Raw genomic sequence first — 72,089 nt, 5'->3', positions numbered from 1 at the left:
AGGTTATAAAAGGGCGCGCCGTTGCCGAATTCTTTGCAGAAAATCCCATCAATGATGCACAAACAATAGATACTTGGTCATTTCCAGACGAGGATATACTCCAAACCGATGTAGACACCTGGGACCTTTACTTTGATGGAGCATCAAACTTAAGAGGATTTGGAATAGGAGTGTTGCTCATTTCTCCTGAAGGCGAGCATACACCGATCGCTATCAAACTCGACTTCGAGGTGACAAATAATGCTGCAGAATATGAAGCCTGTCTCATTGGACTACAGGCGGTGGTAAGCTTAGGTATTAAAAACCTCCGAGTGCATGGGGATTCATCCCTGATCATCAATCAAGTTAAGGGATCTTGGAAAATCCGAAGCGAAAGCCTAGCACCTTACCAAGCTAGAATAGACCAAGTTGCCCAATTCTTTGATCACGTGACCTATCTACACCTACCTCGGGAAGAAAATCAATTTGCGGATGCTCTTGCAAAACTCGCATCTTTGATTAATATGCCAGATGACATGGTGGAAATGCCTTTATGCATCGAACGACGATCAGAGCCAGCTTATGTCCACCAAATCACCGATGAAGAGGAAATCACAGAGAAACCTTGGTTCCAAGCAATCCTAAATTTCAAGCTCAGCGGTACCTATCCACCGGATATGGACAAAAGGGGACAACGTGTTATACGCCTACTAGCTTCCCAATACGTTCTCATGCAAGGAGAGTTGTACAAAAGAACACCTCTTGGTGTAATCCTACGTTGCCTTGATCATTCACAGGCACGGAAAGTGATGGAAGAAGTCCATGATGGAGCGTGCGGTCCTCACATGAGTGGGCCCATGATGGCGAAGAAAATCACACGTTTGGGGTATTATTGGACCACAATGGAATCCGATTGCATCAAATACGTAAGACATTGCGACAACTGCCAAATCTTCGGGAATGTACAACATGTCCCTCCTTCATTACTCTATACGATGACATCTCCCTGGCCATTTTCTGCCTGGGGAATTGATATAATCGGGAAGATAACTCCAGCCGGAACAGGAGGTCACTGTTTCATCCACGTGGCAATTGACTATTTCACCAAATGGGTAGAAGCGGCTTCCTACACAAGTCTTACGGCTAAAAACGTGGCAAAGTTCATACAAAACAACATCATCTGTCGATACGGTTGCTCACATGAGATCATTAGTGATAATGGATCACATTTCCAAGCCGAGACTGAGCAATTGCTAGCCAAGTACAAAATTAGGCATCACCACTCTTCGCCATATAGACCAAAGACTAACGGCGCGGTAGAGGCGGCAAACAAGAACGTTGTCACAATTCTCAAGAAAATGATTGACAACTATCGAGATTGGCCAAACAAAATACCCTTTGCTTTGTGGGGATATCGCACATCTGTTAGGACGCCCTCTGGGGCCACCCCTTTCTAGTTGACCTATGGCATGGAAGCTGTACAGCCAGTCGAGTTAGGAATACCATTATTGCGTATCTTACTCGAAAGTCAAATCCCTGAAGCCGATTGGAAGAGAGATAGATATGAAGAACTCATCCTCTTGGATGAACGTAGGTTACGCGCACTACATAATGTCCAAACATGTCAAGCACGTATCAAACGAGCCTTCAACAAAAGGGTCAAGCCAAGGAACATCAAGGAAGGAGACTTAGTACTCAAGTCGGTTAGAGCTCTTTTACCTGCCGATCCACGGGGAAAATTCAAACCTAATTGGGCTGGGCCATTTCTAGTCAAGTCCATACTTCCAGGGGGTGCGGTTAGAATCACAGACCTAGACGGGAATGAATTTGCCAACCCGACAAACCTTGACCAACTAAAGCGATATTATGCCTAGAATAGGAACAAAAAACGCGCCTCGCGTAACCTCACGTGTCGCTCTTGTGGCACTAAATAAACGGCCCCTGGCCAAGCTGAAATAAGCTAATGTCACTATGCTCTTGCATTTTGACAATCTGTCATCCTCACATCATCAAATAAACTAAATTGCAGCTTAAGATTAAGTAAAAAGCTCATGCTTATCTTCTAAGTTCATTACAAGCTCTTGCTTAGAACAATTATTCTTTTACATTTACTTGAACTACGCGCAAGGGTTTGATTTCATTTTAAATGAATACGTAGGCAATCCTTCACGGGATGCAACCCATTAACTTCAAAATGTAAATAGAAGGACATTTGCAGTTGCATTAGGAATTCGATAAGAATAATAAATAGAAAATCACAACGGTTTCATAACCAATTAACCTCTTTTATTTCATTCATTTCTAATAATAATAATAATAATACGTTACATATAATAATAATGCTAAAGAAAAAGAAAAATAGGCTAGGATTCTAGAAACCCCACCTTCTTATTACAATAATAATAATAATAAATAATAATAAAGACTAGGGCTATTCCTCCATTTTCCCTTTGCTCTTGTCGTTTTTGTCATATTTCTTGTCACGACCTCGAGCCGGACGCTCTTGCGCCACTTCGGACCTAATCACCAACGGTCTTTCTCGAGGCCTAGCCTTCCCATTCTTGTCAATCACTTTGTCCACGGCAGGAGAGGTCTTCGGTTTCTTCGAGGGATTAACAACTCAAAACCCGGCTTCCTCCTCTCCCTCAGTCAGATGCTTCTTTTTCTCCTTTTCCACCTCGCGCACCTTGTAGTCAACGGGCTCGCGCTTCCTTAATCTCTCACGCTCCTCCGGAGTAGTAGCTTTCCTCCACCGTAGATAGGAGTCCGACACCCATAAGGCACTAACAGAAGAGTTCAAGAATCATAGATTTCTTTGAGCCCATTTAATGGCCCACTCCCTTCGACCCTCAGTAGTAAGTGCCACGGCAGTCTGCGGGACAGTGTCAAGCTTCCGGATGGTCTGCTTCAGTCCAACCTGTCTCATCAGCCTCTCCGGGAAGATGCATGCCATGAATTCCAAGCCGGGAATGTGCACAGATCGGGTAGGATCCAAGGAAGATACTCCAGTGACATATTTGAGATGCCACCATGGTACAATCCATCTAATCAAGGGGCCATCATCACTCTTCAGTTTGTTTTCCCAGTAGTTGCACACTCGAGAGAAGTCCACCATGTAAAGCCTGATTCTCATTGCAATTGAGCGAGCATGATAAAAAGGAACATGAACTGGGGGCTCGATCAATCGAAGGCGCTCCATAAGCCAGACCTACCAAAAGCAGGTATTAACAAAAAAAAAACAAAAAAAAAACAAGAAAAAAACAAAAACAAAAAACAAAAAAAAACAAAAAATATGAACGAAAAAAAAAAGAAGAAAAATAAGAAAAAACGAAAAAAAAAGAGAGAAAAAAAAAGAAGAGAAAAATGTTCTTTTACCTGCAAAATAACGGGACTCCCCAAATAAGGTAGGTCGCGATTGGCTTTCCTGTTATCCAAACCCAATAGGATCTCTCCTAAACATAAACAGGCTGGGCTCCTGCGCAGTTCTATTTGCTCAACCAGGCCCAGGAGACGGGAATCACCTCTCAAGTCCTCATCAACATGCCCTTGAAGGACATATACATGTGACAAGCAAAATCCGAATGCCCTTCGCCTAGCAACATAAGAGATGGTGGGGTCGGCCTTGTTAATGAATCGGTCAATAAAGTCCAACATTCGCACTCCTTTCGAGGTCACTAGACGGTCCACCTCAATTCTTGTCAACCCAAGCAAGTCCCTAAATTTGTTCTTATACCCTTGTGAAGTAGAAGGAATAACATGCAAGTGTTCTGGGTCCTACCCACCGATCGCAGCAATTTCTTCAGGAAATGGGCAAATGTCACATCCAGGGAGAGCAAAAACATGATAATTCGGGTCCCAATAATCAAGACAAACATCTAGGAATGGTTTGACCACCTTGATAAGCTTCAAGATCAACAATGATCCAAGATTATAAGCACCCATGTCGTGTTTCTCCACGTTGGAAAACTCGTTGGTCCACTCTTTTAGACGAATCTCTAAAGTATTCATGATGAGTGATTATTTTGAGAATTTTATGTAATAAGACGAAGGAAGAGACGGAAGAATTGTGTGAATAAAACCTCTATCGACGTCTCTATTTATACTAAAATCCGTTTCCTAAAATCCGCCAGGACGGATGCACCGGGGAACAGGCGCAGCACCTGCTGCGCCTCTTCAAAGAGACGCAGCTCCTGCTGCGCCTCTTCCTCAGCAACGTTTCTGTGATTTTCCGCGTTGGATCTTTCCTAAATTCCTTAACGAATAATTTCCTATTCATACTGCTTATTATTTTGGTAAATACGTCAAAGTTTCCATATTTCGCGTTTCCTAATTCCGCGGGCACGCATTTCGAGGCAATATCAACATTTTCGTCATTTTAGCACACTTACATATTTCTTTCTATTTTCTTCCTTTTTAGGAAATCATTTATACAATTTATTTCAAACTTATATGTTTCTTTTTTATTTATTTCTTTTTTTGAGAATCATTTCGCTCCCGTCCCATATTACATTTCTAACTTATAGATTTCTATTTTTTTTCATTTTTTTGGGGGTAACCCTCCCTACTGTCCGGTCATTTATGGCAAATGTTTTGCATTTTGGCATTTTTTTTGCATTTTTGAGTCATTCGTTTTGCGCCAATTTAGGCCATACATCATCAAATATATGTTCTATGTGATTTCTATGTAAATTTTGGCAGCATGACGGCATAAACTGTCATCTACCAAACCTGTTCAAAGCTAACCTGCAGGTACAAGCAACAAAACCCAGCAGCAAAGGCACTCAGGCCATCATATACAACCAAAAGAGGGATATGTACAACAAACTGGGGGCTCGAGCCCTAAGCAAAATCCAAATGTCCAAAATGTAGGTCCTAAAATGTACAAATGTGCAAGATACAAATAACAACAAAAACTACTGCCGGTCACCGCCTAACTCCGCAACTCTCGCCTCGAGAGCAGCAACCTCGGCGTCACGAACCTCGAGCTCCCTCAGCAAACGAGTTGTCTCCTTCCGAGACTGGGCCACTCTCGCTCCAGCTCGTGCTCCCTCTGCAAACAGTAAAATTGGCTCATGTCAATCATTTCAAGCAATCATAAGAAAATTAGAAAATTCAAAAGAAATAGGCGAAAGGTTCATACCTGACGACCTCGATCGCCGACAAGTGCCTCGACGGCAGTAGCTCGCAGCCGGTTGGCTACCCTCCATAACGCCACAAACCGAGACGGCGCAACCTGCATTTTCAAATAAGAGGTTCTCAATAATTGGATAAGTTCAATCAAATGTGTTCTTACACAAAAATCATACAAATTAGAGGCTCACCCTACGAATCAGATGCTGCCAATCGTCCAAGCCAGCATCCGTCACAGCCACGTCAAAGTCACGCAGCTCGGAGATCGTCGTCCTCCCCGTCGTGTCAGTGTACTCAAGGGTCTCGGGGTACTCTGGGGCTCGATGCCCGCCGCCTCGACCTCCTGCAAAGTCAAATGATTCTCATTAATCGATGATCTTTCATCGTATTCTAAAAAAATCAAAAATAAAGAAGGATAAAGCACTTACCACAACCGGCTAGTACGCCAACCTCCCGTAGAGGAACGCCGAGTAGTCCTCACCAGGAAGAAGGAGGGCGTCACCACCAACGTCAGCCAGGTCAGCCTCCCTCTCAGCCTCAGAAGACTCCCTGAACAACGTCCTAGGAGGATCAGTGGGAACCGTCAAGACATCCCGAGAGCACTGACGAGCCAAGCGCTCGCCCAAGTACCACACAGGACCCATCGACGTCCTCAGCACCAACCGGCTCGAGCTCCTTGGTCGAAGGACCTTAGCCACAAAAGGAGGAGCGCCAGCGTACTCCGCCCAAGGCCTGGGCACCCACTGGGAAAAGACAAGCAAGAAATCATTCTTATGATCGGTAAAAAAAGTAATAAAGAAGCAAAACGAATATAAGTGAGATGCTCACACTATCCAGCTGAAGAGCGTTCACATCCCGCCGGTAGACATCGTCAGAGGAACGCTTGCTCCTCGTGCGACACATCACCCACTCCCTCACAACGGGATAGGCCTTCTCCAGCGGCTCCGTTCTCTTGGGCGAGAGGCTCGGAAAGTAGGAGTACACCCACGCCTGTGAAGCAAGATAGTCAATAACGATCTTTCGTAATTCGATAAAGGAAGGAAGTGATTTTAGTCTAAATGAAGGTTCATACCTCCAACAGTAGTCCAGGACCGACGGCACCAGGAGAAGTCCCCTTCTCCATCAACTCCGGACGAACCATGGCCCTCATGAAGCGGATGAGGACCACAAAACCAGCAGTGACCCAGTCCCAACGTCTTAGGGAGCTCAGGTCAGAAAGAAAGGGAAGGAGCTTCGTCGACAGCCTCTCTCCCTTGTCTCCGAGGTAGATCGAAGACAGAAACAACCAAAGCCACAAACGGGCCCTCTCTCGGTCACCAGACAGGAGGAGGAGGAGCCGTCTCTCTCCCGTCAATCACCACCCGCGCAGGGGTCTTCCCCGCAAAGTAGTCTCGGACATAAGAACTAGGCACCAAACCAGGCACTGTAACAGACTTCGGCGCCAAGTTCCAGCCGATCAACCTCCTAGCCTCAGCCGAGTCCACCCTCATGGCAGTCTCCGGCCACTCCACCACCTCAGTCCCACATGGGAGCCCAGAGATCATGCCGTAGTCCTCCAACATGACTCCCACCTCACCAAAAGGCATGTGAAAAGTGGAAGTCGTATCCCAGAATCGGTCCAAGAAAGCGCGGACCAGGCTGAGGTTAGCCTGCATCTTCTTCTTCGCGATATCCCTCCAAGCCTGCACCAGGGCGCCGAATGCTCCCCGCTCGATCATGGCTCGCTCCTCCACCGACAGCCTCTCGTAGCACTCCATCACCGTCGTGTAGCCCGAGAACGATCTGATGTTCCCGGCCTCCTATTGTGATTTGAAACAAAAGCTATATTTAGTTTGAATGAAATTGGAAAAGAGATGGGCAAATGAAATGAAAGAAGATGAGTGATGGGTAATGAATTCAAGATTACCAAGCTCTTCACCGTCCTATAGGACAGGTGACCCTCTGCAGCCCAAAGCAAGTGCCTACTGCCCAGGTCTCAGCCCACGCGGGTGCTCCCCCCAGCTGACGACCGGCTCGCCCAACGTTGGCCCGCCTCGGGGCCTCCTCCTCCTCCTTCTCGAGGATCTCGTCCTCAGCAACCTCACCAGCTGCCCCAACCGCAGTGAAAGCCTCCTCGAGAGCACGAGAAGCGTCAACGGCAGTGTCTATGTCCATGGGAGCTCTCCCAGACGTAGAAGCCCCGTCACCTGCAAAATTAAGGTAAATTTTAGGCCGCGTCAAGTGACGACAAGCCTTGATTAGGGGATTTTCGAGTTTTAGAAGCCCTGAAGTCGCTCTTTTCTCGCCATCTTTGGCAATATTCCCACAAACCCGATCACTCATGTGGTAATTTGGGTTAAGTCAAGCCTAAGTTGAAGCCTAGTCATGGGTTCGAGTCGAAATTTCGACAGCATTTCGTTATAACGACGATTATGCCCTAGAAAAGTGTCCTGAAAAAGCCGTCACAAACCAAAATTCAGAGATGGTAGGAATTTTAACCATCATCCAAGGATTCCAAATATCAAGTTTCATCGCAAATGGGCAATCCTAAGGCCATTGTCGAAGCAATTTACGGTTTAGCTGTGAAACCGTCTCAATTTCACTCGAATGCCCAAAACTCAACGAAAATTCGAAACAAATACATGGTTATGATCCTTATACTACCAATTAGCCATTTACATGGTCAATTTTACAAGGCAAGATCATTTGGGGGAAAAGCCCCAAATTTTCGACATTTTAGGGTTGAAAACCCTAAATTTTGTCGATCCAATTCGTCCATTATAGAAGATTAATGCAAGAATGATATACATACCTCGATTAGTCATGGCAAATGCAAGCTTTTGGATTAAATTTTGGCGGAAATGGTCGAGATTTGAGAGAGAAATTGATGAATTTGTGTTTCGAAATAATGAAATGAATCCCTGTTTCATCGCGCTTTTACGCAGGAAAGACACCCTCAGGAATAGACGCAGCAGGCGCTGCGCCTCTTCCAAGAGACACAGCTCTTGCTGCACCACTTTCTTAGCTTCCCTTCATACGAATTTTCAAAAAATCGTTATGAGTTAGTTATTTGTGGGGCCATCTTTGGTGCGCCTCTTCCCCGATGCCATTTTATCTTTTTTTTGGTCCGTTTGACGATTATTCTTCGTTCAGACCCGCATTTTTAAGCCGACTGCAGACTATCATACATTATTTGTCGCTTCCAAGACCTTGCTTGTCACAACGAGCAGGTATTCTTTGACAGGTGTTTCGACACGCCTTCATTATATTCCCTCAGCGAGAGTAAGCGGATATACAATCCCTCTCGAGACATGGAGATAAGTTCCTGATAAGGTTTCCCCAACGAGAGTTCACGACATACAATCGTCCTTCTCAAGTTCTTCTGAAGTTTGTTTGAAGACGACTCAAGCAGATTTCTCCCAGCAGTTCCCGCATGTGTCATGCTACTCACGATATTTCTTGTTTCCCCACGGAGTGCGATACAGGTGTCGTTCTCCAGAAGTTCCCAGACCGGTAGAGTTCTTACACTCAGGCCTTAGTTACCCCTTAGATTGAAATTATATTTGGGCCTCCTTCCCATTGATCCTTTCCTTTGGGATCCCACACCCTAGCACAATCCTTATATATTTTTTAGGTCTTACCCTTTAGCTCCTATTCTTATCCCTTAGCTCCTATGCTTATCCTTTAGCTCTTACGCTTGTCCCTTAGCTCCTACGCTTACCCTTTAGCTCCTATGCACCTCCGAAAGCATCTCAAGAAATAAGTCTCAGGTATGGTTTCTTCTTATGGCTGGCGAGCCTCCTTACGTAGTCTAATGGACTTTAAACGACCCTCCCCGATAGTCGACAGACTCTAAAATGTTCCCGACGACAGGTCCTTGGTTCAGACCCCTTGAACCGCCTCGCGTCGCTATAGTCGTCAGGTTGTAATCTTCGATTGACCTGATGGCTATACTTTGACTTTCGCCTTGTCCAAGCCTCAGTCAAAGTGGGGGCTCTGTAGATACCTTATTTCTTCACCTCCCGCAAACCACCCGGTGATGATTGGGCCGCATGTTTGCTACGCGGAACGATTTGTGACAGTTCGTAAGTTTATCGTCAAGTGATTGCTCAAACACTGATTTCTACCTCTTAATTGTCATCTACGCGCCGATACGATCGTTTTGACAGTAATTAGAGTACATTTGGAGTCCGGGCCTAAAACCGTCTTCATTTTCTGATAACTGTTAAATCCCGAGTCAGAATAATCTGGAATGTTCCGGATATTTCTATTCCATATTTTATAAATCTTTCACAATCTTTTTAATCTTTGGTAAAGGATTTCCCGTAATATTCATACAAAATATTAAGGAAAATAAGATTAATACGTTATTCCATAAATTAAACACGGAAATCTTTCTTCCGCAGGAGGAAACCACCTGGGAACAGACGCAACAGGTGGTGCGCCTCTTCCAAGGGACACAGTGACTGTTGCGCCTCTTCCCATGTCCTTCTCTCCGTATTTTTTCGTATCTTTTCATATCTTTTCGAGATTCACTTCCAAAGTTTCTCCGAAAACTCTAATTCCTTCACGTTATTAGTATAAATAGGAGCCTTCGCTCCTCATATTTCTCATGCGTGTGTCCGCCCTTCTCTTCTCCCTTTGCATTCTAGACCACGTTCTTACTTTTTGGCGTCTACGTGCTTGAACATTCGACCACGTAAGCTCGGATCCTTCTGAGTACCAGCCTCGTTTGCATGACCGACCAATTTGACCAACTCCACGATAATCAACTTAATTAATCTTAATCGTTTTCCTCTTACGAGGGCACTTTCCTTACATTCGAGTCGAGCATCACTAATCATAAACTTAGTTCATCTCGTTTCGTGAAACATGTAAGTCTGAGGGTGTAAATCCTTCTTTATTTATTGTTATTTACTTTTTGTATCATTAATGTAAGATTTATGTCGAAAATACTTCTTGAAACCGATTTGTAAAACCGTGTTTAAATCCCTTTTTACGGATTACCAGAAGATGACCATTGAGAAAGGACGCAGCAACTGCTGTGCCTCTTCGAAGGGACGCAGTACCTGCTGCGCCTCTTCGTGAGGCTGCCGTAATTCCTGCTTCCTTTCTTCTTCTTTCGTCCTCTGTCAATTCGTTGTTTTTTATTTGTTTTCGTTTGTTCTTCAATTCCTTGACATAATAGCATAATAATTTCACATGTATATTTTTTATCGTCATTAACACATTTAATTCATCATTAAAATCCCGACTTAAATCCCTTATAACCAATATTTGCGGGTTTTCGTCATTAAAATCAATCCGGGTTGTAGAGTTTCGATTCTTTCATATTGAATTTCTGGAATTCGATCTTTGGTATATTTCCATCTGTCTATTGTCATGTTCATCATTAGATCTTCATTAATTTGTCATATTTATCCTATTTAGTTCACCCATGTCACTAATCAATCGTTCATTCATGTAATTAATTCATCTACACTCGTTTCATCCATGTTTTATTGCTTTTATGACTCATTCGCATGTAATTAATGTATTAAATCACTTTCATCCGAGTCAAATATCATAATTAATCATTAAATTCACCCAACGAATATTAACGATTTGCAGTTCCGGCTTCACAGCCAGAACTCACTCTTGGAACAGACGCAGCAACTGTTGCGCCTCTTCCAGAGGGCACAGCTCTGCTGCGCCTCTTCCAGGTTGACTTCTGTCTCTGAACTTCCGTTCTGCCTTGACCTAGTTTAATTAGTTTACGTATTAATTAACTATTATTCGTATTATCGCATAATTCCTGTTCGTTAATTTATTTATTTGTTCTTTCTCAAATTGTCCGTTTTAAAAGTATTTTCGACATAAATCGATGAATCCATTGTAATTATTGTAATTTTCGTTGTTGTATTATTGTATTTATTTTATTGTACCATTTGTATGCCTTCACATGTAATTGAACTTAAATTCCTACTTCGACCTAATTGTATGCTAAATTAATTGTTCACCGACTTAGTTAAATCTTCACATGCTAGGATTAAAACTTGGATGTTGCATTGCATGCATATAATCGACAATATATCGAGTATAGATAATTTCCCTAATCATTAGTAGAGGCCGCTATCGAGGCGGGCGGGATTAGGTGTTCGATCAAAAGAGCTTCCTAATACGTACCCTCACCCCTTACTCCAGATCTCTGTGAACATCCGTGTTCATTGGCATCCACGAGAGTCATTCTAGACATAGAATGCTAAGGGTAATGAGTTCTTGGTGTTCATGTCACTACTTTGTGTCTTGGCATGGCATGAGGTATTCGAACGGTTTCCAATTTTCCACAATAAATTGGTGGCGACTCCACAAATGCAAACGCTTGTTCTCTCCTCCCAAGCGCCCCCATGGGCCCGCATCCACACCCATGATTCACCTAAATATTATCAAACTCCCAAGGCCTACCAAGTAGTATATGGCAAGCATCCATAGGTAGAATATCACAAAAAGCCTCATCCGAGTAGTTCTTGCCAATGGACAAGGACACTAAGCATTGCTTATCCACTCTAACTTCCGCCCCTTTGTTGAGCCACCTCAACTTGTAAGGATTAGGGTGGTCTTGTATAGGTAAAGATAGCTTCTCAATGATAGTACTAGAAGCCACATTGGTACAACTCTCGCCAACAAAAATGAGATTGCAAACCCTTCCCTTAATGGTGCACCTAGACCTAAAGAGTTGTTGTCTTTGGTCCATTTCCAATGGTTGGGGTTGGGTATGCATCACTCTCCAAGTAACCAAAATCAAACCCGAATCCGGCATCACCAAATCAGTCTCCTCATGACTCGTTTCTTCCTCATCCTCGTCACACACAAGGAACTCATCATCACCCCAATGAACCACCTCAAAGCTACTAAGGGCTTTCTTGGTTGGACATTCTTTAGCAAAGTTACCATAACCTTGCCATTGGTAGCATATTTTTAGATGCATGGTCTTTTATTGTGAGGTTTTGGGTGCTTTGCCTTTGTCAAGGGTAGGGGTTTTGGTTTGGAATGTGAGTCTATCACTTTTGGTTCGGTTGGGGGTTGGTAGGGGGCTGTTTTGCCGGGTGGCTTTGTGGTGGTGGCTTTCCCCTTGCCCAATTTCTCAACCCTCGTTGCCAAATTTACGGCTTCATCAAAGAAGCACACTTGTTGCATTCGGACCCTATGGCAATTTTAGTATCCAACCCTTCCAAAAACCTAGCAATCTTTTGTTTGGGTTTCTCATTGATTTCACATTGCAGGGTAAGTTGTTCATGACTCAAGTAGTTGTTGGTCTTGTTTAAGTTGTGTGAGCTTAATGAAAATGTCTTGGGTGTAGTCTTTAGGTACAAACTTTTCCTTAAGCTTCTTTTTCGATTTTAACCATACTTAATAGGTTCCTTACTATCCCTTCTCCTTTGATTTTTAAAGATCTCATACCAAAAGGAAGCTTAGCCTTTGAGTTTCAAGATTGCAACTTTAAAAGCTTTGATATTCGAATACCCCTTAAACTCAAAGACTCTTTGAATGTCCTAAACCAATCTAACAAATCCTCGGGGTTTTAGATACCATAAAAATCATGAATTTCTACCTTTAAGTCCTTGTTGTGCTCTCCTTAAAATATCTCGGCCATGGAGTCTTCCGAATCAAAAAACGGCTCTTCCTCTTGGACACCTTGACCTCTTCCTATTCCCATGAAAGCACGGCCTCTCCCCCTGCCTCGTGGTTATCTCCCTCCTCTTGGTGGTGTCAGGATGTTAACCATGATGGCGTTGAAGTAATCCAACATTAAGTTGCATTTTTCAGAAAGTTGGGTCACTTGTTTTTCAATTCCGGCAAGCCTCTCTTCACTCATGGTTATTTTTTTGTTTTTTCGTTGTAGTTAGGGTATAATGAACTCACAAGAATGGCTTTTCCCAAGACTAACACAAGGTGGAATTGTGTTATTGAAGGAAATGTAGATTCATATACATATTAACATACTCATATATGTCTAAACTAATTTGTCATAAAATTAAAACGGATCTTATGCATGCAAACAATAAAATAAATAGAGGAGAAATCATGTCCTTACATTGTAGATTTCGGCTATTAGGGCACAAGAGAGATCACCTATCTCTCTTGTTCTTGAGCTTTTCCAATGGAAGAATAAAGATCTAAGTGTAAGATCTCTCCCTATGCTTTATACCCAAGGCTCCTCTTAATATAATTAATATTACAAATACTAGTTATAATATTAATCAAGGTAGAAAAAATGGAACCAAAATATTTATAAACTCTTATATATTTCGGTTTTTAGAGAGATAAAGAGGAGGATTTTATTCTCTCTAAAACTATATTTTTGGATGAGTGAATAATTGAATGAATACTCTACACTTAGAAGTGAAGTGTTAAGCAAAAAATCTAAGGCAAAAACCCTTGCCTTTCCTTGGTAAAACCGGGTAGGAGGGAGTAATTAGGGGAGCCAATGCATGAAATTGTTGCTCTTAACAATGTTCATAGGCTTGCATGGCTAGACTACTTTTTAATCATTATGTTTTCTTATTAAAATATAAACACAATATTAAGTCTATTCCTCCTCTTATTTTCGGCACTTTACATAATATGGTGTCCATATTATTTTTGTCAATTGTCTATATGTTACATGTCACATGTCACATATATTTGTTATGTATTTTTAACTTATTAAAAATCAACGTATTAATAAAAATACGTCACATACAAAATCGACTTAGTAATATCATAATTACTTGTACCAAAATATTTTACCAATTATAAATTACAACTGATTGCATTTATAACAATTCATTCAATTTAATTGTTACATTAAACAATTATTTTATCCGAGTAATGATACAATTCAATTTCTCAGACCGTACCTTATTTAATCACATTTCAATATGATACGTAAATTTTACTTCCAAAATCGTCCGTCAATTTTCAAGTAATTTAATTAACTCGTAACATTATACGATTAATTAAATAATCAATTAAGAGTGATGCCCTATAGGTATGACCTAGGGGGTCAACTGATCACCACCGTCACACGACAGTAATGTCAAACTCTAGTCAGCCAATCATTACCGATATATGTTGACCAGTTGACAGTAACAATATTACTTCCCAATTGTATTCATTTTAATGAGACTTAAACATGTGATCATCATGATCAACAGTCGTGATCGCATTATTGTCGGAGGACACATATTCCAACAATCTCCCACTTGTCCACGACAAGTGTGCGTCACCAATTCTCTTGTCCTATTACTATCTCCCACTCAATGCAAGGTGTCTTTCAGGTCGTACTTGCAAGTGATCATATCAAGAGTGGTTTCCTCGATCTGGAGAATAACTGATTGACCGGATTTATCCACTCTGGATGCCATCCGAGCGTGGCCACGCATTTCCAGTTCATTACTCCTCGAGTGGCCCTGAGATATTGTTATAACCCTGACTAGGGGTGGACAATTCCTATCGCACTCATCCCTTCGACTAGCCACACCATCATAACCCAAAATATGCCCATTTGACCCCATTTACGAAGGTCGTAGTAACACAAATCAAAGTTAATCTGAAATCGTGCCATCTTAGGCGAATAGTCTTTAGTCAAAAGAATCGACTCATTTGAATACTATAGTAGCTCTCGCCACGACCAGGCTATATAAATTTGCCAGAACTCTATAAGCGGTCATTAGGCCCGACAAAATGTTCCTAACAGTCCGCCTATGTGATCGACTAGTCATCTCACATGACTGTATGGCACTTGAACTTGCCATCAATCGCCTCACACTCTAGTCACTTCGAGACGTCACCTCATATAAGTAACTATGGGCAAAAACAATGTTAATCCATGTTCACTTTAACGGGGTTCAATTGTCTCTACAACCCGTTTGGATATAACAATGTTCAAGGTGAGTTAATAATAACTCAAACGACAAGTGTCGACATCACACTCGGGTAGTCAATATCATATTACAACCTTGTGATGTTTATCATAAGTGTAAACACTTATTGATTGCAATAGAAGTTTAACATCCCATGTGTCCACGTGTTCAAACTTCTTACACTTGCATTTTCCTTCACATTCATGTTCTCACTCATAGCATGAATCTTACCAAGTACACATCAAGGTTTTCGACCTTGGTTTTGGTTCTTTAACTTGAAAGAACTTTCTTATCGACTATCACATAACGAACGAATTTGTGATGAATGATACAATATTGTACCGATCAAGTATTCCATCCACACACAATGCACTAGGTATATCTTTTGTAGAATCTTACAACAATTGACAAGGTTATTAGCCTAGCACTTCTAACAAGTCCTAGCTTATTGGGAAAAATTAGTTTCAAGCAACTTCTTGTTCAACTAAGTGTCTTCCCACAACTTCTTGTTTCTCTTTCTAGCTCGAAAGTTTTAGGATTCTCATAAATCCTTACATGTGTTCGGATTTCATATATATGTGCAACCTATTGTCACATAATCGAGTATTCCGTCAAACACCGAAATCGCTCATCGGATTCTACTCGAGAATTCATGACGTTTCTATTATGGCTCACCAACCAATCATCATGCTCTTATGCATATGATTCAAAATTGGACATGTACATGATTATTCTAATGGCGGAAACATTAGTTACTAATAATCATGAGATCAACCGTTCTCAGGTTCAATGAACTACCATGACTGCTAATGGTAATCCCATTTTCATTCATATGAATAACCTATGTATATGTTGATATGATGTGTATCTCTTTAATACTAATCCAACATCCCATGATGTAATTGGATTCATCATTGTCCATTTTCATCCAGAATTGAAAACTCAAAAGCTTCTTTATGAAAGAAGGTATTAGCTCGTCATTCTTTAATGAGTAATGAGTTTTATACATTCAAGGATGATAGCTCCCACTAAATTCCATGTCTTCACATGAGAATTTCCTAACTCCCACTCAATTCAACATATTTCGAAATTGACTTCTCAATCGAAATTTGTCAAGAATATAAATATAAATTGCTTTGCCAAGTTACTAGGATAAAACCATATATGTTCCCATCATATCCTTTCAAAATGCCTATTTTGAAGTGATCTCATCTCAACCTTACGGAAAGAGATTTCAATTCTCTAACACACTCATGTCATAATGATGTGTAGCAATGTCATTATTCAAATATAAACAATATCTAGAATACGTCCTTCGGAATACTCTTTCGGAAGGAGGATTAACCATTTCCTAGCGAGGTTAAGCAATGACATTTGCGTGGTTAAAACGTTGGCTATTGAAGATATCGGAATATCAATCTTTGCAACTTAATCTGGATCATAACTAGTATGTTACTTTGATCCTTTTAGGCTCTTAAGTAAAACTCATGATTGAAACTATTTGGTCAAAATTTATCATATAGAACTTAGTAAAAAACTTGTTAAGACTTTGCATTAGTCATTTTCATCCAAAACTTCTTTTGGTCTCCTCGCGTAGTTATCTTGAGAATATACTCTTATGATTACTACACTTGGTCTCTTTAGTCATATAGAACTAACTTGAGACCATAGATCTCATCTATTCGGCATACTATGTAAATAGATATACCTTTATTCAAATCATTTTCTCTTGCGTAGATCTACATTTACACAAGTACACAATTTGATTTTTGTCTTGTGTGTTGTGTCCTTATTTTTCTCCCACTCTATCTTTAGAATGAATACACTAAACATTCAAAGATAGCATATGAGACACACATTAATGATGTTGAATTATAAGGAGAACTACCTCATAGGTTGACTAATTGTTATTGATTTCATATGTGTACTCGGTGATTGACATACCTTTAAGAGAGTTCATAGACTCAAAATCGCTTTATAAATGATCATACACAAGCCTTAAGCATGTGGACATATAATGAAACCCGTCATTATAATTGTCTATTAGATCATCTTAAGTGAATAATCTTATGTTTCAAAACGCATGCATTTAAAGATGAAATTTTAGAACATAAAGGATAAATGATAAAACGGGTGACTTGGGTTGCAAACCAAGTCACCAACATCCAAAATACAAACCATTATCCAAAATACCTTTCCATGTCGAACACGGAAACTTAAAGTTCTAAAATCCAAAACATTACTTAAAATAAGACAATGAAAAACAAAGCTCCATAAAAGCTATCCTTAGCTTCTCCATGGTTTCTCATGCTTGTTTTTCTTTTCCTTTGTCTTTGCTTGGTGGAGGCCCTATTTACAATAAAAAGGGAGATACATTATCACAACTTTGCATCATAATACCATAGTTGAATTAGAAACATAAAAGAAGGTTAGTCATTTACCTACTGGAGTGATCTTTCCAGCTTTGATATCACCAAGGTATTTGGAACAATTCCTCTTCCAATGTCCCATGCCATTACAATAATGGCATTTGTCAAGAGGACCCTTCTTGACTTTGGATGTGCTAGCTTCACAAGACTTAGCTTTGGTGAATGTGGGAGCTAGCTTCTTGCCCTTTCTCCCATTCTTCTTGAACTTCCCCTTACTCTTTGTGCTTATGTTAAGCACATCCTTGGGAGGGTACACATTTAACCCCATGTCCCTCTCGGCTTGCACAAGTAACTTGTGCAACTCCTCAAGAGACACATCCTTGTCTTGCATGTTGAAATTCACCCGGAATTGCACATATGCCTTAACCTTAGACAAGGAGTGTAGAATCCTATCTACGATGAGTTCTTTGGGGATTTCAACCTTTTGAATCTTCAAGGTCTCGACAAGCTCCATGAGTTTGAGCACATGAGGGCTAACCTTTTGGCCCTCTTTGAAGTCGAGATCAAAGAATGCCGCGGCCGCCTCATATTGGACGATCCGCGGAGTTTGTGAAAACATGGTCACAAGTTTGGAGTAAATCTCATTAGCATTGCCCATTTTAAAGGCTCTCCTTTGGAGTTCCGCCTCCATCGCAAATATTAAGACATTTTTCATTGCGGCGGACTCCTTTTGGTAAGTCTCATAGGCTTCCCTTGTGGCCGCGGTGGACCTAGTGGAGGGTTCGGGTGGAGAGGCCTCGGTAAGGTAACGAAGCTTGTCGTCACCTTCGGCGGCTAATTTGAGTTGGGCATCCCATTCGGAGAAATTTGACCCATTCTTTTCAAGTTTACATCGATCCATAAAGGATCGGAGCCAAGATGAAGTAGCGAGTGGTTTAGCATTAGGAGTTGGTGTTGCCATTTGTTATGAAAAAGAAGTTGTCTACAAAACAAAATATAAGGAGTAAAACAATTGTCATTTTAATTATACTCGTAAAAATGAATGATTTAAACAAGTTTTATGCATTTTTCTAGTGACCTCTACCCAACTAGAATAAATGATTCCAAGACCCAAATTCATATCGACTTAGGCACGGGGTAGCCGATGAAACCCTCATCAATATAACTCGGTGGATTAACCTTTTAATCGATTCTACTTTTAGAACTCTTGGTCGATAAAATTACTCTAATATTTATCTATAGCCCAAAACACATCAATAAGGGCACGGGGTAGCCGATGAAACCCTTATCAATTACTTTTGTTGAGTTCAATCCAAATTTCGAATAAATGTGTCCATTGTCCAAACCCACATTAACTTAGGCACGGGGTAGCCGATGAAACCCTCATCAACATGAATTCGGTGGATTAGACATTTATCACCCACTTCCCCTACGTAACAAGGTTTGTACCCCGGGGTAGCCGAGTGCACTCCCTCGCGAAATAGGTTTTCATGGTTTCTACTATTTGGTAAGGCTATGTCTCAATTGATTGTTTTAGCGAGAGGTCATGTCAATTTATTATCTATCACGTTTTAAGTGAACTAAAGCGGTGAACTACGATAATTCGAATTGACACGGTCGATAAACTCGATAAAATAACAATGCATGTTTAGTTATGGCGATTTAGCGATGCATGTGACATAAAATAAAATGCAAGCATAAAAGTAAATAAATCCTAGTATGGCCTTTCCTAAAATAGAAAAACTATTAATCTATTACATATTCGGAAACCAACTCCATTGGTCCCTTGATCTTCGGTTGTGGCACGCATCTCGAGGTAACACCGTCTTTATGTATCGCCATTCTTGAAGAAATCCGTCTTTTGGAAACTCCTAATGAATAAAATTACATAATAAATTACATAATTTCCTATTATACATTTGTAATTAAAATAAAATAAATCTATTAAATTACAAAACGGTGATACGAGATCACAATAAAAATTACAACCGAATCGATATTCCCATACATTTCGGAAATACCAATTAAAATCTAAGGCCATACTAAGTAAAATTACATAATTCAAAATTACATAAATTAAAAATTATGACAATCATAAAGAAAATGCAGCATTATAATATGTATGAACATGCTCAATTTTTATGCTAAATCGCCTTTTAAATAGCCAATATCGTATATTACTCGGTTTTTACGGATTTGCGTGATTTCAACATTTTATAATCACAAAAAATACATAAACTCATATTTATGCATAAGTTAATTACCCTAACCTCTTAGGACTCAAAATATAGTCTTCACTAATAATTTGACCATAATTAACCTTTATTTATAAAATTGTTCATAAATGGACCAAAAATTACAAAAATAAGCCATTAAACTTCAAATAAATCGAAAAATTTCAAAAAAATTCAAAATTTGAAATTTACATTCATGAACATTCTGGAAAAATTCCATGACACTCATAATGTTCAAAATCTTAGGTTAAAAATTTCGAAAAATTTACCGGAAAAACAATGTTGCGGTTTATCGATTTTTAATAAAATAATCATAAAAACATGGAAAAATTATTCTCACTAACTTTTCAATTTCAGATCTGAAAACGATAATAAAAAGCAACATAAGACGTTTTTCCTAAGTCATAGATTATGTTTTTATTAATTTTCAACTAATAATGTCACTATTTATGCTATTTTTCTTCAAAAATACATAAATCATGCTAAAAGACTTCTTTATAGCCAATTATTTTACACACATCTTGTAAAATTGCATGTGACAACATATAAATTTTCTATGACCAGATTCGAAATTTAACTCATATTAACCTATTTTTCTCTTAAATCCGAATTTAATAATGAGAAATTCATTTTTCGAGCATAACAAGTCCAAAAATTATGAAAATTTACAGATTATCTCAAAAAAATATATGTGACAACATATCCAAAAATCAACTTAAAATTCGAAGTATAGCTAATTTTCGACCAAAAATGACATTTTTACTCATAAAATCACATTTAAATGCCATTATTGTAAAATATGAACAATAAAAATCCGAAAAATTAACCAAAATATCCTAAAACATTTTAGGACCAGAAATATTAACATGCATGTAATAATTTCGTGATATATCATAATAACACAAATTTTACAAGTTTTATTTGTTATTCATATAACTCGGAAAAACTTTTAACCAATTTGCATGCAAACAACCGTGGCTCTTGATACCGATTGAAGGAAATGTAGATTCATATACATATTAACATACTCATATATGTCTAAACTAATTTGTCATAAAATTAAAACGGATCTTATGCATGCAAACAATAAAATAAATAGAGGAGAAATCATGTCCTTACATTGTAGATTTCGGCTATTAGGGCACAAGAGAGATCACCTATCTCTCTTGTTCTTGAGCTTTTCCAATGGAAGAATAAAGATCTAAGTGTAAGATCTCTCCCTATGCTTTATACCCAAGGCTCCTCTTAATATAATTAATATTACAAATACTAGTTATAATATTAATCAAGGTAGAAAAAATGGAACCAAAATATTTATAAACTCTTATATATTTCGGTTTTTAGAGAGATAAAGAGGAGGATTTTATTCTCTCTAAAACTATATTTTTGGATGAGTGAATAATTGAATGAATACTCTACACTTAGAAGTGAAGTGTTAAGCAAAAAATCTAAGGCAAAAACCCTTGCCTTTCCTTGGTAAAACCGGGTAGGAGGGAGTAATTAGGGGAGCCAATGCATGAAATTGTTGCTCTTAACAATGTTCATAGGCTTGCATGGCTAGACTACTTTTTAATCATTATGTTTTCTTATTAAAATATAAACACAATATTAAGTCTATTCCTCCTCTTATTTTCGGACTTTTTACATAATATGGTGTCCATATTATTTTTGTCAATTGTCTATATGTTACATGTCACATGTCACATATATTTGTTATGTATTTTTAACTTATTAAAAATCAACGTATTAATAAAAATACGTCACATACAAAATCGACTTAGTAATATCATAATTACTTGTACCAAAATATTTTACCAATTATAAATTACAACTGATTGCATTTATAACAATTCATTCAATTTAATTGTTACATTAAACAATTATTTTATCCGAGTAATGATACAATTCAATTTCTCAGACCGTACCTTATTTAATCACATTTCAATATGATACGTAAATTTTACTTCCAAAATCGTCCGTCAATTTTCAAGTAATTTAATTAACTCGTAACATTATAAGATTAATTAAATAATCAATTAAGAGTGATGCCCTATAGGTATGACCTAGGGGGTCAACTGATCACCACCGTCACACGACAAAGAATGTCAAACTCTAGTCACCAATCATTACCGATATATGTTGACCAGTTGACAGTAACAATATTACTTCCCAATTGTATTCATTTTAATGAGACTTAAACATGTGATCATCATGATCAACAGTCGTGATCGCATTATTGTCGGAGGACACATATTCCAACAGTTATAACCTGGCTCTTGGTACAAATTTGGACTAAAACGTGATGCTTTAAGAAAATTACGAATTAAACACATGAATGGACTGTTAAAAAAGACGAAATTAAGTGAATTAGGACTTGAAAACAGGCTGCTCAAATGCTCGAAATTGAGTGAAATGATATGACTTGAACCAAGCACAAAGCTAAGATTCAAGCCTAAGAGTTAATCCAAGTACAAAGAGATGGATTCACTCAACTCCAAGCACTTAGCAATGGAGGAACTTCTAGCACTAAGCAAAGAATTGAAGTAGAAAACTTGGTTTTTAAACTTGTATTTTTATCTCAATCAAATCTGAATGTTCTCATTAGGTTTGCTTGGTTTATATAGACCAAGGCAATATACGATCTCCACCATTAGCTAGCAAAAGAGGACAATAAAAATAGCCCCAAGGCCTTAGATCATCTAAAAAAAAAGCTGAAATGTTGAAATAAAAGTAACAAAACATAAAGTATGTAAGCTAATAAGACAACCCTCCATGTTTGGTTGCTCTTGCTTATTTATGAAAAGGATGGACTTCTTGTGTTGTAAAGTGAACCGTGTTTTCCTGAGAATAAGACCCAATTGCTGCAAAAAGAGTCCATATAGCTTGCTTGATCAAAAGAGGAAGGTTGAAAGCGACAGTTGCCCTTGCTCTTAATACTGCACCAAAACATATAGACTGAAAGTGCCCTTAAGCTAATTTTTGATAGGATCATTTTTGGGTCAAAAGATCCTAGACAAAAATGCTCTAAGCTCTCCCTAGCTATCATTTTGGGTGGTAGTTGCATGACTTAGGCTGTTTTGGTGGCAGCGGATCTCACATGTTGAGTTGGTGAAAAACCAGGTGTAATCATGTTTGAGTTGTTGCCACTATTGTTCCACGTTTTGCCCATATATGGTAATAACAAGCATTAATACTAGAGCATATACACATTTCTGAACCTATAGACCTGCATTACTGAAGCCTCCCATCAGTGCTCTTCTTGTTGGCATTAGAAAGCCATACCAGTCAGCTATCTGAGCAATAATACTAGCACTATAATCACACTCAAAGAAAAGATGGTCCTGAGTTTCAGTAGCATTCTCACAAATGCAGCAGCTGGCAGAGTTGTAACGATGTTTATCATTTAGATAATAAAAGACTCAAAACAGGTGATCCTGATCAATCTTATTTATGACATTGTCGATTAGGACACATTAACGAGAAACGCATTAAAAGCCTAGTGTCGACTGGTATAATTAAACCTTTTGATTTCGAATCATTTGGTACAAGCGAATCTTGTCTTCTTGGCAAGATGACTCGTTCACCTTTTCTAGGAAAAGGATCTCGAGCTACTAAGTTGTTGGGTTTAATACATACTGATGTATGTGGTCCAATGACAGTCACTGCTAGAGGTAATTATGACTATTTCATTACTTTTACCGATGACATGAGTAGATATGGGTATATCTACTTAATGAGGTATAAAAGTGAAGCTTTTGATAAGTTCAAAGAGTTTCAGAATGAAGTAGAAAACCAATTAAATAAGAAGATTAAGGCATTACGATCAGATCGTGGTGGGGAGTATTTAAGCAATGACTTTAGAGATCACCTTAAAGACTGTGGTATTGTATCTCAGTTAACTCCTCCTCACACACCACAATTAAATGGCGTGGCTGAAAGGAGGAATCGAACTTTATTAGATATGGTTCGATCGATGATGAATCAAACAGAGTTACCTAAATCATTCTGGGGTTTTGCCATTTTATCTGATGTACAATCACTTAATAAAAGTCTCACTAAAGCAACTGACAAAACTCCATATGAGATATGGAAAGGGAAAGTCCCGAATCCGCGATACATGAAAGTATGGGGTTGTGATGCGTATGTCAAGAGCAAGTCTGACGATAAGCTTGCACCTCGTTCTGAAAAATGTATTTTTGTAGGCTACCCTAAGGAAACTTGTGGATATTACTTCTACAATAGTAACGAGAATGAAGTGTTTGTTGCTCGTGAAGCTGTCTTTCTAAAAAAAGAGTTTATTTTTAGAAGACAGAGTGGGAGAAAATTTAAACTTGACGAAGTTCAAGAGCCACAAACTGATGTGACAGTACGGGAAGATGTTCCTTCTACGTCTGAATCAGTTATTGTTCCTTCTGAACCTAGGAGGTCAGAAAGGGTTACTCGCCAGCCTGATAGATACCTTGATATTATCGAGGAAGATGGTGACTATGAGGTTTTACTTTTAGAAAGTGATGAACCCAAGACCTATAAAGCAGCTATTACGAGTTCTGACTCTAAGCTATGGCTCAAGGACATGCAATCCGAAATGGATTCCATGTACGATAATCAGGTATGGGACCTGGTTGACTTGGTTGACTTACCTAAAGATGTTCGACCTCTTCAGTGTAAGTGGATATTCAAGATTAAAATTGGCATGGATGGACATAAAGATGTCTAAAAAGCTAGATTAGTGGCAAAAGGTTTCACTCAGGTTCATGGTTTACACTATGATGAAACTTTTGCACCCGTTGCTATGCTTAGATCTGTTCGGATAATGTTAGCGATTGCTACATTTCATGATTATGAGATATGGCAAATGGATGTCAAAACTAGAAGAGGAAGTTTTCATGACACAACCTGAGGGTTTTGTGGATCCTAAAAATTCTAACAAAGTATGCAAATTTAAGAGATCCATTTATGGTCTTAAGCAAGTGTCAAGGAGTTGGAATCATCGTTTTGATCATGTTATTAAACAGAATGGTTTTTCTCGAAGTGTTGAGGGACCATGTTTATACATTAAGTTTAGTGGGAGTAAAGTTGTTTTCTTACTTCTTTATGTGGACGACATATTACTCATTGGGAATGATGTTGATATGCTTGCTTCTGTTAAGAAGTGGTTGGGAAATCACTTCCAAATGAAAGATTTGGGAGAAGCTCAGCGCATCTTGGGTATCCGAATCTATAGGGATAGATCCAAAAGGATATTAGCATTGAGTCAAGAAGCCTATATCGATAATATTCTTGACCGATTTAATATGAAAAACTCCAAGAAAGGTTTTCTTCCTCTGGGCAGTGGGATTACTTTGAGTAAGTCACAGTGTCCTACTGAGCCTAAGGATATTGAACGCATGAAATCGATTCCATATGCTTCCGCTATTGGATCGATCATGTATGCTATGATGTGTTCTCGTCCTGATGTCTCGTATGCTTTAAGTATGACGAGTCATTTTCAGAAAACTCCAGGTGAGAGTCACTGGATAGCCGTCAAGAATATTCTAAAGTACTTGAGAAGGACTAAAGATTCATTCTTAGTGTTCGGAGGAGAATCTGAATTACGTATAAGAGGTTATACGGATGCCAGTTTCCAAACCGATAGAAGGGATGATTTGAAATCCCAGGCTGGTTTTGTTTTTTTGTTGAACGGAGAGGTTGTTTGCCGGAGAAGTTTCAAGGAGTCTGTGACTGCTAATTCTACAAAGGAACCTGAGTACATTGCAGCCTCTGAAGCTGCAAAGGAAGCTGTTTGGATTAGGAAATTTTTAGAGGGACTAAAGGTAGTTTCGACCGCCGAGGATCCTATCACTTTGTATTGTGATAACAGTGGTTTTTTTTTCAAGCAAAAGAGCCCAAGTCTAGTAACAAGTCTAGACATGTACTTAGGAAATTTCATGCAATTAGAGATTTAATCGAAAGGAAAGAAATTACAGTTTGTAAGGTTGGGACAGCTGACAACATCGTTGATCCTTTAACCAAACCTTTGTCTCAAGCTAAACATGATAGTCATGTAGTTTCGATGGGGTTGAGACGAATGCCAGAACTGTTGTAAATTATATGATATGTAATAATCAAAATATTGTATTTATTATTTCATATATGATAAGTTGCATTTATCATTATATTCAGTTTTATGTCTGAATTTATATACTTTGTTTTCTCCAAATAGGTTGTAAAGACAATGTCGAACCTTACTAAATGAATTGGATTAACATTGTATTTTGTCCCTAGTTACTTAATGAGGTGACGTCTCGGAGTGACTAGATTGTAAGGTGATAGATGACAGGTTCGATTGTCATATGGTCATAGTGATGACTGGTCGATTACATAGGCAGATTATGAGACAATTTGTCGGACAGTGACCGTTTATAAAGTCCTTTTTTTGCTAGGTCGTGGCGAGGATTTTTATTTATTCCTTCGAGTCAATTCTTTAGACTGGTGACTATTTGTCTGAGTTGGTACGATTTTCCGGTGGCTTTGGTTTTTGTTCTAGGTCGCACCGTAAAAGGAGGCCGATGAGCATTTACTGGGTCATTGTGATCTGTATCGAACGAAGGAAATAGGTCAATAGGATTGTCCATTTATGTCATATTTTATCTAAGGGCCACTCGAGGAGAGATGACTGTGAATGCGTGGTCATGCTCGAATGAGATCTATAGTAGATTATCCGGTCAGACAGTCATTCTCCTGATCGAGGAAACCACTTTATGATATGATCACGTGCAAGAACGACCTGAAAGACATCTTGCATTGAGTGGGAGATATTATTGGACAAGAGAATTGGTAACGCACACTTGTTCGGACAAGTGGGAGATTGTTGGAGTAGTGTCCTCCACAATGAGTGCGTTTACATATTAAATCTCGTAAAAGAAATATCAGGGGTTTATCTTTTTATTTGTCGGCTGGTCATCGTTAATCGGTAATGATTGGCTGACTAGAGTTTGACATTACTGTCGTGTGACGGTGGTGATCAGCCGATCCCTTTAGGTCACACCTATAGGATGATACCCAAAAAGAAATAATTAATTGTTTGTATGAGATACGAGATAATTAATTCCTTGTATTATTTGACTTTTAATTAGTCACGTAAATGTATTATTTGATGACGGGTTACGAACTCGGGGCAAGGAGATTTATTATTTAATTATGTGATATTTAAATAATAAATAAGTAAATTAGAATTTATTAATTAATTGTTAATTAATTAATTTTATACGATATGTGTATATGTTTTGAGGTGGAATTAATTAGTTATTAAATTTTACAAGAGGTTGTAAAATTAGCTAAGTGGGTTAACATTGATACATTGTATGTTGATAAAATGGTCTTATGATTACTTAATGGTTAAGTAGTTATTGGTAGTTAATTTTTATTATTTAAGTGTTAAATAATTAAATTAATATTTAATTATGTAAGTGTTAAATAATTAATTTTTATTATTTAAGTGTTAAATAATTAAATTAATATTTAAATATAAGACTTATAAGCATTTGGGGGGCAAATGTCGAAAACCGTAATGGACCGATATAAGTCCATTTGGCTGATTTTTTAGAGGACACCAAGTGTCCTTTTAAGTGGAAAATTCCACTTAGATTTGTCTCCCATATTTGGCTATAAATACCCAACTATTCACATCATTTTATAAGTTGGAAAAATTTGAAGAAAATTGTGTCTTTGTTTGGGCACTTTATCAAGAGGCCATTTTTCTTCTCATTTGTTCATCTTCAAAACACATATATAAATTAACTAGTAATATTATCAAAGTAATAATATTATTTGGTACATCAAATATACAATAAACAAGGTTTACTACTACATATACCTAGTTAGTATTTTAGTAGTATTTTGGGTTGATTCTTAGGTGCTTCCTTAGGAGACCATCTATTTTGGTGGTTTGTTGTCTTGGAGGATCATCCATTTTCATAGCTCAAGAATAACATCAAGGAAGGAGTCCTTGAGTTGTGCCCAAAACTTGCATTAAACAATGTAAGGAACATTTGTCTCAAGATGGTTTAATACCATCTTTTATACTTTTATTTGCATGCATGTAGATTTACACCAGTTTAAATTAATTTGTAATTTTAATATCATAAGATGAGTATTAATATGGTCTAAATAACTAACACAACTCCCATGAACCCATGACACCCTAGTGCCTTTAATCTATTGTTTACAACCCCTTTTAATTGCCTTGCTTTGTTTTCATTACTTTACATTCATCTTGTTGATTAGTTTAGTTTATCTCCTACCTCAACCCAAATTGTGACACCCTTAGACATAGCTACTTGCAATTGAGAATCCTACATCAATACCCGTTCCTTGGGATCCGACCTTTACTTAACTCTTTACTAAGAGTAGTTTGTGAAGTTATAAATATTGTTTTGGTTGGTAGCTTTTGACGACGAGTTTGAAACCGACCAAAAAATGGCGCCGTTGTCGGGGACGGTGTTAAATTGATTTGATTTTCATTAATTCTTTTTAGTTGTGTCTTTCTTTATCTTGAGAAAGTTAATCTCCTCAAGGTTGTTCTAATCGTTTTCAAGTTGTTTGATATTTTGCATGAATAGGAGATCACATGGTAATTTATTACTTATTGATTTCGAGATTGAAAGAACCTTAACCAACAATAGAAGAGTTGCTAGAGGTACATTAAGAGTTGTAGGTATTGGAGAGATTGTGGACATTAAACCAAATAACATTGAGTTCACCAACCCTTTTGCGAGAGAAGGAGAGGATAACCCAATACAAAACCCACCACAAAATCAACCCACAATGCCTAAATTTTCATCACATTTCGTACCAACCGAGGAGAACCTACCAAATGGTACTCCTACGCCACCACATCTAACCGGTAATTTCATTGCCAAATCCGCATTCATACAACTAGTTGAGAGAAGTCAATTTGGAGGGATGCCTAGTGAAGACCGTCATTCACATATGGAGACTTTTTGTGACTATTGTGATGCGATTTCTCAAACCGGAGTTACTCAAGAACAAATCCGATGGGTATTATTTCCTTTTTCTTTGATCGGTATCGCAAAGCAATGGTTGAAGAGCCTAGACAAGGCTACCCTTAGTATTGACTCATGGAAGAAGTTGGCACTTGCTTTCTACAAGAAATTCTATCCTCCAGAGAAGACCAATATGTGAGAGCCCAAATCACCGGGTTTAAGCAAAGAGATGAGGAATCATTGTATGAAGCATGGGAGAGATTTAAGGACACTTGTTGTTCTTGTCCACACCATAGACTTAACGAGTGGTTCCTTGTGCAACAATTTTGGAATGGTCTATATGTAGACTCCCGTAACATTATCAATATGGGGTCCAATGGAATGTTCACCGAAGTTGATGACAATCAAACATGGGCCAAAATCGAAGAGATGACGGTTCATAATTCACAATATAGTAGACCTCGAAAGGCTACTAGAGGAGGAAGGCATGAGATAGATTCCATCACTCAATTGGGTGCTCAACTAAGTGCACATATTGACACCATCAATTTGAAGTTTGAGAAGGCCATGGCTAAGGTTGATGAAGCTTCCAGATAACTCAAACAACATGTTAATGCTATGGTGGCATCATCCTCAATTCCAAGTGGAGTATGTGAGAATTGTGGAACTTTAGGACATGACCAAAGTGAATGTAGGGAAACAAGTGAACAAGTGAATGCTTTCCAAGCATACAAGAGTGGCACCCCTTATTCCAACCATTACAATGAGAATACCAAATTCCATCCAAATCTCTCATACAAAAGCGAAAATGTTTACAACCCTCAACCAACATACACCCCACCTCCAATGAGAAACCAAGCTCAAAGACCCTTTTACAATCAAAGCCAAAGTTATCAAAATCAACCTTCTTATAATCAATCCAATGACCAAAGCTTTGATGTTCAAACAGCGGTCCTCCAAATGCAAAAGAATCAACAAGAATTTTTCACCCAAATGCAAAAAGATAGCCAAGCCAAAGACATCACCATCAACAACTTACTAGCCCACACCAAGATGCTAGAAATTCAAATGACTCAATTAGCATCTTCTAACTCTAAAAGACAAAAGGGGCAATTACCACCTCAAAGTAATCCTCCAAGACATGAGACGGTGAGTGACATCTATTTGAGGAGTGGTACAAGATATGAGGGGCTAAAGAAGCCAACAATCGATGGAGATGTTAAGAATGCTAGTGACAAGTAAAGAGTTGTGGAGAACTCTAAGGAAGAAGAACCCACCACCAATGAAGTTTCAAAGAAGAAGAATGAAGAAAAGGCTAAAGAAAAAGAGCCTATTGTGATTAGACTTCCATTCCCAAGTCGTCAAGCTAAACCTAAGTTTGATGAACAAGTTGGAAAGTTCATGGAGATTGTTAAGAACTTAGAAGTCTCAATCCGATTCACGGAATTATCAATCATGTTCCAGCCTATGCAAAATACATGAAAGACATTCTTACCAAGAAGAAATCCATCCGGAAGCTAGAGACTATTGCCTTTACCAAAGTTAGTAGTGCTAATCTACAAGGTAATTCCCCTCCAAAACTCAAAAATCCGGGAAGTCTCTCCATTTTATGCACCATTGGCGACACTACAATTAACAAAGCATTATGTGACCTTAGAGCAAGTGTAAGTGCCATGCCATACTCAGTGTGCAAGAGGCTAGGAATGGGAGAACTCAAGTGCACCAACATTACGCTTTAAATGGCGGATCGATTAACAAAGATACCTTTAGGGATATGGGAGGATGTGTCCATGAGAATTGGCAAGTTCTTCATCCCGGTAGACTTTGTCATTGTAGACATGGAGGAGGATTCCAACATTCCTATCATTTTAGGAAGACCTTTCTTGCACACCGTGGTAGCGGTAATTGATGTGAAACATGGAGAGCTAACACTTGAACTGGGGGATGAGACAATTACTTTTAATCTTGACAAGACAATGAGAGCTCCCCGACTACATGAGCCATGTTTCATGATGGACCATTATAGCCGAGAAAGTGATAGGAAGAGGTTAGCATCTCAATGCAAAGATCAAGCTATAGGTAAAGAATCACCGCCCATATGGAAGAAGAAAGTGGATAACACTGAAGATGCTCTATCCGGAGATCAAGGGAATTCCAACAACAATGAGAGTTTGAATAGCTCACTACCAATCATGACAAGAAAGGAAGAAGGCCTCATTGGCCATGACAACAAGAAAGAGGAGTTGCTCTTGTCAACTCATGATACCATTGGGGAGCAAATAGATGAAGTGTGTGGTCTATGGGATGACGAATTCGATGGATTGGTCAATCCCTATATTGGCAATGCTATGACCTTAGACCAAGGCTTTGGTGACCATCTTGATTCGAGTCACCACCATGAGGAACACAATGAGCAAAGGTCTATTGAAGATCTTTATAATGAAAATGAACAAGCCTTTGACTACTTCTACAAGGTGTTGAGCAACATCAACAATACCTTGGCTATGCCCCCTTGACATCTCATTCAAGAGTGAGAGTTTGGTGGAGTCCTCCCTAAACCACCATTTGTAAATATTCTAACCCTTAACTTACATTTTACTTCTTGTATTGCATTTTTGTCAATTTTGGATTTGCAATTTTATACTTTGATCAAGATTTTCATAATGAGAGAAAGTGAGGGAGGGATTTTAATGTGTTTTGATGTGTAGTGTTTGATCTAGTGTGGGGATAGCAAATGCCTAGGCTAACCGAGCCTTAGAAGTGCACCCATAATGTTGAACAAAGGAATGAAGAAAGAATGAAACGGGAAATGAAGATCCCCACGGGTGGAACTGAACGCGTGGGTGCAGAGGAGAACCCAAGCGTCCCAGGGGGAATCCGCTTGAGCTGACTATGATCCGAGCGTCCTGGTTCTAGGAAGTGGGTCTTGGGAGTGCTGAGATTGAAGAATTGGGTCTGTTGCAAAATCTGAGCAGATTATATTGAAGACGCTCGTCCCAGTCTGGAAGCCGCTCGGCTTGGCAAGGATCTGCGTGTCCTGGCATGTGCAAAAACTTAAAGTTCACACTGACTATAAATCCGAGCATCCCCTGTAGAAGGCGAGCGTCCCCAGAGAAAAGATTCGCTCGTCTCCAGCAGAATCCGCGCGTCCTAGCACGGGTTAGAAATTCCTAACTTACTGACTGAGGATCCGAGCGTCCCCAGTCCAAGACGCTCGTTCCATGCTGCTACTTAGCCATAACACGGGATTCACCCTCCTTCCCCAATTCATTTCTTTCTTATACAAACACAAAAACACACCCTTTCTCCCTCAAAACCCTCAATCCCCTCATCAACAAAACACAAATCCTCAACCAAATTCACCCAAATCAAAACAAAACTTCCTAAAATCAAGATTAAACTACTCCTTTATCAACAAAAGACCACCCAAACATCAAAATCCTCACAAATTGAATCGATTTTCTAGGGTTTGAGCACAATTTCGAAAATCTTAAAATCGATTGGGAATTGATTGAAGCTTGAGGAAACAAGGAGCATTCAAGCACAATATTGGTTTGTTGATACAAGTTTGACAAGGAGAACAACATGGCAAGAACAAAAGATGGAAATAAGTCACCCACAACCTCAAATCTATCCAAAAGGCAATAAGCTCTTCTTGCCTCAAAGGCTATGGTAGTGCATCAACTAAGGGTGGAGATTTAAGAAATTGCTACTCCTATGGTGGAAGCTACACCTACTCCAGTCATAGAACAATTGCAAGATTATCTGGAGGTAACTTTCATAAACGATTCTCATAGGAAAGCATTTGTATCCCTTACTAGAAATACCATTATTTCTACCAAATTCATATGTCAAGATGCCTTAGACAAAATGGGTGTGCTTGGGAGAACTAAGACATTTTTTGAGTCCATGAAATTGCTTACCCTCTTTGAAATGCAAGAATTGACTTATCCTTCCCTTACCATGGAGTTCATAAGCTCCTTGAAGGTGACTAAGGTAGATACTCGGAAAAATGCTGAATTCCGCCTTGAAAACAAGGATAGACGAATGTCTATGAGTGAGTTTGGCAAAGTGTTTGGTCTTGAAGAACATTATCATTATGAGAAAAAAAATCCTTCACAATATGATGTCGCACCCCTTTGGAAAGCGATCACCAGGCGAAATTTTGAGTCTTTCCGGGAGTGCCATGTTCTATATATCGACCATCCGGGTATAAGGGTATGACACAAGTTTGTGGGAAACACTTTAATTGCAAGAAAAGGCACCAATCACCTTACCGAGCTCGATTTTGTCTACCTTGAAACTACCATGAATATGAATAAAAAGTTCACCAAGAAATACAACATACTTCAACTCTTACTTGATCGGTGGCTTGAAATTGACAATGGTAAAGAAGGAGCGGCTTTTATCGTCAACGGAGGCTTAGTAACATGGTTAGCCAAACACTTTAACCCGGATTTTAACAAAGACAAGACATACAAACCGGTTAAAGGAGGCAACCTTCTTGATTTGACCACTATGATCAACAAGTTTCAATGGGTCAAGAATGATAATCTTAACAACAGGTATGAGTGGCTCACTAAAGAATCTAAGTCCTTCATCTTGCCTAGCAAGATATGCCGCATCAATGTCCGAAGTCCAAGCTACCTACTACCCGTCTCCGATGAAGCCGAGATGATTATGAAGCAACATAGGGAATCACATGCCGAGCCCTCCTCCTCCTCTATTGTGACTCCACCATATCCATTTTCTTATCATGAATTCACTCCAATTGGCACTAATGTCGAGGTAGGCAATGACTACTTGACTCAACTATTGCAACATATGCATAAGGAAGCTCATGAGGATCGGGTCAATGCTTACCGAGCTCAATATCCGCCCCTCCTTCATTTAGATAGGCAAGGACTACTTGATCCTACATGTTCTTTGCCTAGTTGGGCGGATAGGGAGGTATTCTTCCTAAATGATTCTAGAGATGCCAACATGGATAGTGAAGTTGCTAAGGGGAAGGAGATTGTTGTTGATGACGGGAAAGGTAGTGACTCTTTCCATGAGGAAGAAGTGCAAGGCTCAAGTGATGATAAAGATGGTCAAGCCTCTGGGTCCATGGAGGTAGATGATGAAGATGATAATGAGGAAGTTAATGATGATAGCAATGATAGTGATGAGGATGTCGCAATGAGCGACAATTGAGGATTGCCAAGCTTTTGGAGGATGGCACAATCCATTGTGAGTTTCCAACACCTCCTCTTAGCTTTGTTTATGTCTCTTATTTCAAATTTTTAATCTTGATCATTTGTTTTGAGTCTTAGCAACACTTAGAGGACTCCCACCTCGGTTCCATTGAGGTGTCTCATTTTGTTCCCACTTTTGAAAATCCAAAATGACAATTAGTTTCATGCATTGAATTAATTGTGCATGAACTCCCCCATTTTTACACTAGAAATAGTGTCTTACTTGGTTTGGGGAAGTTCAAGCACAAGCATTGGGAGTTAATCTAAATTAGCTCTCCAACCAATAAAATCATGCATCATATAGTGTTTTTTAGAATGCATCACTTGTATATATGTCATATAGTTTGCATATTAGTGTAGAAATCATACATTCTCATTTCGCTTGCATAATTTCCTATCGTTTTGGCCATTGAGGACAATGCCCATACTAGTGTGGGGATGGGAAATTCTAACTTGACTTTTTAAATCAAAAATGATAAAAATTGAAAATTTTTGAAAAATACAAAAGCATGTTTCCTTTATTTCACAAAAACAAAAACCATAAAAATTTAAAATTTGAAAACCCAAAATCATGTTCATTCCTTTATAGTGTAGATTGTATATTTTGTATATACTTGTTTGTTTGTTTGTCTATCTTTTTTTCACATTCATCGACTACGCCACATCCGAGGCACGAGGATTATGAAGACCGCATGATATGATCTTTCCAATCTCATTTTTCCTCTCTATGTTAATGACTATGTGGCTTTATTTTGATTGATGTGGTATACACCAATGTGATTTTAGGAGTTGCATTTAGCTTATATAGCATACTAGTTGGTAGAAACATATGCATTAGGTTGTATAAATGATAGTTGCATCATGGCATGTAGTTGCATTTTATAAAATTTTTGTGAAAACATCTATTTAGGAAACTTGACATGTGTATATAAGGCCCTTTTAGATACTTTTTCTTATTAAGATTTTGCTCATTAGAATGCTTCTAAAACACCCTAGGATGTGTCATTCAACTATCCTTTGACCCATGAATTAAGACTTAGTCAAGAGTACATTGTGATGTGATAACTCCTTGGCTACCGTTTATTCCAAGGTGACCCCTGAAACCATGCAACCATCTTCCACATCCATCACATTTTGTTAACAAAAGGGAAAGGGCACAAAAAGTATCAAATTGAGTTCAAGCATTGAAATGAAAAATAAAAAATTTTGCAAAATGCATCAAAGAAAAGAGGATTACAAAAATAAGAATCCCTACGCTTCAAATATAAGCACCCTCGTTACTAATTGGATGACTTTGAAAATGTTCAAAAATGCAAAAAGTTAAAATTGTCAAGCATCAAATGCCAAATATCAAGAAATGGCAAAAAGGAATTCTTCTCAAAAATATCAAATGCCACAAGAAATTGGGGGGAATAACAACAACATCAAAAGCAAACTCCCATATGAAACTCAAAATACATTTATCCCTTTATCTATAGAATCCACTTTTGTGCATGGTAGAGAGGGGACGATCCTTCTTCTTGTCTAGGCAAGAAGGGGAATTCCGCGATCCTCCAGTGTTTCTAACACCATAGGGATACTACTCTTGACGAAAGCATTTAATGATTGAGGACAAAGATACCCTAGCTTGACACAACTTGGAGGTGATTTATTGGTATCCTTCTAGGCTTAGTAGTTTGAAGAAACCGTATCTATAATGGAATGTGTACCCTTAGATTGCTTCCCTTGTAGATAATTTCCACCACTTAGATGAGGAAAGTGGCTATTCATTTTTGTAGATGCATCCATTACTTGCTTTTGTGTGCTTAATGCTTGGATGTATCGCCATTTTGCCAAGCCCCACCTTGCCTTGCAAGAAAGCATCCTAAATCATGGTTGTCTTGTTGTGAGCTGAAGGGGCCGAGTGAGACCCTCTAATTGTCTCATATCGGTTATATTAGTAGGTTAGTTTAAATAAGGGTCCTAGTCTTAGTCACCTCTTTACTCGGGACGAGCAAAGGTTCAGTTTTGGAATGTTTGATGTGACTCATATTTGAGCACATTTAGTCCCCGAATTAACCTTGTTCCTATGCTTTATAGCACTTATTTGGGTCATTTACTATCTTTAGTTTCCCATTTTGCATATTCTTTGAGGTTTTTTTCTCCTTGGTAGGAAAGGATTGATAACCTTAAATTTATGAGGCGAAATGGAGCTAAATGGATCGCATCTAATGACCAAGCATCAAAGAGAAGACCAACACTAGAGTTCTAAGTAGATAATAAAGTGAAATGGGCAATGATGAAAGGATCCTTGCATCCCCGACATGATCCTTGTGGATTGTTAAGGACGAAAAGAAGAGAAGCAGTCTGTCCAGGAATTCGAGCAGATGGAGCACGAACCGAGCATCCCAGAACACCAGGATCCGGGCGTCTTACTCCCAGGACGAGCGGCTTGAGAAGCCAGAACCCGAGCGTCTTCCCTAGGATCCGAGCGGATCACAAGGCAGAACAACCCGTGCCATACCACGGGACAAGCGGACCGAGGCAGGACTAGTAAGGAGGATCCGCTCATTTCCCTCGGAAGTAGCATTTCCTCAACTTTTCTTAAGGTCTTAATAGTCATTTAAGCCCTTAGTAACCCTAGTTCTTTTACCTAATCTTTAGTATAAATACCCCTTTGTACTACTTAGATTAGCATCCTTCCTTAATCAACTATTATGTTCTCTTAATCTATTCTTAATTATCTTAATTTAGTTGTAATACAATTTCTCAATATTAGTCACTTCTTAAGCTTTCCTTAATTTCTCTATTGTTCTTCCTTTATTTTGGGTAATTAGAAGATTATTTGGCTTTATTTGGAGGATTGACAACCTTCCATCAATCATCAAGTACTTCTATTATTCTTTGCTTTATTATTTGGAATTATCTTCATAGGTATTATTCTCTCTTAATCTTGTTTAATTATTGTTAATCACTTTCATTTATTCATCATGTTTTGCTTTGGTAGTATGATTGACAACTTTATTAGCATGCTAAACTTGATCATGAGTGAGTAGTTTCCTTAACTAGGGTTAATGGGGAATTAGGGGAAACAAACATGGGGATTGATTCATGCTTAATCTAATATGTTTTCATAATTAAATTGCTTGCTTGTTGTGATTCCAACATATGCACATATTATGTTTGATGAAATGCGAGCCTATAAATCCTTGCATTTTTTACCCATCACCTATCTTTTCAATGAGGCTTGTAAGCTTATACAACAACTCGAGCCTCATTAGACCACGCATATAGTTGGATAGGAAGGATTAAGTCGACTTGGAGGTGTTGTACAATCTAATCGATTCGGCTCCGGGACCCAAGCCTTCTTAGGGATTGTAAGATATACACTAACTTGATCCCATCAAAACAATAAGTGCTTGCTATATAATTGAGAACATGTTTGTATGATCAACTCCCATGAATCCCCTATGAACCCATGACACCCTAGTGCCTTTAATCAATTGTTTACAACCCCTTTTAATTGCCTTGTTTTGATTTCATTACTTTACTTTCATCTTGTTGATTAGTTTAGTTTATCTCCTACCTCAACCCAAATTGTGACACCCTTAGACATAGCTACTTGCAATTGAGAATCCTACATCGATACTCGCCCCTTGGGATCCGACCTTTACTAACCTCTTTACTAAGAGTAGTTTGTGAAGTTATAAATATTGTTTTGGTTGGTAGCTTTTGACGACGAGTTTGAAACCGAACCAAAAGTCCATTCCACAAAGTCATAAGCTTTTTGTTAATCAATTTTGAACGGACATTTGGAAGACACATCAGTTCTATTATACATTTGTACAATATCATGGCAGATAAGAAAATTCTCCAGAATTGACCTACCTTTAAAAAAAGCCCCCTGATTCTCATGGATGATATCTAGTAGAATTAAAGGAAGTATATTTATAACACCCCGATTATCCGGCCAAGATAATTGGAGCGTTACCGTTTCGGTTTCCCGAGGTAGTGAAATCGGAATTACAATTAAGAAACTTTATTAAATAAATAACAAGTTTAGTTATTACAAACGTAAACTAATAAAGGAAATAAAACTCGTCTATGACTATGCCATCTACTTAGTGACTATGTACTCGACTCTAAAGTCCGTAGCGCGGCCCGAATCCCGATCACGTCAACAAACAAACCTGTACTTAACCTGCTCCCCATATAACCAAAGAATATCATATGGATCGACACAGGCCACCCCAAAAGATATAGGTGACAAAGACACAGACACAGAAACGTCAGTAACGATAAATGAAAGTGTGACACAACTAAAGTGCGTGAGTCAACAATATGACCATGATATGAATGACACACAATTATCCAACCATCACGCCGGTACCGGGACACGCCCAGACGTACCCACAACCAGTGGTGCCAGGAACACGTCCACGACACCACAATCACACAAGGTACTCCGAACATGTCGGTGGTACAGGGCCTAAGAGCAAATCAGGTCCCATGCCAGACGTCGTGCCTCACCACACGCGTCCCTCCAAACTCAAGTCATTAATGTGCAAATTCCTATTGGGGTGGGAAAACCCAATAGGCGACTCAAGCGGAAGACGGTCTCCCAACCGCCTTCCGTCTGCATAGAACAAGTAATCAACCAACACCGCAATATCCACCAATATACATGACAAACACAATAAATGCAAGATGTCGTATAATATGCCAATTACCGACTCATTAAATGCAATTAATGACAAACAACTCATTTAACAAATAGACACATTATCGAAACTGAGTAGAATAAACCTACCTTTTCGCAAGCTCCATAAGCAAACCCAAATCCACTAGTAATACCGCTTCATAAAGCCGTCACCTAAATATAATAATTAAATAAAATAAATAACTAATCTAATCTAATTAAATTATATACGAATTAAATTAATTAATTAATTAAAAACCTGTCTTAAGCTATTCAAAACCCGTTCAAACAACCCATAACCTATGGCCAACCACCACCTACCACCGTGGACCACCGCCGCCAACCATGATGGCCACGGCCCGCAATGACATCCACCACGGCTCTCCCTACCAACAACAATCAACAACACTGACACCAACATGAACAACAACACAAACGATCAAACCACTGCCACCACCAGCCGCCGCCAACCACCACAGGGTGTCCCTGACCCTTGTCGCCACCAGCAATCACCACGGCTACAACCATGGCAGCCGTCATCAAGAAAACAACAACAAACACAACACAAACAAGCAACCTATATAACTCCCTTTGACCCCCATTTCGACCACCTAACACCACCCATTCCACCACCCATCACCACCGCTACAACCCCCACTCAACCCTCGATAAAACCCACTCAAGGTCAGCCCATAACAACCAAGGAAAGAGGGTTAAAAATCCTTCTTAAGACGGTATAAAAACAGCACACTAAACATGTTATAAGACTCGGTCAAACCCGCATTGGGTGGTCAACGGTGCGTCAATGGCCGGTCAAGATCAGTCCCAAGGTGGTCAAGGTCGAGGTGGGTCACTTAAAATAATATATAAGCTAGTGAGACGGTCTTACCTTACGATCTCGAGGCGGAGGGACAAAATCTTCATCTTCCTTCTGATCTCTCCTTCTCTCTTTTCTCTCTTATCTCTCTTATCTCATATTTGTGAATTTTGTGAGATTACAAAAGGATAAGGGTTGGGGTGGATAAGGTAGGGTATATATAAGGTGAGTGCGATATATACGGCCCGTATAGTATATCGTATTATTATTATTATTATTATTATTATTATTATTATTATTATTATTATTATTATTATTATTATTATTATTATTATTACTATTATTACTATTACTATTATTATTATTACTATTATTATTAGTACTATTATTATTAGTACTATTATTATTAGTACTATTATTATTAGTACTATTATTAGTACTATTATTATTATTATTATTATTATTATTATTATTATTATTATTATTATTATTATTATTACTACTACTACTACTACTACTACTACTACTACTACTACTACTACTACTACTACTACTATTATTATTATGAAGGATTCGCGCAGCTTTCATTAAAAGAAAAATAAAAGTTTACATGAAATTGGTGGGGAGCCGAGAGACAATCTGGGCTCCCACACCCTTAGCAATAGCAAAGCTAAGTCTAGTAAAAATGTAAGCGACCACCCGAGCCCCCGCATCCCGAGATACCGAGAATTTCGGATCCGCTTGAGCAATGCAACAAAGATCCGAACCCAGACTCCCAAGTGAAGAGAAAGAGAAAGGAAGGAAACCATAACCGCTACCGCGCACAAAATCCCCATACTTAGCACACTTTCGCCGAGCAAAGATCGGCGACAACCCGGTCATGCACAAAATCCGTCATCCCGATCCCGAGTCAAAGGAGAAGAACCTGTCAAGTCAACGCACACATCACGCCCCCGTCCCAAGAATAAAGCAATAAATCCGCAGGACGAAGAGAGCCACCATGTCCATCAACCGAACCGATATCAACCTCCTTTCCCGCATGATAATACCGGATCTATTATTATTATTATTATTATTATTATTATTATTATTATTATTATTATTATTATTATTATTATTATTATTATTATTATTATTATTATTATTATTATTATTATTATTATTATTATTATTATTATTATTATTATTATTATTATTATTATTATTATTATTATTATTATTATTATTATTATTATTATTATTATTATTATTATTATTATTATTATTATTATTATTATTATTATTATTATTATTATTATTATTATTATTATTATTATTATTATTATTATTATTATTATTATTATTATTATTATTATTATTATTATTATTATTATTATTATTATTATTGTTGTTGTTGTTGTTATTGTTATTATTGTTATTATTGTTATTGTTATTGTTGTTATTGTTATTGTTGTTGTTATTATTATTATTATTATTATTATTATTATTATTATTATTATTATTATTATTCTTATTATTATTATTATTATTATTATTATTATTATTATTATTATTATTATTATTATTATTATTATGATTATGATTATGATTATTTCATTATTCCGTCTCAAACACAATTCGTATAAAATATAACATAATATTATTATTATATAATTATAAAATACGGACTATTACAATCTCCCCCCTTAAAAAGAACTTCGTCCCCGAAGTTCACCTCACTCTCTCATTTCCACAAATCTCATGCATTCTCTCGCACCTCATATGTCTATCAACCGTATACGCTCTTTCTAAATATCGCACTCATCCTAAAGTTCTTCACTCAATTCTCACTACTTTCTCACATTTTGTACTTTCTCTTTCCTTATTTTCGGAATTGTTACATTCACTGTCCCTAAAAGAGAACTTCGTCCCTAAGTTCAACTGTCAAACCGCATAATGTGTTCTCATACGCTCATTACCAAATTTCACAAATGTTTATGTTTCAGGTTCAACACTCTCTCTTACCTATTTCAAATCCATAATCAGATCTCGTGTAGTTATAATTCCATCGATATAAACCCCCCATCTACCAGCCTCCCAAAAGTCAAGCGTCAGGTGAAACCCACAGTTTCAATTTAAGTTTTATAAATTCATGTTGGTTATATGTAACCATATCTATCTCGGGTATCATTGATTATTACTACGTATCTATATCCCGTCAATCCTCATACATAAACATGTATGCACAACAAAACACCAATACGCGGACTCTAGGAAACAATAAATTCATGCAAAATTCTTATAATGTGACTCAACATGATTAACATTCCCAATTCCGGACATCATGCCACGCATATACCGTGTCAAATCCACCACGTGATCACACACATGCTTCCATATCCGTTCTCATCCATCATCACTTTCCGCTTATACGAAAGGTCACTATTACTATCATGCAAAGACCACTATGCGACACATAACTTGCATGTTTCATCTTACTTTTACACAACAAAACAAAATCACGTCGATTAACACATATCCAATAATATTATCACCTCCTTTGTCATCCAATTACTCATGTTAAATCACGATTTCCATTTAATTGCAACATGCCACTCAAGATGATCAAACTTAAACAATTCACAAGGTCTCATTCATATGGGGTCAACATATTTATCTGAAAAAAACCAACCAATATAAATTTCGAAAATAAGGGTATACACCCCTTACTAGGTCGAGTATCGACAAAAACAAGAGTCAAACCAGACCACTCGGTCGAGTATTGGAGCCCACTCGGCCGAGTAGGCGGCCACTCGGTCGAGTATATGGTGTACTCGGTCGAGTGTCACTTGGGCATGAGGTTTTCCTTCTCAAAGTCTGAGCCAAACTTTCCTATTTTATCACACCAACGCTAATAGACGAACTCTTGGCCTAAAGCCATCATTCTAGATCCTCACATGGACACTACAAGAAGATCACAATTTATGCCGTGGATGCTTCACTCAAAGATTGGGAGGCAACTTTACAAGCAACATCTATACTACCGCTCATAGGAAAGAATTTTACCAACTACGTTACTTTCACACGTCATGCATACTTATATTAAACTATTACCCTATATAACCTCAATGATCAACTAGCTTAATAACACAATTTACCATTCCCCGAAAACCGACTTTCAAAGTACAATCATCAATTACCCTATCAAACGTGTACATTAGATTTCTTAGAGTCTCGTCATTCACTTCTTACTACGACTTTTGTTAGATAACTTTCACCGTCCAATCTAATTGATCACCTCGAGTTCTATCTAGTTACCTTCTTTTCAATTCTCATCAATCCTTGAACTCAATTTACATATTCCCACAACTATGAACAACCCAAGATATCGCCTCATTCTATGCTTAGGTACCTCAATTTATTTCTCATTATTCCACAATTCAAACCCCAACTATTTGCCAACTATAATTTTCACATCATGTTCACTTACAACATCTTTCAACATGCAATCCATAAGTCCAAACCATCAACAAATACTCAACCTTGATTACACATCACTCATTATCCATAAATTACCTCATGTACTCATCTTAGTCAACCCAAGACACCTCACGTAAGCAAAGCTCACTTTTTTGTTCTCCCAATTTCCGGCATAAACTATCCACAACATCACATCAATAGTCTTGAATCACAAAATAATACTTCCTTAATAGCGAAACATTACTACTTAGCATAATAGATTCCTTCCTCAAAAGTTGATTCCCTTATTCACAATACTTACATCACCACTTTATCGACTCTAAACTAGTAACTATCTTTTCCAAAAATTTAGACCAATAACACCCCATCTACCAAATAACTCTCTCCTTCATGACATCATATGCTTGCCTACAAACACGACTCAAATCCACATCAAACGAATAAACTTGCATGAATCCCAATAAAACACATGTTTCACCTTTATACTCTCAAGATGCAACCTTCACTCATCACGCATTATCAACTCTTGCCCCTTTATCCATAGAAACCCATTGACTCACTCCCATTTAACATCCCCTCAATCCCAATCATGGGTGTCTACACTTCTGAATAGCCAAGACCATACAACCCATAAGGTAAACAAGTATTGAGACCCATATCCAAGCAAAGCACTACATTATTAACAAAGAAACAACACCATGAAATAAAGTGTAACACCCCGGTTTATAAAAGAAGTCCTCGTCAAGACATTCTCTAATAAAACGGACTGTTACCATCTCGGTTTCCCGAGGTAGTGAATAACAAATTAAACTCCAAGGCACTTATATAATATTTTAACTTAATTATTACAAACCTCTTTTCAACTCGATTACAAGAACTGACAAAATAAAAGTGAAAGTCTTCTAAATGATGATCTAGCTACTAAGTCGTCTGATCCAATGTCTCACGCCCATCACGCTCCCGTCCTATCTCTTAAACCTGTCAAGTCTGCTCCCCATAAAACGGATCATCACAGGTGTTCACGAATACACAGGGTCAACCACGAGGTTGAGTAGGGAAAACATAATAAGTACGACAATAAAATGCATAACTTTATTTCCGATTCGTCACATACTCCACCTCTTCGTATCACAGACCCTGAATAATCTCCACACCGTATCGCAGACCCTGAATAATCTCCGCACCATATCACAAGACCCTGAATAATCTCCGCACCGTATCACAAGACCCTGAATAATCTCCATACCGTATCACAAGACCCTGAATAATCTCCATACCGTATCACAAGACCCTGAATAACCTCCATACCGTATCACAAGACCCTGAATAACCTCCATACCGTATCACAAGACCCTGAATAATCTCCATACCGTATCACAAGACCCTGAATAACCTCCACGCCATGTCACACAACATCCTCCAACTCTAATGCATATGAATGCTCAAAAGAAATTGATGCAACACGTTATATAAATCAATTAAATGATGAATCGTAAAATCATGCCAGTTATCCGATATTGTACTATCATACTCGATATGATCAATTCAAATCAATCACCTTTCCGAATATAAATGATAACGTAAATCAACCACGAATCCAACCAACACAATTCAACAACAACGATATTAGGACAAGTGTATTTCCCCTACCTCAAGTGCCAATGAATCCAATTAAGCGAAATCGAAATAAAGCAAAGAATTGATTATCGATCCTTCACGAATCCGCCACCTAAAACAATTATAATATTTATAATTACTAACTACTAAATATGGAGATCTCTCAATTAGAAGTCTTCTCGAAATATAATCCCGACACCAACTTATGTCCGACTGATAATTAAAATAACCCGATTAGTATTTGACCCAACTTCCCAAAATGGAAGTTATTAAAGTATAATCTCTTAAAGTGGAACATTCCCGATATAGTAACCTTTTCATTTTAACACACCCGTCTCAAAATCTCGTTTCTAGTAAATAAATTATTATTTTATTTTAATTAACTCGGAACTTAAACCAACCCAATAATTTAAACGAATTATACTTATTTTAAGAAAACCCGAATCCAACCTCGAACAACTCAAACATTCCCTACTCAAGATATGTCTTTAATTATTTTAATACTCGGGAATTGAATTAAATAGCTAATATGATATTTAAAAGATTAAACAGATTATTCGATTAAGAGGAACCCGAGTTAGTTCTTGAACAACTCACAACCCGTCTTTAATTAATTAACAACTCGGAATTAAATTAATTAATTAAGCGTACGATAACTTAACGAATTCCAGTGATTAAACAATGACCAAAATCCCGATTCAAACACTAAAATAACCCGTCTTCATCGCTACCCCTTCACTCTCACCCACGCACCACCGCCGGCCACCACAAGGCCGTGTCAACCGCCATCCCAAACACCCACTTTGCCCCCGTCACTAACGGCCACCCCCACTGGGGTCGACGGCCGCCGGCGAGGTGAACCACGGCCTTCCTTTGGCCTGGTTCACAGCCGTGCCTCACTAAACACTCCTTGTTTCTCGACCTGCAACCACCGCAGCTCACCCCTAACCTTTGCCAAGCCACCACCCACCTGTTCATCGTCAAACAGTGCACCCAGGTACAGTGGCGCCGCCAGCTCGACCTCACCCTAGTCAATGGTGGCGCCACCCCAAGCCTAACCCTCTAATTCGCATGTAAACCCGCATTCGAATTACCCGTGTACTACCCTTGTCGCAGCCACCTCTCTCTGCCACTACCACCACCCATAACCACCCCAACAACCACCATGCCACTCGTCCCATACCATACTTTCCCTAAACCCCGACAACAACTAACGGAAACAACTACAACAGACACGCAACCTCCCATAAAACAGCTAGAGATTCGAAACAGAGGGAAAGGGGTTGAGTCTTACCTTTTTCCGCCGCCATAATAGCCGCCAGGGTTGCCACCGGAGGTCGACCATGGCCCTAGCTCTCCCTTGCTGCACCACCAACGCTTATGCTCTCTCTCTCTCTCTCTCGTTTTGCGCAGATGGGGTGTGTAAAACATGGAGGAAAAAGGGTGGGGGTTGACGGGTTTAAAAGAAAGAAGGGAACAAAGGGGTATGGTTGTATAGAAGTTGGTGTAGGCGTGGAGTTGGAGTATGGGTTGACATGAACAAGGGAGTATGGGTAGTCTAGGTTCCATAAAAATAATCAAGCATGCCTTCTTATTTGTATTTAACCAATACCCGTAATCCTTACTTAATTATCTTATGTGTAACGTAAACTTACGATCGTTGGATGTAATTATCGACTCACCATTAACTTGATATAATTTGTAATCTGAATTGTATAATAATTAATATATAATAATAATATCCGTTTAATTTATTATATAATATCCATTTAATTTATTATATAAAATACGGGGTATTACAGTCTTCCCCCCTTAAAATGAACTTCGTCCCGAAGTTCGCTCCCATACTCAAACCTCAAAAGGGTATTGTATATTGTACCAACAGACGTCACGCATTTCTAACTCGGTTAACACACTCTTTTGACACATCAATTAATCATAACAAATACGGAATGTTACATTCTGCCCTCCTAAAAATAAACTTCGTCCCGAAGTTAGACTCGTCTTTTCTTGACCCACTAACTGCAACTAATAACTACCTGAGAACACAAATGTATAACAACTAAATACTCATCTGAGAGCACCATCATCTTCCATCTAAATTCCGATCTTAAACTCAACATAAACTCATTAACCATGGTCGCACTGGACCGAAAACATAACTCCCGTAATCATCACTCGGCTCATAGGCCACTCATAACTCATTACCAGCAGTTTATTCACACTCTCCTTTTTCACATCAACCAACTAACCGAAGTAGGAACAAAGCATATAGAACTCATTTGCATAGGTACCCCACAACTAAACATCAACTTGATCAACTATAATCTACAAACAAGTGCAAATTAAGCATCAAGATTTTACAATCCTACCCAACTAAAAGCATGGTTACGTCCCCGTAACCTTCATAACAATGTCCTCAAATTACTGCTAACAACTTAAAAATGATAAAAGGTTCTCTACTTTCGCTTAAGTTAACTAGTCCTTACCAAGGACAATCTATATGCAAGCTCTCTCGAGGAAGCTACCGTTACCCGTACAAATCATTAGTAATCATTCGTCTCACCAATCCTTGTAATCTCCTACTTTAGAAACCCCGGGGAATCCATCAACATGCGAAAAGAATTATGGTCAACACTTTGATAACTCGATTTATGAAAAATTATAACATAATAGGTCCAATCTGACTTTCCTTTGCTTAATTGTACGGATTTAGGTCAAGACACAGAATCACCAATAGAAATGAAGACAACCAGTTTCGCAGTACTTATCGTGACAGAAATATTTTCAATTCTTTTAACAAAGGGTTTAGGAATTATTCACGAATGACGAATGCGCCTTGATTGAAAAATTCTACAAACATATTGGTCGAGTCAAACAAGCGAGTAACCTCGATATTGGGAAGTTAACATACAAGACTATCATGCATAAAATTTCGTTATTGGTATTAAATATGTTTAACTGCACCCAACACAATGACATGCAAGGTTAATGTATTTATCGACACCAATTTTTACCATTATTCGTTACCTGTCATGCTAATATCAACTTACCATGTTAACACGTAACTCATTTAAATCACCAAATCACATTTCCCGTTTCGACATTCGTAACCAACCATAATCCACCAATTCGCTACATGGACGAACAACATGACTAACTTGACCCACCACCTGTGACTCCGTTCTACTTTCATTACTCCAGACTTAGCAACGATCATGAAACCATTCGACCAGACACTTGCTGGAACTCTCTTTCCGAATTTATACTTACATGACAAAGTTTAACTTCATTTTCAAAACCTTTACTTTCATATTGGACGGTGATCAAATTCTTAATATCCTTCGTATAACATAGCCGTCAGAGAATTCCTTTACAACTTACTACGAGACTCAAACTCAGGTAGCTTAATTCAATTCCTTCCAACAAAACAAGCTTGGGCGTCGACTCATATATTATAATCTTACAGATTCACTTATTCATTTCAAATCCTATCTTTACTAATGAGCGACTATTACCTCAATCATCAGGATTTTAGTTGCACTTCTTTACTCAGTTATATTCACGACTCAATTAAGCGTAACTATAACAACTATCATTTAAACCAATGTGTGTCATGTGAATCATAAAAGGGTTATCCCATTATAGTATTGCCAACCTAGTTATCATGAACAATCTTTATTAGAATATAATTAATAGTGATGACTCCAGAATCTAGATATACCAATCGTCGTATTATATCAACAATTTCCTTTATATCATACTCCTACAATTGCAAGAATCTCTTTAGCATTTTATGACGATCTAATGACGATCATTTCCAATACGAAATAACACACTGTTTATTATCGCGTCACAGGTTTAGGTTCAATTGAAATCATTTATTGCGATGAAGATAATAATTATAACTATGGGCACACAACTCATATGGAAGACATTAGAACTCAGATGACACTCTACACGTGTGATCATTTAGACACAATCATTACTACCATCCATGTGTAAACTTTTAAACATAATTATTGTAATTATTCATGTGAGTATATTAGCACAATTAAATTACTTTTAATACCATCAACTTTACCAAGTTACTTTTAATATCATCAACTTTACCAAATTACTTTTAATATCATCAACTTTACCAGGATACGACAACATAGTTTTATATTTATATGTATCCGACCACCATGCAATTATGATGAGCACTCAGAGGTATCACCACGTGTCAAATGTATATTAATATGTGTAAACAACTGGACTCGTATAAACACTTCACCCTCGATTAAGAATCAATTTAAACTATTCAATTTCACTCATACTATCATGCCAACAATATTATCAATTAGGTTTTAATTTTTATCACTGGTTGAGATACATAACCACTGAACATGTGCGCTACAATCGTCATGTCGACATTATAATTTCACATTCCTAAGGCTCATGAATTAATCAAACAACTGTATGAAAATTCAACATAGAATGCACATTTTAATGTTTTGATTTACGTTGTACCTTCCAAAATCGCGAATAAATAATTGTACGATTAAAACTTGATTCTGTAACACCCCGGTTTATAAAAGAAGTCCTCGTCAAGACATTCTCTAATAAAACGGACTGTTACCATCTCGGTTTCCCGAGGTAGTGAATAACAAATTAAACTCCAAGGCAATTTATATAATACTTTAACTTATTATTACAAAACCTCTTTTCAAATTAAATTACAAGAACTGACGTAATTAAAAGTGAAGTCTTCTAGATGATGGTCTAGCTACTAGGTCGTCTGATCCAGTGTCTCACGCCCATCAAGCTCCCGTCCTATCTCTTAAACCTGTCAAGTCTGCTCCCCATAAAACGGATCATCACAGGTGTTCACGAATACACAGGGTCAACCACGAGGTTGAGTAGGGAAAACAAAACAAGTACGACAACAAAATACATAACTCCATTTCCAATTAGTCACATCCTCCACCTCACCATATCACCAGCATGCACTCAATAATCTCCGCACCGTATCACAGTCCCTGAATAACTTCCACACCATATCACAGTTTCACAGACCCTGAATAACTTCCACACCATATCACATATTCACAGACCCTGAATAACTTCCACACCGTATCACATATTCACAGACCCTGAATAACTTCCACACCGTATCACATATTCACAGACCCTGAATAACTTCCACACCGTATCACAGACCCTGAATAACTTCCACCATCCTCCAACTCCAATGCATATGTATGATCAAAAGAAATTGATGCAACACAATATATATAAATCAATGAACTGATAAATCATAAAATCATGCCAGTTACCCGATGTTGTGATATCATGCTCAATACGATCAAATCAGTCAATCACCTTTCCCAATATAAATGATAATATAACTCGACAACCAGAAATCCAGTCAACACAATTCGATCAATAACGATAATAAGACAAGTGTAGTTCCCCTACCTCAAGTGCCAGCAAATCCAATTAAGCAGTCCAGAATAACGCAATGAATTGATTATCGATCCTTCACGAATCTGTCACCTAGCACAATTATTTATAATTACCAACTACTAAATATAGAGATCTCTCAATTAGAAGTCTTCCCGAAATACAATCCCGACACCAACTTATGCCAAACTGGTAACTAAAGTAACCCAATTACTATTTGACTCAACTTCCCAATATAGGCAGTTATTAAAGTATAATTTCTTAAAATGGAACTTTCCCGATATAGTAATTGATGTGTCATATAATAACTTTTCTCTTTTAACAACCCGACTCAAAATCCCGTTTCTAGTTAATTAATTATTATTTTATTCACTTAACTCGGAACTTAAACCAAAACGATAATTAGCGGTTTAAATGAATTATATGATGAAACGAATCAACACTTGAACAACTTGAACAATCCCGACTCTAATTATATTAATTAACTCGGGCATTAACTTAACTCATTTATTTAATGACACGGGAATTATATTAATTAATTAAGAATGCGTCCCATTAACAATTATAACGATTAAACTAATAAAAACCCGTCCTTAATTAATTAAATAACTCGAAATATTAATTAATTAAGCATACGACCGTTTAACGGATTATAATGATTAAACTAATAGAAGCCCGCTTTAATAAACAAACATAACCCGTCATCAATTATTTTAATCAACTCGAGAATTAAATTAATTAATTAAAAGTACGACCAATAAACAATTTGTATCGATTAATTATGAAAACCCGTCTTTAAATAACTCGGAAGTTAATTTAACTACTAAATACGATAATTTAAATAACTCGGAAAACGAATCAAACCGACTACGCACGCACTCTTTTCCACTCGACACAACTGCCTCCCACAACCACCAACCCTCACCGCCAACCACCAGGCCTGACACCAGGTCTGGCCTGGCCACCTCCGACCACCACCATCGTGGTCGACCCACGCCGGTGGTCAGCACCACCACCACCAAAACCCCTTGTCTGCAACTCAGCCGCCACAAAAGCCCATCTTTACAACCTCATAGCCGCCACTGTTATCAACAGTACTCCCTCCTACCACCACGACTTATCTCTCCGTCAGCCCACGAACCCAGCCACCGTGGCACCACTGTTTCGACCTCCCCCGAGTCCACAGTGGTGCCACCCCAACCTACCCATCTCAAAACCCACCTGAAAGCGCATACATCAACTCGTTGTTACCCCTTGTCAAAGCCGCCTATTACGGCCACCATTACCACCAGGAACCACCCTAACCACCACCCCTGACCTCGTCACTAACCACCCTTTCCCCCTACCCTTGTCAACAACTACTAACACAGCCTTAACAAGACACGAAACCCCCCCCAAAAACCCGACTGAAATACGAAAAACAGAGAAGGATGAGCTGCTTACCTATTTCCTGCCACCACCACGGCCACCAGGGCCACCTAGGAACGTCGACCACCGCCCTTATCTCCTCCCTGCTGCACCGTCACCACCCACTCTCTCTCTCTCCCTCGAATTGCGTGAAAGTAGGCGTGAAAGCTGGTGAAGATGGAGTAGGAGTCATGCTTGCCTTTTGTAAAGAAAGAATAAAGAAGGAAAAGTATGGTATGGTAGGCGTGTCATTTGTTTATCAAGGGAAATGGGTAGTTTTTGGAAGGATATGGCATGCCATTAGAATATTAGAGTAGTGGTAGGATTTAGGTAAGGTTTATTACATAATTAAGGTGGTATTAATTAGGTATTGTATTAATAATTAATTAGATTATGGTACTTATTATTAATTAAGGTCAAATTGGCTGGACAATTATTGAGTCAGCTCAACTGATTAGCTCACAATTCGAATTCTTATAAAACCGTCACAATTAACTTATATCAATACAACGCGAGTTAATTAAAATAACTTATCACAATTATCGACTCGATAATTTATCCGACTTAATTAGTAATATAAATTGTATAATAATTAATATATAATAATATCCGTTTAATTAATTTTATTATATAAAAATACGGGGTATTACAGTCTTCCCCCCTTAAAATGAACTTCGTCCCGAAGTTCGCTCCCATACTCAAACTTAAAAAGGGTATTGTATATCGTACCAACAGACGTCACGCATTTCTAACTCGGTTAACACACTCTTTTGACACATCAATTAATCATAACCAATACGGAATGTTACATTCTGCCCTCCTAAAAATAAACTTCGTCCCGAAGTTTGACTCGTCTTTTCTTAACCCAACTAACTGCAACTAATAACTACCTGAGAACACAAATGTATAACAACTAAATACTCATCTGAGAACACCATCATCTTCCATCTAAATTCCGATCTCAAACTCAACATAAACTCATCAACCATGGTCGCACTGGACCGTAAACACAACTCGGCATAAAGGCCCCACAACTCATAACTCAATAATAGTAGTTTAATCACACTCTCCTTTCACACATCAACCAATTATCAGATGTAGGAACAACACATATAGGACTCATTTTCAGAGGCAACCTCACAACGAAACGTCCACCTGATCAAAACTACAATCTACAACAGGTGCAATTCAAGCATTAAGATTTTACAATCCTACCCAACTAAAAACATGGTTACGTCCTCGTAACCTTCATTATTATAACCAAAGTTCTCAAACTACCGCTAACAACTGAAAGAGGATAAAAGATTCACAACACACGCTCAAGTTAGCTAATCTTTACCAAGGACAATCAATATTCAAACTCTCTAAAGGAAGTTACCGTTACCAGTAAAATCATTAGTAATTATCCATCTCACCGATCCTTGTAATCTCCTACTTTAGAAACACAGGGAATCAATCCACATGCGAAAGAATTATGGTCAACACCTTGATAACTTGATTTATGAAAATTTATAACCTAATAGGCCCAATCTGACTTTCCTTTGCTTAGTTGTACGGATTTAGGTCAAGACACAGAATCACCAATAGAAATGAAGACGACCAGTTTCGCAGTACTTATCGTCCCAGAAATATTTTTAACTCTTATAACAAAGGGTTTAGGAATTATTCACGAATGACGAATGCGCCTTGATTGACAAATTCTACAAACATATTGGTCGAGCCAAACAAGCGAGTAAACCTCGATATTGGAAAGTTAACGTACAAGATTATCATGCATAAAATTTTCGTTCTTTGTATTAATATATTTAAACTGCACCCAACACAATGACATACAAGGTTAATGTATTTAACGACACCAATTTTACAATTATTCGTTACTTGTCATGCTAATATCAACTTACCATGTTAACACGTAACTCGCTTAAATCACCACATCACATTTCCCGTTTCGACATTCGTAACCAACCACAATCCACCAATTTGCTACATGAACGAACAACATGACTAACTTAACCCACATCTTGCGACTGCTTCTAGTTTTATTCCTCCAGACTAGCCAATCGCATGGAACATACAACCATACCCTGGCTGGACATCTCATTCCAATTTATACTTACATGACAAAGTTTAACTTCATTTTCAAAACCTTTACTTTCATATTGGACGGTGAATAACTTTCCTAATCGTAAATCTTATAACAGAGCCGTCATAGAATCCACTTACGGCTTACTACGAAACCCAAAATCAGATAAACTTAATTCAATTCCTTTAAACAAACAAGCTTGGGTGTCGAATCATATATTATAATCTTACAGATTCAGCTTATTCGTTTCAGTCCTATCTTTACTAATGGACGACTATTACCTCAATCCTCAGGATTTTAGTTGCACATCTTTACTCAGTTATATTCATGACTCAATTAAACGTAACTATAACACTTATCATTTTAACCAACGTGTATCATGTGAATCATAAAAGGGCTATCCCATTATAATATTGCCAACATAATTATCATAAACAATCCTTACTAGAATATAATTGATAGTGATGACTCGAGAATCTAGATATACCAATCGTCGTATTATATCAAACAATTTCCTTTATATCATGCTCCTACAATTGCAAGAATCCCTTTAATATTTTATGACGATATGGCGATGAACATATCCACTAAGAATTAACAACACCATTTATTTTCATGTTATAGGTTTTAGGTCTAACTGAAATAATTTAATGCGATGAAGGTAATAATTATAACTTATGGGCACACAACTCATATGAAAGACCTTAGAACTCAAATGACATCCTACGCGTGTGAACATTTAGACACAATCACTACTATCATCCATGTGTAAACTTTTAAACACAACTATTATAATTTTCATGCGAGTGTATTAGAATAATCAAATTACTTTCAATACTATCAACTTTACTAAGATGTGACAATATAGTTTTATTATTCATATATGTCCGACCACTATGCAAATATGATATAAAATATTACTAACATGCCAAACATATATAAAACATGTAACAACTGGGCTCGTTTAAAATATTTCACCCCCGATTACGAATCAAATTAATTTATTCAATTTTTACTCATACCATCACGCCAACAATGTTATCAACTAAACTTCAAGTTTTATCACCGGTTGAGATACGTAACTACTGAACATGCCTGCGACTATCATCCTATAAGGACATTATAAATTCATATTATTAAAGCTCGTGAATTAATCAAACACTGTATGTAGACTCAACCTAGAACACACATTTTACAAATCATGATTCACGTTGTAACTTTCAAAGATCACGAATAAGTAACCGTTCGATTAAAACTTGATTCATATTACTTTTACAAACTCGGAGAGTTAAAATCACAGGGACAAGAATTAGGTTCAAAGCACAAGAATACCATTTTAAAGAATTTTACAACTCAGTTGGTCCAACCAAACATGTGACAGCTATTGGTCCAAAACTTGGGTCAGTTTGCAAACTTATTATTTAATATTGAGACATCAAGGTTTTTCGTGGCTTATCAATTTAAACACACTTGTGAATTTTACGATCGATGGAGTTGGAATTATGCGAAAATTATTAATACCATTTAAACGAGGATTTTCACAAAATCGTTGGTCAAAATATCGCTGCACGGAACTTCCTAACCACAGCTCACCAAAATAATTATTACTCCTAGTCTGTATATCTTGTAAGCATGAAACCAACGCTAAATGAACACTAACTGACGAGACTACCTCTCATAAAATTTTCATTGATAGGCAATAAACAGAAAAGAAATGGTAGTAAGGTCAATTAAAGGGTAACATCAACCAAAACAAGTCTCATCACTAAGTCAATTCATTTTATATGTTCCAACTCTTTCAACCACACTATTGTTACTAACCCATACCAACTTAGATCTCACACTGTACTTACGTAAACATATACCCCATAGAATCCCTTCGCATCTCGATCTATTCCGTATATCTAATCACGATTGCTATGACTATAAACATGCAATTCAAATAATGTTTCTAATTATTATCACAATACTATACTAGCATGGCTTTGGGATCACATAACCGCATATTACTTAGTCATAGTAGTGCTATCAACACATCATTCATACAAATTACTTACCGTAGCTTTGTCGTGCAATAATCAATGTATCAATAAGTCAACACTTAGGCAATGATATATGAATTTCTGTTCAACCTCAAGCAACTTTCTACCCTTTCTCTCATATACCCTCAGGGTTTTCCGAGTCAAACTGAGAGGGCCACTGGTTCGGTGTGAGGGGGCCCCTAACTCAAACCTTACCTCAGTGTGCTCCTAACAGTTCTATCCCGGTGTTCATTTTAATTAGACACATCCTAGGTTCATTGGGTTCATTGGTTTAGGCCTGAGGATCGTTCGCTCTGATAAAAGAAGTCCTCGTCAAGACATTCTCTAATAAAACGGACTGTTACCATCTCGGTTTCCCGAGGTAGTGAATAACAAATTAAACTCCAAGGCAATTTATATAATACTTTAACTTATTATTACAAAACCTCTTTTCAAATTAAATTACAAGAACTGACGTAATTAAAAGTGAAGTCTTCTAGATGATGGTCTAGCTACTAGGTCGTCTGATCCAGTGTCTCACGCCCATCAAGCTCCCGTCCTATCTCTTAAACCTGTCAAGTCTGCTCCCCATAAAACGGATCATCACAGGTGTTCACGAATACACAGGGTCAACCACGAGGTTGAGTAGGGAAAACAAAACAAGTACGACAACAAAATACATAACTCCATTTCCAATTAGTCACATCCTCCACCTCACCATATCACAGACAGACTCTGAATAATCTCCGCACCGTATCACAGTCCCTGAATAACTTCCACACCATATCACAGTTTCACAGACCCTGAATAACTTCCACACCATATCACATATTCACAGACCCTGAATAACTTCCACACCGTATCACATATTCACAGACCCTGAATAACTTCCACACCGTATCACATATTCACAGACCCTGAATAACTTCCACACCGTATCACAGACCCTGAATAACTTCCACCATCCTCCAACTCCAATGCATATGTATGATCAAAAGAAATTGATGCAACACAATATATATAAATCAATGAACTGATAAATCATAAAATCATGCCAGTTACCCGATGTTGTGATATCATGCTCAATACGATCAAATCACCAATCACCTTTCCCAATATAAATGATAATATAACTCGACAACCAAAATCCAAATCAACACAATTCGATCAATAACGATAATAAGACAAGTGTAGTTCCCCTACCTCAAGTGCCAAAGAAATCCAATTAAGCGAAATCCCGAATAACGCAATGAATTGATTATCGATCCTTCACGAATCACCCTAGCACAATTATTTATAATTACCAACTACTAAATATAGAGATCTCTCAATTAGAAGTCTTCCCGAAATACAATCCCGACACCAACTTATGCCAAATCGTAACTAAAGTAACCCAATTACTATTTGACTCAACTTCCCAATATAGGCAGTTATTAAAGTATAATTTCTTAAAATGGAACTTTCCCGATATAGTAATTGATGTGTCATATAATAACTTTTCTCTTTTAACAACCCGACTCAAAATCCCGTTTCTAGTTAATTAATTATTATTTTATTCACTTAACTCGGAACTTAAACCAAAACGATAATTAGCGGTTTAAATGAATTATATGATGAAACGAATCAACACTTGAACAACTTGAACAATCCCGACTCTAATTATATTAATTAACTCGGGCATTAACTTAACTCATTTATTTAATGACACGGGAATTATATTAATTAATTAAGAATGCGTCCCATTAACAATTATAACGATTAAACTAATAAAAACCCGTCCTTAATTAATTAAATAACTCGAAATATTAATTAATTAAGCATACGACCGTTTAACGGATTATAATGATTAAACTAATAGAAGCCCGCTTTAATAAACAAACATAACCCGTCATCAATTATTTTAATCAACTCGAGAATTAAATTAATTAATTAAAAGTACGACCAATAAACAATTTGTATCGATTAATTATGAAAACCCGTCTTTAAATAACTCGGAAGTTAATTTAACTACTAAATACGATAATTTAAATAACTCGGAAAACGAATCAAACCGACTACGCACGCACTCTTTTCCACTCGACACAACTGCCTCCCACAACCACCAACCCTCACCGCCAACCACCAGGCCTGACACCAGGTCTGGCCTGGCCACCTCCGACCACCACCATCGTGGTCGACCCACGCCGGTGGTCAGCACCACCACCACCAAAACCCCTTGTCTGCAACTCAGCCGCCACAAAAGCCCATCTTTACAACCTCATAGCCGCCACTGTTATCAACAGTACTCCCTCCTACCACCACGACTTATCTCTCCGTCAGCCCACGAACCCAGCCACCGTGGCACCACTGTTTCGACCTCCCCCGAGTCCACAGTGGTGCCACCCCAACCTACCCATCTCAAAACCCACCTGAAAGCGCATACATCAACTCGTTGTTACCCCTTGTCAAAGCCGCCTATTACGGCCACCATTACCACCAGGAACCACCCTAACCACCACCCCTGACCTCGTCACTAACCACCCTTTCCCCCTACCCTTGTCAACAACTACTAACACAGCCTTAACAAGACACGAAACCCCCCCCAAAAACCCGACTGAAATACGAAAAACAGAGAAGGATGAGCTGCTTACCTATTTCCTGCCACCACCACGGCCACCAGGGCCACCTAGGAACGTCGACCACCGCCCTTATCTCCTCCCTGCTGCACCGTCACCACCCACTCTCTCTCTCTCCCTCGAATTGCGTGAAAGTAGGCGTGAAAGCTGGTGAAGATGGAGTAGGAGTCATGCTTGCCTTTTGTAAAGAAAGAATAAAGAAGGAAAAGTATGGTATGGTAGGCGTGTCATTTGTTTATCAAGGGAAATGGGTAGTTTTTGGAAGGATATGGCATGCCATTAGAATATTAGAGTAGTGGTAGGATTTAGGTAAGGTTTATTACATAATTAAGGTGGTATTAATTAGGTATTGTATTAATAATTAATTAGATTATGGTACTTATTATTAATTAAGGTCAAATTGGCTGGACAATTATTGAGTCAGCTCAACTGATTAGCTCACAATTCGAATTCTTATAAAACCGTCACAATTAACTTATATCAATACAACGCGAGTTAATTAAAATAACTTATCACAATTATCGACTCGATAATTTATCCGACTTAATTAGTAATATAAATTGTATAATAATTAATATATAATAATATCCGTTTAATTAATTTTATTATATAAAAATACGGGGTATTACAGTCTTCCCCCCTTAAAATGAACTTCGTCCCGAAGTTCGCTCCCATACTCAAACTTAAAAAGGGTATTGTATATCGTACCAACAGACGTCACGCATTTCTAACTCGGTTAACACACTCTTTTGACACATCAATTAATCATAACCAATACGGAATGTTACAGATTCATATTACTTTTATAAAACACGGTGAGTTCAAAACACAGGGAAAAAAAAAATTAGGTTGAAAGCACAAGAATTCCATTTTTAAAGGAATTTTGTAATTCAATCGGTCAAGACAAGCATGTGACAATGATTGGTCTGAAACTTGGGTCAGTTTGCAAAACTCATTATTTAGTATTGAGACATCAAGGTTTTTCGTGGCTTATCAATTTGAAAACGCATGCGACTCTTTTGATCGGTGGAGTTGAAATTATGCAAATTATTAATACAATTTAAATGAGAATTTTATAAATCGTTGGTCAAACATCACCGCACGGGAACTTCCTTACCATAGTTCACTTAAAGTATTTATTACTCCTAATCCGTATATCATATAAGCATGAAACCATTGTCAAATGAACACTAACTCACGAGGCTATCTCTCATAAAATTTTTATCCTTAGACAATGAACGAAAAGGAAATGGCAGTAACGTCAATTAAAGAGTAACAGCAACCAACACAAGTTTCATCACTAAGTCTTTCATTTCCTATGTCCCAATTCTTACAACTACACTATCGCTACTAACCCATACCAACTTAGATCTCACACTGTATTTACGTAAATATGTATCCCATAGAATCCCTTCGCATCTCGATCTATTCCGTATACCTACTCACGATTGCTATGTCTATAAACATGCAATTCAAATAGTGTTTCTAATTACTATCACAATACTATACTAACATGGCTTTGGGATCACATAACCGCATATTACTTAGTCATAGTGGTACTATCAGCACATCATTCAACATCCACCTAGGTAGTTATCATCGACTTGCAATTATTTTCATGTTCACGACTAGCACAACACTTCATTGATTATTAACCTGAACTCGAAAATTTATTTCTCATTTCCCAACATTATATGATCACGCCATCATTCATACAAGATACTTACCGTAGCGTTGTCCTGCGGAATGGTTAGAATATATGGGTTCAAAGTTTATATCAACTCGATTATGCAATAATCAATGCACCAATCAATTAACACTTAGGCAACGATATATGCATTTCAGGTTCAATCCTTAGGCAACTTTTCTACCCTTTCTCTCATATACCCTCAGGGTTTTCCGAGTCAAACTGAGAGGGCCACTGGTTCGGTGTGAGGGGGCCCCTAACTCAAACCTTACCTCAGTGTGCTCCTAACAGTTCTATCCCGGTGTTCATTTTATTTAGACTCTTCCTATGTTCATTGGGCTCATTGGTTTAGGCCTGAGGATCGTTCGCTCTGATACCACTTTGTAACACCCCGGTTTATAAAAGAAGTCCTCGTCAAGACATTCTCTAATAAAACGGACTGTTACCATCTCGGTTTCCCGAGGTAGTGAATAACAAATTAAACTCCAAGGCACTTATATAATATTTTAACTTAATTATTACAAACCTCTTTTCAACTCGATTACAAGAACTGACAAAATAAAAGTGAAAGTCTTCTAAATGATGATCTAGCTACTAAGTCGTCTGATCCAATGTCTCACGCCCATCACGCTCCCGTCCTATCTCTTAAACCTGTCAAGTCTGCTCCCCATAAAACGGATCATCACAGGTGTTCACGAATACACAGGGTCAACCACGAGGTTGAGTAGGGAAAACATAATAAGTACGACAATAAAATGCATAACTTTATTTCCGATTCGTCACATACTCCACCTCTTCGTATCACAGACCCTGAATAATCTCCACACCGTATCGCAGACCCTGAATAATCTCCGCACCATATCACAAGACCCTGAATAATCTCCGCACCGTATCACAAGACCCTGAATAATCTCCATACCGTATCACAAGACCCTGAATAATCTCCATACCGTATCACAAGACCCTGAATAACCTCCATACCGTATCACAAGACCCTGAATAACCTCCATACCGTATCACAAGACCCTGAATAATCTCCATACCGTATCACAAGACCCTGAATAACCTCCACGCCATGTCACACAACATCCTCCAACTCTAATGCATATGAATGCTCAAAAGAAATTGATGCAACACGTTATATAAATCAATTAAATGATGAATCGTAAAATCATGCCAGTTATCCGATATTGTACTATCATACTCGATATGATCAATTCAGTCAATCACCTTTCCGAATATAAATGATAACGTAAATCAACCACGAATCCAACCAACACAATTCAACAACAACGATATTAGGACAAGTGTATTTCCCCTACCTCAAGTGCCAGCAATCCAATTAAGCAGTCCAGAAATAAAGCAAAGAATTGATTATCGATCCTTCACGAATCCGCCACCTAAAACAATTATAATATTTATAATTACTAACTACTAAATATGGAGATCTCTCAATTAGAAGTCTTCTCGAAATATAATCCCGACACCAACTTATGTCCGACTGATAATTAAAATAACCCGATTAGTATTTGACCCAACTTCCCAAAATGGAAGTTATTAAAGTATAATCTCTTAAAGTGGAACATTCCCGATATAGTAACCTTTTCATTTTAACACACCCGTCTCAAAATCTCGTTTCTAGTAAATAAATTATTATTTTATTTTAATTAACTCGGAACTTAAACCAACCCAATAATTTAAACGAATTATACTTATTTTAAGAAAACCCGAATCCAACCTCGAACAACTCAAACATTCCCTACTCAAGATATGTCTTTAATTATTTTAATACTCGGGAATTGAATTAAATAGCTAATATGATATTTAAAAGATTAAACAGATTATTCGATTAAGAGGAACCCGAGTTAGTTCTTGAACAACTCACAACCCGTCTTTAATTAATTAACAACTCGGAATTAAATTAATTAATTAAGCGTACGATAACTTAACGAATTCCAGTGATTAAACAATGACCAAAATCCCGATTCAAACACTAAAATAACCCGTCTTCATCGCTACCCCTTCACTCTCACCCACGCACCACCGCCGGCCACCACAAGGCCGTGTCAACCGCCATCCCAAACACCCACTTTGCCCCCGTCACTAACGGCCACCCCCACTGGGGTCGACGGCCGCCGGCGAGGTGAACCACGGCCTTCCTTTGGCCTGGTTCACAGCCGTGCCTCACTAAACACTCCTTGTTTCTCGACCTGCAACCACCGCAGCTCACCCCTAACCTTTGCCAAGCCACCACCCACCTGTTCATCGTCAAACAGTGCACCCAGGTACAGTGGCGCCGCCAGCTCGACCTCACCCTAGTCAATGGTGGCGCCACCCCAAGCCTAACCCTCTAATTCGCATGTAAACCCGCATTCGAATTACCCGTGTACTACCCTTGTCGCACCACCTCTCTCTCTCGCCACTACCACCACCCATAACCACCCCAACAACCACCATGCCACTCGTCCCATACCATACTTTCCCTAAACCCCGACAACAACTAACGGAAACAACTACAACGGACACGCAACCTCCCATAAAACAGCTAGAGATTCAAACAGGAGGGAAAGGGGTTGAGTCTTACCTTTTTCCGCCGCCATAATAGCCGCCAGGGTTGCCACCGGAGGTCGACCATGGCCCTAGCTCTCCCTTGCTGCACCACCAACGCTTATGCTCTCTCTCTCTCTCTCGTTTTGCGCAGATGGGGTGTGTAAAACATGGAGGAAAAAGGGTGGGGGTTGACGGGTTTAAAAGAAAGAAGGGAACAAAGGGGTATGGTTGTATAGAAGTTGGTGTAGGCGTGGAGTTGGAGTATGGGTTGACATGAACAAGGGAGTATGGGTAGTCTAGGTTCCATAAAAATAATCAAGCATGCCTTCTTATTTGTATTTAACCAATACCCGTAATCCTTACTTAATTATCTTATGTGTAACGTAAACTTACGATCGTTGGATGTAATTATCGACTCACCATTAACTTGATATAATTTGTAATCTGAATTGTATAATAATTAATATATAATAATAATATCCGTTTAATTTATTATATAATATCCATTTAATTTATTATATAAAATACGGGGTATTACATAAAGGGACTATGTTTTAAATATAAAATTTAAAGTTTAACTATATATATATATATATATATATATATATATATATATATATATATATATATATATATATATATATATATATATATATATATATATATATATATATATAGAGAGAGAGAGAGAGAGAGAGAGAGAGGTTCAGGTAAGTCCACAAATTTGGTTGAGTCCCTAAGTCCTATTCTTAGCCAATCATTTCTGAGTGTAACTTTACTACTTTATGAGTGTAACTTTAGTCATTTATTGATTTATGAGTGAAATTTTTGTCTTTAAGGTCATTGTGTATATGAAAATTTGAATTTATAAATTTGAATTTATGTAATTTTAACAAAAATATATGTAACTTTATTGTTTTACGAGTATAACTTTAGCTGTTTTAGGTGTAACTTTAGTCGTTTTAGGTGTAACTTTAGTCGTATGGTGGTTTCTATACTTTTACGGGTGTAATTTTACCCCTTTCAAGTGTAACTGTAGTCGTTGGAGTCGTAACTAGTCATAATAATAACTTGTATGTATAAATTTGAATTAACAGACTTTACTATTGTAACTTTAGTCCTTTCTAGTGTAATTTTTGTCCTCCTTCAAGACGGTAACTTTAGTCTGAAAGTGTAAGTTTAGTCAAAGAGGTGTAATTTTATTGTCTTAAGAGTGTAACTCTATTCCGTAAATTTGTAACTTTAGTCATCGGAAGTGTAACTTTATACTAATAACTCTTTTTTCACCATCACCGCCATCCTACCACCTCGTACCCCAAACACCACAGCAACACCACCTCCAAACCGCAACAACCAACACCACCACCAAGCCCTTATTATCTCAGATCTGGAAAAAAAAAGGCGGCAGACACACCACCAGCCGCATCTCGCACAACACCACCAACCCACTCCCACTCCCATCACCACCTCCAAACCGCAGCAACCAACAACACCACCATATAAATCTCAGATTTGAAAGAAAAAAAAAAAAGGAGGCGGCAGCCACGCACCACTAGCCGCAAAAATGCCACCACCGCCATTAAAACACCACAACCAACAACACCAAAAGTTTCTGAAAAAAAAGAGAGAAAGGAGAAGGGGAGAAAGGCGGCAGACGGAAATGGCGGTGGTGGTGCCAACAAACCTTTCAGATCTGGAAAAAACAAGAGTGGTGGCAGAGAGGAGGCTGGCGACGGGAGTGATGGCGTCGGTATGGTGGTGGTGAGGGCGGCCGCGGTGGGGCTTTGGTGTGCTGCCACCTTTGTCAGAGAAGGATGAGAGAGAGGTGAGAGATGTGAGAGAAGGAGAAATGAGAGAAATGTGAGAGAGAGGTAGGGTTTGGTTTGTTTTAATCTTGGCCATCCATTTAAATTTAATCTCCACCACTCATCTAATAGATTCAAAGGCCTACATTAGGACTTATGGACTCAACCAAAAAAGGTGGACTTACATGATCCTTTCTCTCTCTCTCTCTCTCTCTATATATATATATATATATAGTATAAAGATCAAGTAAGTCCACCCATTAAGTGTGAGTCCATAAGTCCTCATCAAAGCCATTGGATGAGGAAGATGGGTGGTGGAGATCAAAGCACAAAAAGGTGATTAATTAGCTAAATAAACACTCTCTCACACTACCTTAACTAATCCATCCTAATTATCACTAATTTCACTATATATAATTTATCATCACATCTATTTATCTTTCATCTCACACAATTCATTCACCTTCTCTATCAAAAACCCAATAAATTCAAAACCTAAAAATTCAAAAACAATTCCCCCTCTTTTCCTCACCCACCCACCCCCTCACCCGACACCACCATTCCCGACACCACCACCATCTGACGCCACCACCATCCACGACACGCCCACCACTACCACCGTCACCCTCTCCTTCCTTTGCCGCCTCTCCTCCTTCCATCCACGACAACGCCGACCACACTGCTCCGTCCTCCTTGCACCCGTTGCCACGCCGACCACACAGCCACGACCCTCTCTGCTTCATAACCTCCTCCACTAACCACCACCACCGACACTCCCTCCTGCCGCATGCCGCCTACCGTCCTCCATCAGCCATTTTTGTCCCTCCGCCTGCCTCCTTTTGTCCTTCATTTCACTTTTTTCAGATTTGCTTTTTCAGATTTGTTTATGATTTTTTTCATTTTTTTTTTAAGTTTTGATGGTGGTTATGTAAAATCGTCATAATGTTGTGTTTTGTACTCCGTATTGTTTTATTTTTCTTTCCTTTTTTTGTTTTTGTTTTTATTTTATTTTTTGAAGTTTTTGTTTTAAGTTTTAGATTTGTTTTTTTGTTTTTGTTTTATGTCATAAAGTTTTAGATCTGAATTTTTTGTTTTTTTAAATTTTTGTTTTATGTCGATAAAGTTTTAGATCTGATTTTTTTATGTCGATAAAGTTACATTTTTCTTAATTAAAGTTATAATTTTCTCTATTAAAGTTACATTTCCTCTATTTATTAAAGTTACACTTTATTTTTTTAAAGTTACACTTTTCTCTATTAAAGTTACGCTTATTAAAATTACAGTTTTCTCTATTATAATTACACTTTTTTCCATTAAAATAACACTTTTTTCTAATAAAATTACACTTTTTTCAGTTAAAATTACACTTTTCTCCATTAAAATTACACTTTTTTCTGTTAAAATTATACTTATTTCCATTAAAATTACATTTTTTCTGTTAAAATTACACTTTTTTTTATTAAAATTACACTTTTTTCTATTAAAATTACACTTTTTTCTGTTAAAGTTACACTTATCTCTATTAAGGATACCCTCTCAAGGACTAAATACTCTCAATGGACTAAAGAAAAACTATCAAAGGACTAAAGTTATACTCTCAATGGATTAAAGTTACACATTGAATATGGACTAGAGATTTATACTCTCAATGGACTAAAATTACCATTTAATGGCCTAAAATTACACTTTTGTTGACTAAAGTTACACTTCTGGACTAAAATTATAATTTAATGGACTAAAGTTCCACTTTTGGACTAATATTACAATTTAATGGACTAAAATTACACTTTAATGGACTAAAATTACACTTTTAAAAGACTAAAGTTACACTTATAAATCACTCAATTTAAAATGAGTTGTGTTAAAATTTGAAAAAAACAAAACGTCTCAAAAATTGACGTAAATATGGTTCGAAATTTCAAATTTATCGTAAAACGCAAAATTTGTCGTAAAGTTGCTTCAAAATTTGAAATTTCAAAATAATATCTGTCAAAACCGCTTTCTTTTTGTTAAAATTACACTTTTTTTTTGTTAGAATTACACTTTAAAAACAGTAAAAGTGTCATAAAATTTGTATAAACTTTCTCTCAAATTTTTTTTTTTGTAAAAACTTGAAAATATAAGAAGGCAAAAAATAATGTTAATTGGGTAGAATAATCAATTAGTGAATGTATAATTTAAGCAATAGAGAAAGTTGATTAATTAGTGTATAGGAAACTAATTAGTGTTAAGTGTGTTTTGTTGCTTTCAATCTCAACCATCCTTAGTGGAAGATCTAAGGGATGTAGAGAGGACTTATGGACTCAAATATTTAGGTGGACTTATAAGAACTTGACTCTCTCTCTCTCTCTCTATATATATATATATATATATATATATATATATATATATATATATATATATATATATATATATATATATATATATATATATATAGGCGGGATCTCGTGAGTTTGGTTCTTACGGTGAGTTGTGAGTATGGAAAATCTAGACCATTGAATTGAGTGAGAATAATGGGGTGGGATTAATTAACTTATCAAATAAAAGCGCATAAAATCTCTCAAGTCTCATACTGTCTGTCTCCAAGAATAAAAAAAAAAAAAAGTAAAAAATTAAACCTAACCCTATCAGACAAACACTGGGTAATCATTCATATGATTCCACCAAAAAAAATTTCTTAAATTGAACGATGAAAAATCAAAGTTTCAAGATCAATAAATTAATAAATCGAATCGATTAATCGGCTATGCAATTACTTGAACCAGCATCATTATTATCACGAGAGCAACAATCATGACGATGTTGATCAGAATAAGGGTTTTGATCATCTTTACCATCATCACTGCAATCTTCATCGAATGATTTCTCCTTGTGAAAAATACAGCGTTTCTGCTATTCTTTATCGCCATCACCGGAATTGCGTTTATCTTGGGATCTCTGCTCTTTCAGAAGAAGTCTGACATCACTCCAGGTCATTAGACGTCAGGCGGCACATTACACTTTATAAGTATTTACAATTTGAGGCTCTATATTATGTGTATCTGAACCAATGTGCAGAATTTGTCTTTCGACCAAAAATGTTTGCTTTAAATGCTTGTTAAGCATTAGGCAATGAATGTGGTTGAATTTTTCAGAACTGATTAGTGAACAGCAGTAAATACGTCTTTCGATCAAAAATGTTACCTTCTTTGTGCTTTTGTTCGATGTATGTTAGTTTGTTATGCATTGAAAGTAGAATAAAATCGTCCTCTGTTTATTGAATCCCCTTGTTGCACAAGATGCTCTTCATTTAGCATCCCGTCGGCTTGCATCATTTTCAAATAATTTTTTTATTTTTTGAAATTAAATGATGGGGTAACGTTGTGAATGTTTGTCAATCGGAATTTCCGCCTGCTTCTCGAGTACTTAATGTTGAGGCATCCTGAACTTCGGCTCTCACTTCATGCAGGTAGCAACATGCCTACTCAGACGGTCGATGATGCGGGTGTTGGCTGGAGTAAATATGATTTTTTTCCGACTTGGTAATCTTAATTTCATTTTCAATATCCAATTTCGTGGAAGAGTATGATGAAATCAAACCAATTAAATTCCGAAGAAAGAGGGTTTATTATTGGTGGTGTTGTTGATTTGGGGATTATGATGTTCCTAGGTTCCTGGTTTGGGTGATTCATGGCGTCGATGATCTTATTTTCGTCATTATTGATCGATTGTTGTTGAACCATATAGTTTATATGTTTATGTTTTGATGATGTCAAGGTGCTTTATAATTTATATACTTGTCGCGCGTAATCGTTTGTCTAAGTATTTTAGATTCAACTTATTTAAATACAAGTAACAAGAGAAATTGTGATGGAAGTATACAATAGTCAAGCCTCTATTCAAGATCAAACGATGTGAAGATTCATTCAAGATTTATGTGAAGACGAAGTCCGTCTAAAGATTAATCAAGCTTGGATGATGACGTAGCATATACTCGAAGATCTCCTTGAAGATTAGAATAGTATAGGTGATTATCTCGTAATGATAACCAAGAATGAGTTTCTTGAATTAGTAAAGTTATAGCTTTGCAGCTATAACATTACTAGTAAAAGAGCTCAATGTTATAGCTCTCTTACTATAACATTGAGATGCTGAGTTTCTATACACGACATATAATGTTTCAAAATTGTTTTGAAAATTGTTTAAAGTTTATTTTAAATGTTTTGATAAAAGTATTTATTTAATAAAGCCCGGTTTAGTGCGGAGTTCGGTTTTATGTTGGACGTTGACTAGTAGTCGCATTGGGTTAACTTATGAGTTGGACCATGATACTAATTAGGGTTTCAACAAGGCCTCTCTTAAAACCTAAATTCTAACCCATATATTAAGCTAGGATTTACACGAGGCATATGAGCCGTGACATCTCATGTAACCTAAGATGTTTCTATAAACCGAATTGCCTTGATCTTTCCTTCCTATAAATACTTTGCTCTTTACAACATTTAAAGTAGAGACCTTAAGCATAAAAATTGATTTTAATTTTACAAAGCAAACCGTGTGTTTTCGAAGCAGAAAAACCATTTAGTTATTTTTTAAAGGTCGTGTGTCTTAAACTCGTATACTCGTTCTTATTGTTATCATTATAAGATAATAGTGCTTATTTGATTTCTTACTCGTTCATTAACGTGAACCTTTGCAAGAATCATTAGTACTTTCTTATTAGTGTAAGTTAGTCACTCGAGTATTTAACGGTACTCATTGAGTTACAACTAGAGTTAGTTGTACGAGTTGGGTTAGTAAATTTGTAATCCGTAGAAAGGTACTAAATTTATTAATCGAGAATAGTGGACGTAGGTTTCGACTTTTGAAACTGAACCACTTCAAAAACCGTGTGTCTCCTCTCTTTCATTCTTTCGTTTACTTTGTTTTAATCGTTCATTAGTTGATTAGTTAAATTTTAATCAATAAACTTTAAATAATCAATTATATACACATAATCGAAAAAGCTTTCAAAAGTTTTAAATCCTCAATTCATCTCCCCCCCCCCCCCCCCTCTTGAGTATTTCGGATCAATAGACTCTTCAATTGGTATCAGAGCCTCGTGCTCTTGATTGCCTAACCACAAAGAGACTGATCTATCTTGTTTTTATTTATCTTATTATTTTATATTCCGCTGCCTATCACGTGATAAATAGATTCCAAATACCTCAAGTGTCCCGTCTTTGATGGGAAGAATTATGGATGGTGGAAAAACATGATGACTCACTATGTGAAAGGTCACGATTGGGAGTGCTGGAGGATTATCCAAAATGGACCGCACAAAATTCTTGTAGCATCCGAGGAAGGCACTACCTATGAAAAGAAAGAAGAGGACTATGTCGAGGCCGACTATAAGAAGGCGGAAAAGAACTCCAAAGCAATAAGTCTCCTGCAAAACGGAATGACTTCTACAGAGTTTGATCGGTTTTCTTCGTGCTCTACGACCAAGGATATATGGGATGGGCTTGAACTAGCTTATGAAGGTACTTGCATTGTTAGGAAGCACCGAATAGATTTGCTTATGCAAAAATATGAGCTATTCATTATGGAGCCTAATGAGTCCTTAGATAGTATGTCCGCAAGGTTTTCAAGCATCATAAACGAACTGAAAAACCTAGGTAGGAAATTCAGTACTGAGGACATTGCAAGAAAGGTTCTTAGGAGCCTGACTAAGAAGTGGTGTGCTAAAGTCACTGCAATGGAGGAATCACGAGATCTTGAAAACCTATCCTATCAAGAACTCATCGGTGCTCTCATGGCCCATGAAATTACTCTTAACAAGGATGACGCTGAACCTAGCCGAAATAAGAGTATGGCCTTGAAGAGCGAAGAAGTTGACTCTGAGTTAGAGGATGAGACTGTTTTGTTTGCACGCCGCTTCAAAAATAAAATATTTCGAAACAAACAAACAAAATCATCCTACAACAACAACAACAAGTCATCCAACAAAAAGGTTACTGAATCAAAGTCATCTTTCGCAAACAGAGGTTGCTTCAAGTGTGGAGAATCTGGTCACATGATCAAGGATTGTCCAACATGGGAGAAGATCAAGGACAAGACAAAACCTGAGAAGACAAAGAGAGAATTCAAACAAGTTATGATGGAATCACGTTGGGGAGACCTTGACTCAGAAGATGACGAGGAATCTGAAGACGACGAAGTAGAAAACCTTTGTCTCAGCAGTGTTAGTCTTGACCTAATCTCCGATAGCGATGATGAAAGCACAATCTCACACTCAAACTATTGCTTTCTTGGAGAATCAGACGAAGATGACGATGAAGAGGTAAGTTATCTTGAGCTTAAAAAATGTGTTAAGAAATTGTCTAAAAGTGCTTTAATTGAATTCTTTGAACAATCTCTCGATAAGTGTCACGAATAGGACTTGGAGCTAAAAGATCTAAAGGAATAGATTCTCGAAATTGCAGAAGAGAATCATACTCTGAAGGCCAAAGCTAAGAAGTTAAAATCTAAGGTTATAGCTGAGAAAGCAACAACGTTAGATTCTACTATAGCTGAAAAGAAGGAATTAGAGTCCAAAGTTATATCTAATGAAGCAATAACTTCAGACCTAAAGCTTAACATCAAGCACCTTCAAGCCAAAGTTATAGCTAATAAAGCTATAACTTTAGAACTTAGAAAAGCCAAAGAACTTTTGGAAACTAAGGTCACATCTGATGAAGCAGTGATCTTAGACTAAAAGAAAGAGATATATTCCCTTTCAAAGCAATTAAAGGAATCTAAGACCAACATGATCAATTTTAAGAAACAACATTCCGATGTTGTATTCCTTCTTAACAAACGATTCCAAGACTTTCGTGATAACTTTAAGAAAGACAATGATGTAGATCACACGAAATGTCAAGAGGAAATTAAAACCCTAAAAGACCTACTCCTACATGCTATAAAGGTCCATGATAAGTGGGAAGGTAGCAGAAAAGTCCTGAACTTCCTAACTGAACAATCTGACAATAATATGAAGATGGGGTTAGGACATGAGTGCTACAGCCATAGAGATCACGCTAAATGCAAATCAACACCTTCGGATTTTGATTTTAGAAAAAGGAAGTATGCCGATCTTCCTGAATACCTGATTTGCAATTACTGTGGTCATACGGGTCACATCCAAATCAATTGTATCAAAAAGGCTCATGATATACGAAAAAATGTCGACCATGCTAAAACTGTTGACACGGTTGACGAGAATGATGAAACTCCCATTAATGAACCTAACGTAGAAAGTAACAATAAATTTCATTGGTTCTATGACATGGCCTTCGACTACAGCAAGAAACCTAGCACCTCACAAAACCCTTGTTGATCTCAACCTAGTAAACCTATTCACAAAGGAAATAGTCACGAAAGACCTAGAGAAATTCCTAGACCAAGAGAAAATCCTAACCCTAGAACTCCTCCCAAGCCAAATAAACCAAGGGTTAGAAAAACGGTTATTAGACAAGTTTGTATTCAAAAAGATTTAGTATATAAAGTAACCAATCTTAAGGGACCCAACTTAGCTTGGGTACCTAAAAACTGTATCTAATCCTTTCTGCAGATAATGGTGAAAGAAAACAATCAATGATATCTTGACAGTGGATGTTCAAGACACATGACTGGATACAAGAATCTATTTCTTTCACTCAAACCTTTCAACGGAGGAAAAGTGACGTTCGGGGATAATAAAAAGGGAAAAGTAATCGGCATTGGCAAAATCGGAATTTCTAACTCTCACGCGATTAGTGACGTTTATCTCATGGATGGTCTAAAACATAACTTGCTAAGCATATCTCAACTGTGCGACAAAGGTAACAAAGTTGTTTTCCATACTAACAGTTGTCGCATAATTATTGAAGGAACTAGCAGTGTTATTCTTGAAGGCCACACGAAAAGAATGTCTATATGGTAGATTTAAATGTTGTGCCTACTAACTCCTTTTCGTGCATGAAAGTTACACTTGATGATCCCTGTTTATGGCATAAGAGTTTTGTTCACATTAGCTCACTAACCTTGAACAAACTCAAGAAGTGGGACTTGGTTGAAGGATTACCTAAAATCAAGTTCGACCAAGAAAAGATGTGTGACACATGTGCAAGGTGC

At 37.7% G+C, this 72,089-nt stretch overlaps 1 long non-coding RNA gene and 1 other non-coding gene across 2 annotated transcripts; both read right to left on the bottom strand.

Moving 5' to 3' along the window:
• Window positions 1-28,752: 28,752 nt before the first annotated feature.
• On the bottom strand, window positions 28,753-28,859 carry LOC141650227 (small nucleolar RNA R71). Its single transcript, XR_012546273.1, has one exon. It is a non-coding gene; the product is annotated as a small nucleolar RNA R71 (small nucleolar RNA).
• Window positions 28,860-48,920: 20,061 nt separating this feature from the next.
• Window positions 48,921-51,722, bottom strand: LOC141647814 (uncharacterized). The gene is made up of 3 exons (XR_012545851.1): window positions 51,253-51,722; window positions 49,825-49,902; window positions 48,921-49,201 (listed from the first exon to the last, which is right to left on the bottom strand). It is a non-coding gene; the product is annotated as an uncharacterized LOC141647814 (long non-coding RNA).
• Window positions 51,723-72,089: the final 20,367 nt, after the last annotated feature.

This window comes from Silene latifolia, chromosome 3 (genome assembly GCF_048544455.1).
Source record: "Silene latifolia isolate original U9 population chromosome 3, ASM4854445v1, whole genome shotgun sequence".
Taxonomy (NCBI): Eukaryota; Viridiplantae; Streptophyta; class Magnoliopsida; order Caryophyllales; family Caryophyllaceae; genus Silene; species Silene latifolia.
Note: the sequence above shows the minus strand (reverse complement) of the source record. Positions and strands in the feature narration are given on the sequence as shown.